Source organism: Peromyscus eremicus, chromosome 17 (genome assembly GCF_949786415.1).
Source record: "Peromyscus eremicus chromosome 17, PerEre_H2_v1, whole genome shotgun sequence".
Classification (NCBI taxonomy): Eukaryota; Metazoa; Chordata; class Mammalia; order Rodentia; family Cricetidae; genus Peromyscus; species Peromyscus eremicus.
In genome coordinates, this window is record NC_081433.1 from 40,306,098 (window position 1) to 40,378,186 (window position 72,089).

Consider the following 72,089-nt stretch of genomic DNA (forward strand, 5'->3'; position numbering starts at 1 on the left):
TTCCTAAACTGGCATGTTGAAACATACACAGCAAGGTTAGATAAGAAATTAGAAAACTACAGTTGAAGATAGAATGAGTAGCAGGAAGAAGTAACAAAAACAGCTGTGGAACTAGCAATCACCTGCTTGTCAGACACATTTACACAAAAAGTATCAGGAGTCAAACCAAGCACCTGTGAGAGTCTCTCCCTACATTACTGTTCACTCACTTTATGAATGAGATTATAGTTGCATGACTGGAATAGTCTAGATTGTTCTTTCAAGAAATCTGATTATTCTGCCCAGGAGAAGATTTTGAGAGTAAAAATGAAGCTAGTAAGTTAACGGGGGATAATTCTGCAATTTATAGTGTCTGCAAAAATTTGTCTACTGACTCTCTAGGATGATATTGTCTTAAGGAATCGACTTAAACCTGTAGGATATTGTAATCAGCACATTGCACTGAAGAAAGAGAGCGTAATTATATTTAGATTGTGCAACTGATCTTGTTTTTTTAATAGTGTATATACCAAATAATCATCTAGTTTAAAAAGAAAATTCCATTTGTTTATTTTTTCCTGGAGGGAAAATACTTAGAATTTTTATAGAGAAGAGCAACTTGGCATGTAAGATGTTGGTTGGATCAAGTTGGTGGTTGTTATTCTGTTTCATACACTAGTTTATTATATGCTTTAAATAATGAAGATCCAGCTTTCCATATTGGACCTGGTGTCAATCTACATCTCAAAAGTAGGTAAAAACATCTTGCAAAATATATCTGATTTGAAGTTTCCAGCCAATCAACACGTATTTTTTAAAAAAGTAGCACTGCATACCACATCATCTTATGCTAGTTTCTCCAATACAATTCTAATTGCTTATTTTAACTTTCCTGTAAGATTTCTCTGGCCTTCCCATTAGCAGTTTTACGTTACCATGTGTAACAAAAACCAAATTATTACATTTGAATGCTGAATCTTCAGTTGTTCATGAAACAATCATCCTTTCTAGCTAGTGGGGACTTCAAATGAGACTCATCTTTTAATATTTTCTCAACAGATCATGGCTTTGGCGAGACACACAGCTCCTATAACCAGAAACAGCTTATTTCATTATCTTGCCCCTTCCATCTTCTTGCATATAAAATAGAATACTATCACAGAGCATCGGGGCTTCTATGAGGGAAAACCCGTAGCATCTATTGGCTCAAATAAACAGCTCAAAGAAATTGGGGTATGTTATATTATTGGTGTAACTGGGAATTAGCTAATGATTTCAAAACAATCAATAGTTCAATCTTGTGTAAAACTGTTGTATTACTTATATTTCTCATTGCTCTGACAAAATACCTGATGGAGACAAAGGAAGAAGGACAAGGAGGAGGGAAGGAGGGAGGGAGGGAGGGGGAGGGAGGGAGGAGGGAGGGAAGGAGGAACAGTGAATTTATTTTTGGCTCACAGTTTGAGGGTACAGTTCATCATTGTGACAACGGCATGGTAGTATGGATATGAGGCAGCTGGTCACCTCGTGTCACGGTCAGAAAGTGAGAGAGTTGGATGCTACTGGTCAGCTCACAACACGCCCCCTTTCATTGCATCTAGGACTCAAATCTGTATAATAACATGATCCACATTCAGGTTAAATCTTCCTTCTTCAGTTAAATATTCTGGAAATATCTTATTTGACATGCCTAGAGGTTTGTTTCTATGGTGACTATAAATCTAGTCAAGTTGACAATGATGTCAACTGTTAGAGTTGCCTTCACAAAATAAACAAACAAACAAAAAACAGGTCTAGAGAGTCTAAGCAGAAATGTGATACTAAGCCAGATACTCTATTCTATATCCATTTTTACCACTTACTGAGCCTGAATTCCTATGTACACAAAACAAGACTGAAGCTAAAGGTCAGCATTTTAACAAATAGTTATTTTCCATTTGTCAAGACATATATAGATTATAAGTGGTAAACATAAAACTATGCTCAATATTTTACTGAAGTTCATACCATGCTCAGCAAGATGGAATACTAGATGTCACAAGGATTCCATTTTTTATTTAATTTGAGGTTAAAGAGTATTAGAATAGTGAGGAAAGTCTACCTGTGGGTGGAAGGTATTAAACTTGGAAGTTGCTTTCTTCCTTCCTAAGTCAATGTTTTTTTGCTCATAGAAAATGATCATCTCTTGACTCTAAATTTGAATAGCAGTGGTCATGATTATCTCTTCTTTCTCTACGCCACCTGATTTGAGTTTCTTGTTTTTTTGTAATCTAAGTACAATGTAACACTAAGCAACATAGCTGCTGTGGATATTGCCTCTGTGTGCTTACTTGGTTGGGTCTGAGCGGCTGTGGGACTGGTAGGTGAGATAGATTTGTCCTGACTGTGGGCCAGGCAGGAAAACTCTAGCTACACATATCTTTCAAGTATTAAATTCCAAAACATGAGGGACTGGAGAAATGACTCAACAGTTAAAGCACTTGTAGCTCTTTCAGAGGCCCAGGGTTCAGTTCCCAGCACCCATATAGCAACAGAGCAAAGGGATTTGGTGCCTTCTTCCGGTATCCATGGGCATCTGGCACACAAGTGATACACATACAGGTAAAATCCATACACACAAAATTAAAACAAATAAATCATAAAAATAAAATATGAATAAAACATGGAATTCTTATTTTTCACCATTTATTAAAAATATTTTATACAATATATCCTTTCCTCTTTTTCTATTCCTCCAAGTTCCTCCCCACTTTCCCTCCCATCTAGATCCACTTCCTTTCTGTTTCTCATGAGAAAAGAATTGGCTCCTGAGAGATAACCACCAACCACAATGAAATACACTAGAATAAGATGAAACAAAAACCATCACGTCAAATTTGGACGTTGCAACCCAACAGAAGGAAAAGAGACACAAGAAAAATCACAGGAATCAGAGACCCACTTGCTCACACATTCAGGAGCCCCATAAAAATACTAAACGGAAAGGTGTGATGTATATGCAGAGGATCTGGTGCAGACCCCTGAGGGCCTGTGTTGGCTCTTTCAGTCCCTGTAGCTTCATATAAACTGTGCTTAGTTGACTCAGAAGGCCTTGTTCTTCTGGTGTCCCCCATACCTTCTACCTGTTACACTCTGACTCCTCTACCAAGAGTGCCACCAGAGCCCTGTCTATAATACTTTTTTTTTTTTTTTTTTTTTTTTTTTAGGTGGCAGAGGCTTACAGGGTTCTTATGTGATCTGTCTCAGGTTCTTACTTTTCCTGTCTGTGGAATTGTGGTCAGTTTTCTCAAAATGTCAATGTCTATGGGAAGTAGCTTTAGCCAATGGTGGTTTTCCCAAGTGTTAAATACTTACTTTAATGGTTTGGGCTTTTCTAGGAAGAAATTCTTAGCATATTCTCTCTCTTGTCTCCTAGAATTCCCCATGCATATAGAACTGTGACTGTACACACCATCAACCTGATATCCAACGAACTCTTATACTACTAATTGAGGGAATCAAATTTCAGGTCTAAAATAGAGTTGGCATCAAAGTTTTATCTTTGTATGTTCTTGATTAAAACAGGGAACCAAGGCTGGGCATAGTAACATCTACTTATAATTCCCTCACTGGAGAATATCTATAGGAATTCTAGACCAGTCTGGGCTACATATCAGCATAACAAGTACAAGGCTTTAGGCTAAGCTACCTGGAGAGACTCTGTTTCAAAAAAACAAGAGATGGGATAAAGCTCTGTGGTACAATATTGATGAACAATGCCCAAGGACTTTACTTTTTTTTTCTTTTCTTTTCTTTTTTTTTAACTTTCAGTAGTAGTGCTGATATAATATAAAACCTGCTTGCCACATGATAAGAGTATTCTACCATCAAGTTATATCCCGTGCCCTTAAATGTCTCTTTTCTTATGGTATAGTTTGTATTCACAAAATATGAGGCTATTCTATTGTATAATTTATTTTATTTTATGTGCATTGGCGTGAGGGTGTCAGTCTCCCTGGAACTGAGTAAGCTGTCATTCGGGTGCTTAGAATTTAACCAGGGTCCTCTGGAAGGGCAGCCAGTGCCGTTAACCACTGAGTTTACTCTATTTTAAAATGCTGACCTAAAAACATCATTTGAATATTATGATTATTTTTATTGAAAGTCAATAATAAACTCCCTCATGTCTTAAAAATGTGACTTACCTCAGTAGAAGCCTATAGGATGTTCTTTCCTTGACATTTATTGCCAACCACATTGATTAGGTCACTACATACCTTTCCAATTGCATTAATACATCAAAGGCTGATTAAGGAAGAGAAAATTACTAACATTACTGATATTGTAACAAAACTATTACTGTACGACTATTAATAGCCTAGATGAAAAAGTTCAAACTCTGTAGGAGTATATTTCAGGTATGTGGCTGTTTATGATGCAAGGGAATTTTTAGAATACATCTACAAATTGCAAGTACCTTATCAGGTCTATCTCAATAAAATAAGTGAGTGATATTTTCAACTTTATAAGATACTTGAATAGTGGTCTTAAAGTTGAAAAATAAATGAATATTCCTTAACCACAATGACACATCAAGTTCTTTTTCATTTGTAAACAACATGTATTATTCCTTCATTTCATTTGTTCATTTAGCAAAGTAACATAATTACCTACTTACTTTACTGTGATACCAATTCGGATATGTACAAACACACACAAATGTATGCATATATACATGCATACACACATATATCTCCACTGAGCTAGTCTTATATATGCCAGAAAATACAAATGGTCAAATGTTAATTTTGTTAGCTCACAAATTTTATGACAAAATATATGAAGCTTGAGTACACATAGTTTCTAGGTAAAATTCTGTAATGTTACTGAGATAGTTGTGCAAAAATTATAAAAGATCTTGTCATTGGCAGCAAGATGAATAACAGAAAGAGTTTGTGCCTTGATCATTTGTTAAAGAAATAGCAGGCAGGGATTTACTTTTTCTCAGAACATTAATTGCAAAGATTTATTAGTGATCTAATTCTGTATTAAGTTTTAGTGCTGCTTGCAACACTTGCTATGAGACATGATATAAAATTACCAAAAGCAGTGCTCAAATATTATGTGCATAGTCTCTACTTTTTGAGAGGTATTTTCACATGATTAGTGTCTTAGTTATAGTTGCTATTGTTATGATAAAACACCATGGCCAAAGCAATTTGAGGATAAAGTGTTTATCTGGCTTACTCTTCCTCATCACTGTTTATCATGAAGGAAATCACACAGGGCAGGCTCCTGGAGGCAGGAGCTGAGACAGAAGTCATGGAAGGGTGCTGCTTATTGACTTGCTCATCATGGCTTGCTCATTCTACTTTCTTATAGAACCCAGGACCACCAGCCCAGGCATGGCACCGTGCACAATGGGCTGGGTCGTCCCACAATCAATCACTACATAAGAAAATGCCCTACAGTTGGATCTTACAGAGGAAATTTTTTTTTAAAGTTGAGGTTTCCTCCTTCAAATAACTCTAGCTGTATCAACTTGACAAAAAACTAGTCAGCACAATTAGCATGTCTGTGTAATTTCAAGCACTTTTCCACTTTACATTAAATTATATGTTTAATAATTTAGATAACTACAGATTCTAAGATACCAATTTGAACAAAAATATCTATTCCCTCTTCTCTGCCAAAGATTCACCAATCTATTAAAATAAATGTTTATACTTTTAGCAATTCCAGAGTTTATTCAACATATGTTAAACCAGAAATTTTATAATGTATACAGCTCCAGTTATCAGGCTCCAAGCCTTCAAAATGGTACTTGCTTAACGTAAACTTCCTAAAATTCCGAAATAAAATCTTTATTTTCCCATAGGTGAGTCTTAAAAAATCATCATGTGTTTTAAGTTAGGAAATTCTAAAATCCCTCCTATCACTGCATTAAGATAGGAAGTAAACAGTATTACATGTATGAAGTTCAAATAAGCTTCACTAAGCTTATCTAATCAACTTTATTATTAAAAATTTGAACACCAAACATTAAAAACTGATATATCAAAATAAACAAAAAAATTTAAAAGTTAAATACAAATATCTAAGAATAATAATAAAAAAAACCAGTTCAACATTGTTAGCCATCATGGGGATACAAATTAAAACTGCTTTGATATAATGTCTTCCCCAAGTCAGAATTACTAAGATCAATTAAAAAAAAAATGAAAACAAATGTAGGTGTGGATGTGAGGAAAGGGGAAAATTAATTCACATTTTGTGGGAGTACAAAATTGTGTAGCCACTATGGAAATCAGTGTGGCCTTCTTCAAAAAAAAAAGCTGATCTAGATTTACTCTATGAATGAGAAATACCACTCAGGGCATATTCCCAAAGGACTCTACATCCTACTTCAGTAATGTTTGTTTACCCATGTTCCTTGGTGCTCCAATTACATCATCTAAAAAATAGAAACAAACCTAGATGTCTATCAATGGATGAATGAATAATGAACATGTAGTTGAGACCTACAAACTAATAAAGTATAAATATTTGATTTTTGTTCTATAAATAATCACTCTGTTGGAGCTAACTCTGAAAGAAAATCACTGTATTTTTGTTCATATGCATATGCTACTTTTGAATATATCTGAGTGTGTGTGTATGCATGTGTATGCAAATTTGAATAACCAAATGAAGAATAGACATGGAACAGGGACCATTAAATAGAGTAGGGATGGAAAGATAGGGTATAGAAGGGAGTATAGGGAATAATAATATCATTAGAGATCTCTATAAAAGCCAAATGGAAACCAACTACTGTAGGAATACCCTATAATTGAGGAACAATGCCTCCTCCAGACTCTATAGGCTATCAAATAAAAAGGCCAGGATCAGGTATGGGTTATCTCCTTTTGTTTTGTTGGACAGTAGAGGCCTATAGATTTTTTTCTACAAACATATATATCCTGTTGACATTGATCTTGATTATCATCCAGAACTTGGTGGTAAAACCTTATTATTGAAGGCACCACACCCCTTGCTTATAGAACTTGGAGAAATCAAGAGAGTACTGACCTGGACCTTCATCTCTACTGACTGGTTTTCATATTGCTAGAAAGTGCTAGAGATGCTACTGGAGAAAAAAGATCTTCCTAATCAACTGTCTTACCCAACTGCCAAGCCTGGGAGATACAGAAATGACTGGCTTGATAAGATATGCCCACTATTGCAGTAGTGACAGGAATGTTATTGTAGTAACCCATCACATTTCATTGGCTTTAAATTCTTCTCAACAAAATTGAATGCAAGCCATGTACCATTAACTGGGCCCCCAAACCTGCAGCTGGCTAAGTCATTGCCCCTAGAGGAGAACCTAGTATCATTATTTTGCTAAATGGACACAGCAATAAGGACTCATGGGGAAACTGATTATAATGTCCATACTCTTAATTTTTGGCTTGTTTTGCTTTGTTCTCATGATTTACTGTTCCAGACTTGGCCAAAGTAGATATCACTCAGTCAAACCTAATTGGGATGACTCAAGCTGGACCTTGTCCGAAAGCCTCTCTCCTGCAGTAGAGCTTCAGTGGTTTCAGACATATACTAAGCGTGCTGCCAAGGAAGCAGATCAATTAAACCATCCTACTCAGCTGCCACACAACAGTGACCAGCATGACAAGAAATGTACAAAGGTGCAGTAAGTGGCTCGCACATGTTGGTAGCACTCAACAGCTGTCTAATTGGACTTAAAGTCCAATCAACAGAGGAGACACATGCCTGGTATGAGAAAAGCAGACAGAGAGGTCATAGACCTTAGAAAATAATCTACTATTGCCACTTTGCTTGACCAGCGTAATTCCTTACTACACTCTAAATTTTATCTTAGACCCACAGGTAAGGGGAGCCACTGTCCCTCATTAGAGAAGGTTCTCTTTACTGCAAAAGGAGACCATCACAGCAAACACAATGGGACTCCATACAGGGATTGTGGAGGGACCAGCCCCAATCAATAGGTCAACATAATAGCTCTTGCCTGCATCTGTGGCTCAGGGAATAGCACAGAAGAGAGGGTGAAATGATTGTAAGAACCAGCAGAATATTAGGAAGTCTGCTGTGAAACAGTCTGTCCTAGAAATGGCTACATAAACGAGACCAGAACAACAGGAATATCAATGGACATGATAACATGGAAAGGGGAAAGTTTTTGTGGACCCACTCTTAGGTAAAGAACTGCAGGCAACGAATGATTGCTGGGAAAAGGAGAACTAGCCTCTCCCTAGGATGATCCTCCTTATTGGTTGTCCAATGCACACCAGTCAGCCCTGAGACCATATACACACAAACAACAAAAATGAACTCATCAGTTGTATTTATACGTATTTATACACGTGCATGTACACACACACACACACACACACACACACACACACACTAAATATAATTAAAGAAAAAGATGCTATCAACTTAATTTGAGGGTAGCCATGGAGAGGCTTAAAGGGAAGATAAATTGGAAGGGCTGGAGGGAGGGAAGTGAAGGCTATGTGATGTAACTTTCTTTCCATTTAAAACATGTCTAAAAATTTTTAAAACTTAAAGAGAAGTTCTTGGGACTGGACAGATATCTCAGTGATGAAGAGCACTGGCTGCTCTTCCAGAGGACTCAGGTTTGATTCCCAGTCTTCAGATAGCATATGTCTGTAACTTCTCTTCTAGAGGATTCTATTCTCTTTTCTGCACCCATGTGGTATACAGACAGTCATGCAGGCAAAACATCCATGCATTTAAAATTAACAAACCAACAACAACGAAAAAAACACTTCTGTGAGAAGTGTATTGTGAAGGAGTGAACTCATCATGGGAAAAAGCATACAAGATGCCCCATAAGAAAAACGTTTCACTATTTATCTAGTAAGAAGCACACAAGTTACCTTTTGATAAGACAAAGCCAAGCATTGGATGTGGTCTTCCCTTATCTGTCTGGAAGTGGCCACAGACATCTTTTATAATCATTAATTTTCATAGACCTAATATTTTTTGCATAGTTAGTCATTTAAGGGGGTTGGGAATTGCTGAGTTTTAAATAAAGACTTTTTTATTTAAATTTGTGAATATTCATTCATCTTGCATTAACTTGGTGGAAGGAAAAAGAAAAGGCCCGAAAAGGAGGCTCAAGACAACAGCTTTATTTGTAATGAAGGGAGCAGGGAAACAATCACAGAAAGAAACACACGGATTGATTGATGCCTGCTGATAGCCTATGGGCTTCGCAGCAACCATTTCGATGTTTAGTCCAGTAACCAAACCTTAACTGGAAAAACACTTTGTAGAAACCATTGCAGGTTTCTCACTACTGGGCATGATAGATAGAGATGTGGTTTCAGACATGAAATGGACTCAGAGAGAATATAAGCATCTTGCTGACTCTTGTAAAGCAAGTAATTACCAGAGACAGGACTTTGAATTCACTTTCTCCCCCAGATCCTCCCCTGCAGCTTTTCAATAAAGTAGGTCCATATTTAGACATAAACAGTTTTTTTTGTGGATGAGTTTATGAATCAGACTATGGCTTCATGCATGCAAAAGGGTAAATCACAAATTTTACTGTCACAAAACTGATACTTGTAAGTCTCACAGTGTCCCAGGGTAGCACAAGTTAGATTAGGAAGTTTAGATGAAAGCATCCATCCTGCTGAGGAGCTAAACAGAGAACGGCCATGCTGGATGTGACCAGCAGAACCGTAGTTCTGAGCCATGGATTATAGCTGCACTGATGAGAGAGCCATCTATACCATCCAGATCTGACAAACTTTTCATTGTTTTCCACTTTTTTTTTTTTAAATCTGGACCTTTCTGCTACTGATTCAAAATAGTTTTTGAAACAGCTCTTGTCTGTTTTGCTCTCTGTCCGCAAACTTTCTCCAAGCCAAATTAGCTCTGTTAAATGACTTAGCTTTTTAACCTTGAGAGTTTCATATAGGTGTAAATAAATTTATATTTAACACCAATTTCCTCCTCCATCAAAATTGTATTCTCCACAACATCTTCCCTTCCTAACTCCATGTCTTTCTTTAATATTTTTTTTTATAACCCACTGATTACAGTTACTGCTTGTCCACATGGGAATGAGCATAGGAGAATGCACTGGGAGCATGTAAATCCTATGAGAAGCCACATCCTCAATAAAGAATAGTTCTCCATCTTCTAGTAACTCAACTGCCAAAAGCTCCTCAGTAAGACATGGGTCCTGGAGATCTTCTAGCTCATCTTTGCTGGATATTTTGTGAGATTCACCTTGTGTATGTCTTGTGCAAGTAAACACAGCTGCTCTGAGTTTATCATTGTGGTAGTGTCCAGAAGAAGGCACCACACAGCACTCCTCCTCATCCTAAGGTGTTTACATTCTTTCTACCTCCTCTTCATTCTGGTGAGAGGTTGGAGTTTATGTCAATGTCCTGTTTAATACTGAGGTTCTGAACCTTATTCTCAGCACTTGGATCAATTATGAGTCTCTAAATCAGCCAGTACCTATTGGAAAACGTAGTTTCTCTGACCAACGTTGAGAGCAGCTGTGTCTATGGGTATAAATATAAATATTTAGAAGAAACTTTGAAGGCATGACCACTGTCCATCAAAACCATAACAATTCTAATGCAGGTGCACTCTTTTTTTAAAAAAATAAAAATACTACTAAATATAAAGCACGTATTGATTGCAGTGCATGATTCTCACTCTTTCAGCAACATGAGTCAAATGATCATCTATAAAACAATTCATCCAAATGGTACTGTGGCCAGGTGATTTAAGGCTTTAGATTAAAGACATTCTACCAAAATACATTCTTCTCAGTAATCTATGGGACATTCTCCAAAACTGATCACATATTAGGGTACAAAGTATGCATTGTTAAATACAGGAACTTTAAAATAACATCCTATATTCTACTTGGCAACAATAGTTTAAAGGTAAATATCAATACCAATAGAAACTACAAAAACTATTGGATGATCACTGAAGATTTAAAGAGGGAAAAAATGCTTAGAAATGAATAAAATGAGGCTATAACATATTATCTCTGGAACACAATGAAGTCAGTTCTAACAGAAGTTTTTTATGCTAAATTTAGTGCCCACATTAAAAAAAGAAAGATTGCAACAAAACTACCAATCAGGCTTCAGAATACAAGAACCATCTTGTCAATGGCTACATGAAAGAGACTGAGATGCCAACCTGGATGAGAAAAATCTTACAAGGCCCTAAAAACTAAATGAAGTGCTATGGGCAATAGGTGGTTACTAAGAAAGGGAGAATCTGTCTTCCCCAACAGTGAGTCCTTGATAGGTTATCCAATCCCAACTGATCACTCTGAACACACAGACACGTACACACACACACACACACACACACCACACACACACGCAAGCACATCCACACGCACCACTAAATGAACTCAACAGTTTGTATTTTTAAGTGCATATATGTATATGCACACAAATATACATGTATACGTAACAATAAAAATTAAAGAGAAGGCCTAGATTTGAGAACGAATAGGATGGTCACAAGAGGAATTTGAGGTGGTAAAAGGAAAAGAAACAATGTAAACCCATTACTCAAGTAAAAATATAAAATAAATAAAAAATTAAATAATCAGAAGTCTTGAGGAAATGGGGAATATGTTTCTAAGTTCTTTTTATGAAGCTATTACTATTCTGATAGCAAAACAAGATAAAGATATCATTCAACAATGAAAATTACAGAATAATTTTTCTGATGAAATAGATGCAAAAGTTCACAACAAATACAAACCAAATTCAACATCACAACACAAAGATCATACATCATGACCAAATTGGTTTTATTCCAGAAATAAAGGGATAGTTCAACACATATAAATATTGTTTCCTATAAAATAAGCTTGATTCTACAGAGGATTCTCTAGTGTATAAAGTTCCCAGTACCTCTGAACATCAAGAGAAAACCTTATTCATGCAGGTACTCAGTGCACACACAGTGGGTAATCAGTGATGTTCCTTCTACTTCAAACACAGTTCTGGATAATAATCTCATAATGAGCATTTTTATTAAGATCTTTCAACGCCAGGCAGTGGTGGCGCATGCCTTTAATCCCAGCACTCGGGACACAGAGCCAGGCAGATCTCAGTGAGTTTGAGGACAGCCTGGTCTACAGAGTGAGATCCAGGACAGGTGCCAAAACTACACAGAGAAACCCTGTCTCAAAAAAAAAACCAAAAACAAACAAACAAAAAAAGATCTTTCAACATAGGTTTTCAATCATCCAGAGGGTATTTTGTGTTTTTTTTTCCACCAGTGTTTGTCAGTGATTGCTCTTACTTTTGATTTAAGATTTCTCTCAATAATTTATTATGACATTTATTTGTTTTAAATATAGAACTAGAATATGTGTTTAATGAATTTCTCTTTTCCTTATATTGATTGAAATTTTTACCAAACAATATGAGAATTTTGAAAAAAAGATACTAATTGTATATACTATACATGACTATTAAATTACTCACTCCATCCATACACACATGCATACACATATTATACTATATTAATAATACATATTTCTATTATATTTTATATTTCCATTTTAATTTCAGGTTTGAAATTCATATAACTTTCAAATAAGATTTTTTAAATTCTGCATATATCAATCTCTTTCCTTAGTGACATGCTTTATATTGTTCCAAAAATGTTTCATATGGATAGTTGACATATTGTATGTTTATAAGTTTCCTAAGAGTAGACAACACATCATGTACTTTCGTTATATGCTCATAACACAAGTAGAATTCAAAGACCACAGCATCTTTTTTTTTACATACATTTCACAAACCACTTACAGTGGAACCATCTAATGTGCCATTCAACTTTTATGTAATAAACTTCACTGCAGATTATTCAGCTCTGAAGAGCTTAGAATTCCTAGGAACAAGTTCACATCATTACATGAACACTAAGGTGTGAAAGCTATCAGCAGAAAGGATGTTAAATAGACACTTGTGAAGCACAATGATATTGGTGAACTATCAAAGTCATTGCCTTCCCCATGAGTTCAAAAGCATCTGATTAAAATGCAGCATTTATGAAAACATTTTTATTCTAAAATGCTTGTAATGGACCTTGTACAATAAGGAGTGTTTCATAATTTAATTTCCCTGTGTACTTTGATGCAAAGAGAAGTGAGATTGGAGATGAAAGAGCTGGTAAATGATGAAGCAGAAGGCTCTGTTTCCATGTATGGTGCTACATCCTCCAAGTAGTTCCTCATCACTCTCTCCAACCACCCCTCACTGAGGAATGAAGTATAGAGCAACACAGAGGTGTTCATACAATTTTAGGAGCTGTGACTAAATCTCTTCATTCCTACTCAGCCTAAGAAAGGAGACTACAGTACTGTGGAAGTAAAGGAAAATCTCTGGGTATATCTCAAGGATTTCAGCATATGTGGGAAAAACTACCAATGTTTTCTAAGACATTATGTTACCTTAGGGCACTTATATGGAAGCAGAAGGAAATAAGTTGAAAGCACCCACTGTGGGGCACACTACAGAGTCTAAGATTTCTAAAGGACACTGATAATATCTGAAGACAGGGAAGATTACAATCAGCATAGGCTGCATTCAATGAACTCAGATCTCCTCTACCAGATTTACATTCCCATAGGCAGCAAAAGTAGGGAAAATAATATCCAGACCTTAAACAAGAGGTACAGCTGGGAAACAAACAATTTTCCAAAGGTACCATGCAATGAAAAAAGTACATGGACTATGTATTACATTAAACAAAAACCATGAAAAAAGATACTTTTGTTAATAACTGAAAAATGGCATGACATATACAGGTTTACAAACAAACAAACAAACAACAATGGCATAGTAGAAAGGAATAAGAGAAGGTAATAAAAGCCACACTACAAAGAATCAATTAACTCTTCTGAGTACAGATATAAACAATCCAGGTGAGTTTCAAGTTCTGGAAGAGATTAATAGGAATGGCTATCAAATAAAAAAAATGTTAAAGCATCAGAGGACAAGGTAACAAAATGAAAGGAAACTGACAAATTCCAGAGGAAAAAACGCAGCCCTATACTTATGTCCATCCAATGTGATGGACATTGCAACTGCAGTGAGCATATCTTGCCTTCCAGATGTGTTGATATCAGAGTCCAAAATACAACCTGGACCTTGATGTGTTTAAGATATCTGCTGGGTGATTATAAGTGTGACTAAGTTTGAGAGGCACTGGAAAGGAAAGGTCCAACCTAAGGGAGACACAAATGATAACTCAACATCTGAAAATGCATACTAAATGTATAATAAAGTCAGATATTAGAGAAACTGGAAATATATGATGTAAACAGGGGAAGAAGGGCTAGCAAGGAAAGCTGGTGTCCTTGAATCAGAGATGTTAAAAGATAGAAGGACATGGCAATTTAGAGTATGAGAAAGGGACATTCTCAGGCAAACCAAGAAAATGAGTTTGAAGATAAAAATTACACATTACAATTAGAAAATAGGGAATCAGTGTCAAGAAATAAATAATACGCACACATACACACACAAATATGCATATTATAATGGTAAAGCAGTCTTTATAAATACTAGGGTCACGTGTTCTTCCTTATGTGTGGAATCCAAGAAACAAGAGAGGGACATGAGACTAAAAGTAATGCTATGTGAAGAGAAGTGAGAGGAGAGAAAGAAAGGATAACAAAAGGGCTAATATGAGCAAAATGTATTACGTGCATTGAGAGAAACATTTTTAGAAAACCCTTTACTGTATAATTAATATAGATTAATAAAAAAAGAAAATCCAGCACCAAGAAATCCAGCAAGCTAATTGCTATTCTAAAGGATTAATGAATAAATTTCAGGCATTCTTGCAAAGAAAGCTCATGACTCACAAGTGATGGGCTGAAAGGTGGGGAAAGAGAATGTGGATAGCATCAAAATTCATGATAGTGTTCACTAATATGAGATCTTGAAGCCATGTGGAAGTTGGAAAGTATGAAATAATAATATTTCACTGAAGCAGTATCAGAGGGAAGAGAAGTTGGGTTTTCTTTGGGCTGGAGTGATGGATTATTCAGTAAAGTGCTGGCTTTCCAAGTGGACCTTACTTCTGTGTCTAGAACCTAAATAAGAAAAATGCCAGGCTTGGTGATCCCAGTACTGGGGAATCAGAGGCGGGCAAAACTTGGTGATACAGTCCAGCCTAGTCTACCGGGTAAATTCCAGGCTAGGCTAGTGAGAGGCTATCTCCATTAAAATTGATTGATAGACTGATAGTTCAATAGACAGCTAGATAGATGGAGATAGATAAGTAGATAGGTAGATAGATAGATAGACAGATAGATAGATAGATAGATAGATAGATAGATAGATAGATAGATAGATAGACAGATAGGTAGATAAATAGGTAGATAGATGATAGAAGGATGGATGGATAGATGGATGGATGAGGTGAATGGATAAATGATAAACCAAAAATAATATAAAGGAGGTAGAAAATGCATGAGATAAAATCTGCCATCATAGAACATCCTGGTTCTTCACATTGTGCAAATATGTTTGCAGGTGTGTATGAGCACACACACACACACACACACACACACACACACACACACGCACCTGGAAATGCACCCATTTACACATACACAATATTACGTTTTTTGAAAATAGAAAAACAGCACAGAAAAAACAGTACCATTACCCGTGCTTAAAAATCCTGGTCACATGCCAGGTGGTGGTTGTGCATACCTTTAATCCCAAGCACTTGGGAAGCAAAGGCAGGTGGATCTCAGTGAACTCGAGGCCAGCCTGGTCTACAAAGTGAGTTCCAGGACAGCCAGGACTGTTATACAGAGAAACCTTGTCTTGAAAAAACAAACAACAACAACAAAAAAACAAAAAACAAAATATTCTGGTCACTCATGAAATTAAAACCATTACCTCAAAATTAGTTGTGAGTATTGATTAATTTTTTTATTAATAAAGTCATCTGGAATTTATTCTATTGCCTGACTTGGTTTGATAACAGACTGAAGAAAGGACAAAACACAGACAGAAGATTCAGAACTGGGGCCCGGTGTTCTGTGCATTTGAGGGGAGAATTTTTGTAGGAAGTCAAGACCACTGAAGAAAAATGGATGTAGAACTTGTGTTTTAATATCATCTGTAAAAATAATAGTGGAAAAACAATTTTGCATTACCATGACAAGATGGTTAAAGTATCATCAGATCTAAACCTCAGTGACTTTTCTGGTACAGTCAAAAGTACAATTTTAGTTTGTATTGTTTGGTGCAGTTTATGAAAGCAAGCACATAGCAGAATTGTCTCATTCTGTCTTGATAAAAATAGCATTATACCAGAGACTTAAAGTTCTTATCATACAGGCTTCTGGAATCCGGTGCCTGTGGTGTGACACCTTGCATAGTCTTGGTGCAGTGGGAAGGGGCTTGGACCTGCATACGCTCAGTGTGCTGGGCTCTGCTGACTCCCCATGGGAGACCTCAATTTGGGGGATGTGGGGTTGCGGGGTGGCTTGGGAAAGAGGGCTGGGGGTGGAAGGAGGGAGGAGGGGGGTTGTGGATAGTATGTGCGGTGAGTAGAAAATTTCTTAATAAAGAAAAATGAAAAAATAAGAACAAGGAGCAACATCAAAAAAATAGCATTATACAGACTGAGTAGGGCTTTTGTGCATTTAAGAACGTGTGTGTGTGTGTGTGTGTGTGTGTGTGTGTGTGTGTGTGTGTGTGTAACAACAATCAAAAACAGGCCATGAATTTGGAAAAGGTCAAGGGGGTACACATGAGAATGTTTGGAAGGAGAAAACAGATTATGGAAGTGAAACAGTTATATTAAATACTTATGAAATATGCACATACATAAATCAAAGTTCATTGTGTCATGAATGTATTGCACAAGTGCTTCCCTATATAAATTTTATTTATAAATACAAAATAGTCTGAATTAAATAAAAAAGTGTCAGTGGAAATAGCATACAGTGTAATGTTAGCAGTGCGGTGGGCAGGTTTTTTTTCTTATCACTTCCTATAAGTATTATTAGCATGCTTTGCATTTCTATTCTGCTCTAGACACATATTAATTAATTGATGATTCCATGTGCATGGTCAGTTAGTCTTGAGAAGCAGCTATGGCATGGCTGTTCTCACTGGGATTGTTACATGAAACTGTCATAGGACGACAGAAATATCCAGGATATGTGAGATACTTCTAACAGCAGAGGTAGGCATTGTGGTGCTTCTGAGAAGACCTCTAACCTCAGATGAGTAGTGGGGTTGACTTCAAGATGACATTATTTTCTCTTCTGTATCTTGTACTTTTTTTGTTCTTTTCTGTTTTTATTATGTTCACAAAACAAATGTTTCACATATTTTCTAATTATGCAATAGCTATTCCATTTGATGATCAAGGGATTAAAAGTGTTGAGGGGTACCTGAGGCTCTACATGGCAGATTAATGTTATTTTTTATGTACCTGGTAAAATTAGGAGGGAAAAAAACATGCACTGTTATCACCTTCAGAACCTAAAATAAGAAAATTTCCTTTAAAAATTAGTTTTCATGTCAATATGACTTCTAAAACTGGATCCTAGTGAACATCTCCCTAGGTCAAGTAGGAGTTCATTTATGTTATTTAATATTCCTTAGATTATCCAATTAGATCTCCATAATTTTGGAATAATTGAAACTATGTGAACTCTGCAGGATGATAATCAGTGTTTATTTCATATAACATTTTTTCTTGTTGTTGTTTTTAGTGTGGAATGATTCAAAACCAAAATGACATTGGGAACACTTCAGCATTCTCATATTTTTCTCCATCTTAACATTGAGGAAACATACTGTCTTGAAGAAAATGGTGAAGAAAGAGTATCTTAGATGTTTAATGAACTTAAGAAAAGTTTGCTTGCAACCTTTGAAGAAAACTTCATGGTCTGCCCTGGAACTGGACCAAGCAACTTGGAATGAAGGAATGAAGAACCGTACCTGTTTCTCCTCCCATGACATACTTATTATGAGCCAAGGCCTAGGGTTATGTTTATCTTCCAGAGAGAAACGCTTGTAAGCATCATGGATGAGCACTTTCTAGTTCTTGGTTTTAGATATTGAGGTGCTATTATTGCAGCATAGCCAAAGGAACAGCCTCTGGGAAGTAGCTCAGGGCTAAATGTCAGAGTGTCATAGTCTCCTTTTTAAGTTAATAAAACTCACGCTTCACGGAGCTCCCTCTAGGATGTCTCCAGAGTCCTTGTTGCCACATAGTCTGTGTATCAGTATTGTCTACAGAAATTTCATTTGCAGTAAAACTAATGGTACAACTTAGTTTAGAATTAAGATGCTTTTCCTTTATATTTTATGTGATAGTGACATTTATTGTGATTCTTGCTTAGAAAGAATACATCAAGAAGCTAAGTATGTTATCTTTATTCCTTTTTTACATTCTTACAATACAAGCTTTGGCGATGATCATAAAAGAAAAAAAAAAAAACACAACCCAAATTTGTTTGCTCAATTTTCTTAAACTTTTTAGCTTTTACAAAGGAAAGTATATGATACAAGCACATTTACAAAATTTGGCATCAAAACTTTCATAATATTTGTCAAACACTGATTGCTGAAACAGAATGGTTGGTGATATTGATGTAATTCATACTTATTAAAAATATTTCTTTATAATCTTTAGTCTATTAGCAATTCATGAAAAATGAAGAAATGTATTAGGGCAAGTTCTTCATGGGTGATGCATTTGATTATATGATATATCAGAGAGTCATCTATTCATTACACATCTGGGAGTGACTTATTGTGTACAGAATAGTTAAAGTTGAAAACAATATCATAGACCAAAATGTTGAAGATGATATTCCACATGAAAGAAATATCCATTAAGATGTTTCTTACAGTGCTTAACATCAGCCACAGACATGAAAATTCAAGCTGACTGATGTACCTGCTAAACATCTCCTCATTTGATCAAGAACTGGTAAATTCATTATAGGATTACATAATTGATAGGTATGACTTATTCCAGGTCTTTGCTTTTAAATTTCATTACCTGGAAATTAAGTCAGTGTTCACTTTATGGGAAGAAACCATTTGTTCAGAATAGGAAAAAAAGTAAATGAAATTAACAAACTGTTGGGGTTAACACTACAACATAAATAGCACACGTATGTCAACTGGCAAAAGTCTGACACTCTTTCTTTGTAACAGGTTAGTTTGTGACTGGTTAGTGAATGTTGGCAGAGGACAGGTGGTTTCTAGGTCTTAAATAAAAGACAGCATATTATTATACATGAGCAACAGTAGTTTGTACATAAGCAATTCAATTGTTTTCCTAGATGCTGTCTCTAATGGAGAGTTATGGAAAGAACACCAGGTAACCATTGCTCTGATAAAGAGGAACACTGAACTTAAGGAACCTGATTTTCTCTAGTGGGAATAAGCAAATCTGCCTTTTGTTCTACATAGGATTCTTATCTCCACTTTCTAGGTTCAATCAAACATCATTTAAAATATGATGTGGAAGAGAGGTACATAGTGTCTCTGCTCACAGATTACACAGAGATATAATAAATCCACAAAGACTGGTCTCCGAAACTCAAATTAACAATTGTCAATAAAGTTTCCTTAAATATTTTATAAGTATGAATGGAAGATGAAGAATACTTATAAAGTCACTAGGTTGTTCTGCATTGAAAAGGTATTTGTAACTTCAGGTAGTATTTTAAAAAAAGAAAAGAAATAGAAAGGAATGAGAAAGTAACCAAAGTTGATCTTCATTTCATTTAGAAAACTAGAGAAAGGTTTCCCTAGTCTCCTCGTGTATATACACACTGCTATGTATGATGTGTAGTGAGTTATTTATTGTTTTCTACCACAGAAATTAGTTGTTTTGTTAAAAAAATTCATACACATTGTTCTAAATATGTATGCCCTTATGTTGTTGAGTAGCATATTTTATATACATTGTTTTAGATGAATTCGCTACTTGAATGAGAAGACCCATTGAAAACATTCCTATGCTGTCATACCTATATGCTTTTTAAATCTAGAATTCTATGCATTTGGTTTTTCAACATAGAATAGTGTACATGTCCAAGAATTCAAAGATACTAGAACATAGCTCTTAGTTATTTTTCCAGTAGTGTCCTTAGATTTTTAATGAGGGCTGTGTATCCTTTTTGATTTTAATATTTAAAATAATTATATACTTCTATCAATGTTGGATATTTTTCAAGGTACATACATATTTATTATGTTAAGTAGCATAATTTCCAGTGCATGAGAAAATCCTCTTGGTCATGTTATCTGTCCATGATCCCTGGCAGATGTCCCCAGATAAGCCTTTAGAATCCTTCCAACACAGAGATACAGGGAGCTACTCTCTATTTATTCAAATTGATCTGTGACACACAAGCTCTTCTTCCCTCTAGATGATATTGTAGATGAACAGAGTGGAACTCATGAAAGAGGTTAGTAGAAGTACATAATTATTTTAAATACTAAAATCAAAAGGGAATCTCAATCTTATTGAGAATCTAAGTCAACATGTTAGGGATTAGAAATCCATGTTCCCCAAATGCTATTATTCTAATATCTTAAATGTTAGCCTACAGTTCTAATAGTAGGGGGTGGAACATTCAGAAAGTTGGGTCTAGTGGCTAGTGTGGCAGCTGGGGGCATGTCCCGGGAGGGTATTAGGACTCCAGTCCCCATCTCTGGCTTTTGACTTTCAGGCTTCCATGAGGCTAGCTGTGCATATCCTCTCATGCTCCCCATACAATATAGTACCTCACCACAGGCCAAAGGAAGCAGGATCAACCAAACATGACCTAAAACATTTAAAACCATGGGTTAAAATAAATATTTTCTTCTTTTTGTATTGGTTTTCTCAAGGATTTTTATCACACGAATTTAAAAGTTGCTAATACGGGACCTCATTTTTAAATATTTTCTTACAAAGAAAATGTGGAAATTCAGTAATAGATATCAGTTGTCGCAAAAGAACTTGACTCAAGCATAGAAAAAAAATGTAAGTAATAGCACAGGTTATAGTATTTTAAGTGCTACAGCATAGATTTTGATATTTGATAGAAATTATCAAAAGAAGTGAAATTAGATATGCATAAAAAAAACTTTACTGAATTAAATTAGGTGAATTTATTCACTGGGACCTAGGAAACAAATTCTACAATTTAGAATAGCAAACATGGAAGTGTGATGGCCAGTCTTGGAAGCTGGATGTAGTTTGTTGTCACCATGGAAACATCTCTTGTCTATGAGGACATTCTTAGGATATTTAAATGAAGACTGAAACCTCACCCTGACTGTGGAAGGCTCCATCCCATGGACTGGGATCTCTTTGGCTTAATAAAAAGAGAAAGCATGCTGAGCACTGGGATTCTTCTCTTTATAAATTTCTGACTGTAAACAAAGCATGGGTCATCATGTCATTTTTGTTTGTTTGTTTTGTTTTTTTTGTTGTTGTTTTTTACTATGCATCTTCGTTCACAACATACACTGTGATATATGTTTGAATATAATCTTATGCGAACATTTTTCCAAGTAGAAAAGAGTGTGAAAGAGACAAGGAAGGAGAGAAGCGAGAATATGACCAATGAAATAAAACCTTATTAATGATATGAGTGAATTACATTATGGATCTGCAGAGGTCGCAGATGATGAGGAACCGGTAAGCATGTAGATGTTTATGGTTTACAGAAAGAAAGTTGAAAAAAATCTTGGCTCTAGATGATGGTGTCTATTTTTCCTGAAAACTTGGAAGGTGCAGATGGCATTTGGTAGGAGCGATGGGCAAGTGGACCGTACTTGGAGATTTTAAAAATAAAATTCTACTTTATGCTTTTGCCTGTAATCTTTTTTCCAGTTCTAAGCTGGCATGGGAGGTGCTGCCCTGGACCCTGCCGAGATGCTCTTTGGCCCGGCTTGCCTTACAATTGCACTCTGGGGCAGCGCTGGCGCTATCAGCTTTAATCTCGTGCCCCTCTCTGTCTGCTTCAGTGCCTCTCAACACCCTAATTTCCTGCCCTCTGTCCCTCATGGTTTCTCTCTGGCGATTTCTGCTGACATCCATATTTGTCCTCTGTCTTCTATCCTGACCTTCAACCCTATTGTCTGAAAGAATGCCAAAGATTCTGTTTGAAGAGGTAGAGAATAATCTTGTTTTATCCAAAATAACTTGGAAAAAAAAATACAAAGAGGGAGGGAACAGTAGACTTACTCTAAAGCAGTGTAACAAAAAAAAAAAAAGGTCATGAGCTGAAATTATCTGGATGATTTTGGCAATTATTATTTTATTATTAGAATTATTATTTATTTTATTATTATTATTAGAGTTTGACAAATGTGTTTATATGGGAATATCAAACAATTTATAATAAAATTTTAATTCAATATAGTATATTTAGTGACTGCAGTGTCAGATTTATTTCAGAATTCTTTGAACTTACCACAAATTAAGCATAGTCAGGTACTGTAATCTCATTTACCTACACTGTTTGTTGCTAAGACCATGAAATAATTGTTTTCCACAGGATTTTTTCATCATTTCATCATAGAATCTGCTTGGTTTTTCAGTTAGTCAAGATGAGATTTTTTTGTGATAGACAAAGGACTCAACACTGGAGTGAGACAATTTTGGTTGCTTTATATAGGAAATGGACATAGACTTATCCTCCATTCCGGAGAAATGTGACCTACATACACTGCATGTGTCTGTGATTTTCTCATTTTCCCTAGTGAGAGGGAGAACTATCCCCTCCCCCATCATCCCCCTGCTGCTCTAAAAAGGAAAAAAAAATGATCACAGGAGCTTTGAATACAATTTTTGTTGAGCTTGTTTTTTTTTTTCTTTCACCTTAGGTGACCGGATCGATAGACAGTCCAGCAGCTTGGAAAAAAAAAAAAATCAGATGGCTGGGCTGTAGCCAGAGGCAGTTTATGTAGTGCAGTGAGAGTCCATTCTGGTATTACAAAATTGGAAATAAATGGTACATAAGGAGACACTCCCACCTCAATAAATTTAAAAAGAAAATGTACATGTTAAAATAACTCACGGAAATATCCGAACCAGCCTTCCACACACAAAAAAATATATGAGCAACGAAACACAGTTTCCAAGGCCATGAGAGGCTCCTGGTGTTTAAAGGTTATTTGTGTTTATGGACATGAATTCATACAAGCTAATTACCATAGCTAAGCCTGGTACTGAATTAGCCTGTGAGGTAAGATGGCTGCTTATGTGCCTCTCATGAAGAAGATGCATCCAGGAAATCAAAACAATGTTCAGATTAAAGGCCAAATACGTAGCTCCTCTCAGAAGCTGTAGATTGTGACGTTAAAAACAAATAAACAAATAAACAACAAAACAGTGACAAGGTGGTATACCTCTTTTTCACTTGTTGATCAAAGGCTACTGCACTGCACTTCCTTGCCCACTAGTACTTAATGCTAAGAATCTAAACATAAGACAATATACAATTTCATCACAGGACATGGGTAAATCAGGTTGAAACTGACCAGGAAGCTTCCTCTCTGCTGGCTGGGCTAGTCCTTCAGACTTGTGTAAGTGACCTTTTATTCCCATTTTTATCACATGATTTATGTACTAAGGAAGAATCTTGTATGCACTGAATGCCTGAAAAGTTATTGTTTTATTATGACTCTCCCCATCTGGAAAATAAATGCTAAGATGAGCAAGAGGTACAGTGATATAGACTGTTTTAGCATTCACAACAGCAAATGGTTCAGGTCAATGCCTTCTGATTCCTAACCCTCATTACTTTTAACTATTCTCCTTGATAAAATTCACACTCTATCTGTGTGACTACATGATATGCCCTACACCTCCTGCCTAGGACAAACCTATATTTTGTTGAAGGCAAACAAATTCAGTGACTTATTTGTGCAGTTCTGAATGACTAGGTTAACCTGTTTAGATACAGGACCCCTTCACACCCAGCAGGACTTTTCCTCTGTGTTGCCTAGATTAAATTGGTGCCTATATCTAGGAAAGGTTGTCATGATCGTACACATCTGGAATCCTAGCAACCAGGAATATGAGGAAGAAGAGCAGCAAGTTGGAGGCTACACGTTGGCCACATAATGATTTATAGGCCCGTTATAATAAGCTACAATAAGACTATTTAAATCAAACAAAAAAAAAAGAAAGAAAAGAAAAAGAAAAAATGACATCCTTCCAAGAAAGCAAACTCCTTTAGTCTTCCTCCAGATGTCACTGAGAAGTCTGACTTTTGTACTGAAATTTGACAACAAATGAGCATCAGGTTAATAGGACTCTAAATTCAAACATTCCATAATAAGGCCTAACTTTGCAGGCCAATGAAGTGATATACCTGTTTTTGTGTTCATAGCATAAATGTATTGCAAAACAACTTGCACAGGAAATGCACCTCACTAGCCATGTCTTTCCATATAAAAGAAAATTATTTAATACCAAAAGTTCTATATTATATCTGTACATACTATGTGGATGAATTAAACCGAATAGAGATGTGTGTGTGTGTGTGTGTGTGTGTGTGTGTGTGTGTGTGTGTGTGTATGTGTGTATGCACATGGGTGTGAGGCATGTATGTGTGCATGTACATATCAATGATATGGGCACTAAAATTTGAATCTAATGCTTTTTCAGTTATCTCAAGTGGACAGTTATAGCAATTTCCTGTTGTTTTGAAAAATGATTTTAAGAATGTGCATTCATCAGACAGTTTAAAATGTTATTAATAAGCAATTAAAATATCTTTGATATGCGGTTGTTGGATCCATTTGCTGAAGACATGTCTGATTTAATACATCTGTTTCAGAGTGTGCATTTATCTGCCTTATTCTGATTCTAGGAACTATGCCAAAATTATCTCAACAGAGAAAAAAATAAAAATGCATAAGCATTGTCAGGAAACATGATAAAATGAAAAACTTTTGCTGAAGCAAAAAGGACAGTTTGGTAAAAAAACAAAACAACAACAAGAAAAAATTGTTAAATTTTTATTATTTTGAACAAAGTACAAAAATTATTTAAAATGTATTAGAAAAACTTACAATGTCACATATAAACAAAAATAAGCAATGCTAGATTTTCATTGTATGATAATTTGAAACAGAAACCATGCTCACAGAAAACCTCTCAATTTAAATGTTATTCTCAATTGAATATTCTAAAATTATTCTCTAATTGGAGCATTTCTTAGTGTTCCCATTAGAAAGGATGAAAAAGAATAGACTCAAAGAATTCATGTATGAATGATTTAAATAATAGTGCTAAATAGTCATTCAGTTGAATTCTACCATGAAAACGTCAGGCCCAGTGTAATGAACCACTAGTATTTATTTATTTCAAAAGCAAGTTATTAAAAATTTTCCTAAAGCCTTTGGGAACATACTTATAAAAGACAAATGCAGATGAATTAAGTTAAATAGATGAACAATGTGATGATTTATGAAAGAGACTAGCAGTTTGATACTGCAACACACCAAGAAGATAGATTTTGTATATGCCTGTGTGTTTCATTGTGATAGCTTGCTCACAATCTATTCTCTACTGAGATTGATGTAGTGATTTCATTTGGTTTTGTCATGTGGGCAGAAGTTTGCAAGTGCTGAGTAAGGATTTTATTCCAATAATGACTCAGCTCTTGGTTAAAGTTCAACATAAAAATGAATGCATAGATCTTTTCTGGCAATTAAAAATACCTGTTGGAGTTTCAAACGGAGGCTGGGTTCTGATCACAATTTTCTTTGGACATGAAGCTCAAAATTCCTTCTTTTCTGTCCACCATCTGGCATTGAGGTCATTGTGGATTCTGTGAACACTGAAACTATGAAAGATTCATGGAAGAGGATAGATCTGCTGGTCGAAAGTACAGATGGAAACCATTTTCTGTGTCTACTTCAGTCTTCACAGACCTTGTCTAACCCTCATATCTCATCTGATGACACTTGAATCTACATATATCAGACTAAAACAAAAATTAAATAAGTCTAGGAAAAACGGTCTAAAATGAATAACTATAAATCCAAGGATTTTGCTCAAAAATGAAAGAGATGTGGTGAGAAACCCTGATCCACAGGCAAAAATGTACAGGGGAACTTGTCATACAGTCTAGCTTTCACAATGGAAAGTAAGATTGGTATATTCAGAGAATTGAACACATAGATTTTGGTTCTAGTATGATAAGACACAGCCTTCAGCACTGTGCTCAAGGTTTCTAATACAAACAGTGGAGAAAGGGATGTATCAGATGGGAAAAGAAAGTACTCAAGTAAATATCTTCCTTCTCAATTTCACTTAAGGCCAGCCATGATCAAATGCACTGATCAATTCATTTTTTTTTCTGTTTAAAACTTTCTTTAATTAAGAAAGTTTGCAGATTCATATTAAAATACTAATGTCAATAGATCTTTAAAAACAACTTGCATGGGACTGTGAGATCTGAGAATATAACAATAACTTACCCAGTCACCAGATATCTTTTTGTATTATTATTAAGATATTTTTATTATTAAGAAGTTTTCCATTCATTTTACATATCAAACCACAGATTCCCCCCTCCTCCTTCCTCCTGCCCCACCAAGTCTTCCCCCCAACCCACACCCAATTCCCACCTCCTCCAAGGCAAGGTCTCCCGTGGGGAGTCAGCAGAGCCTTGTACATTCAATTGAGACAGGTCCAAGCCCCTCCTCCCTGCACCAAGGCTGCACAAGGTGTCACACCATAGGCACTGGGATCCAAAAAGCCTGCTCATGCACCAGGGATAGATCCCAATCCCCTAAATAGTTCAAACTAAACAATTGTCCTGCCTGTCCAGAGGGCCTTGTCCAGTACCAAGGGGGCTCCACAGCTATTGGTCCACAGTTCATGCATTTCCACTAGTTTGGTTGGCCATCTCTGTACATTTTCCCATCATGATCTCAATGTCCTTTGCTCATAAAATCCCTCCTCTCTCTCATCAGTTGGACTCCTGGAGCCTGGCCTGGTGCCTGGCTGTAGATCTCTGCATCTTCTTCCATCAGTCACTAGATGAAGGCTCTATGATGAGAGTTAGGGTGTTCAGCCATCTGATCACCAGAGTAGGCTAGTTCAGGCACTCTCTTGACTATTGCCAATAGTCTAAGGTGGGGTTATCCTTGTGGATTCCAGGGAACTTCTTTAGCACCCTGTTTCTCCCTATCCCCATGATGTCTTCATTTATCATGGTATCTCTTTTCTTGCTCTCCCACTCTGTTTCTGTTCCAGCTCAAACCTCCTGTCCCCCTATGTTCTCATCCCCCATCCCTTGCCCTCCATTATACCCCCTGACTCCCAGTTTGCTCATGTAGATCTCTTCTCTTTCTCCTTTGCTGGGCAATCCATGCGTCCCTCCTAGGGTCTTTCCTGCTAGCTAGCCTCCCGGTCACCAGGTGTCTTAGCACACGCAGATAAATGGCTGGGTCTAATAGAGGATGCTCCATCTACTTGAGAGTATCAAATGAAGTCTAACATTACCCTAAATGTGGTCTGTAAAACAAAGGATCATATACTAGGTTTGATGTAAATGTTAAAGCCATCGATTCTCAGAATTTTAGAAAGGACTTGAAATTTTGGGCTCTGAGACTCTGATGTGTTCCTGTCTTACGCACTAGCTCTGCAAGTTCATCAACAATTACATGCTTGGATGTTTTAGCAACTACAAAATGCCTTACGGTTCATACAATTCATACAAAGTAACATCTATTACTGATTAGACTCTGAGCTACTCTCTAATGTTCTTTTACTGCATGTTCCTTCTGGCTTACACTGATGTGTAATACCCATATGCTCCCTGTTCATCACACTTGCCAAGCCTCAGGACATTTGCACTAGCCTGTCTTCTTCTTAGACTCCAAAGTCTCTGGCAATTATACTTTTTTTTCTTCATATCTTAATTCAGATGACAATTGTTATAGTTATCCTCTTTGCCTGCTCTCACAATCTCATCCCGCCTATTTTGTTTGATTTTCTTTGAAGGTAAATATTTCTGCCATACCATATATCTTGTGTTTTAAGTTCTTTATATTAATATTTTTCATATTGGTTAATAACCATATTCTTACAATTGAGGTAGCTGGTGGTTGACAAAATTTGTGTGAACTATGTTTTTGAACCAAAGAGCAGGTAACCATTCCTCAGCCACACAAAGCAAAATGAGAATGTACTTTATAACCTGTTTTCTCTTTAAGCACCCACAGACCAATTTAAAAAAAAACACACACACAAAAAAAAAACACCCTTCTGGATTAAAGCTCTAAAAGCAAAATCAATGTCTTTATTCCGAGATCAAAGCCTTGTCATCAGCTGCCTGGATTACCACAGTAGCTTCTAATTGGCAGTGACAGCTGCTAACTCCCTGCTTTAGGTCTTCCTTGAGTACATTTGTTTTTAATGTTGTAGCTGGGAGATATTTGAAAATCCACTTAGTCTCATCGCCTTCCTTGCTTAACGTTTTAAATGGTTCTTATTTCCATTACAAAACTTTCAAATTCTTTATTTTTTTTCTCTTCTCTTTTTTAAATTGTTGGCCTCATCTTCTCTGACTTCTTTGTCCATTCATTGTACCTATGATTTGGGACATTTTCTCCAAAATGTCTCTATCGATTTCTTTGAACTATATTACATGTTTGAGCAAGGTTCCATTCTATTTTCATTCATGTTTGCAGCATGAATCTTAAATGGTCTCATTAATAAGAACAGACCTGGAGCTGGGTATTGGGGTGAATGCTGGAAGATCAGAGAGACAGAACAGGCCACAGCTAACTTCACCTGACCAACTTCTCAGCCGACCCTGTTTCCTCAAACTGGAAGCCTCTGTGTCCTCATCCAAATGGATCTCAGCTGAACTGCTGCTCAAAAGCCTAAAAATTTAACCAGCCTAGTTTCTGGTTTTCACGCCTTATGTATCTTTCTGCTTTCTGCCATCACTTCCTAGGATTAAAGGCTCTTGTTATCACGGCTGGCTGTTTCCAGTGTGGCTTTGAACTCGCAGAGATCCAGATGGATCTCTGTCTCTGGAATGCTAGGATTAAAGGCGTGTTTGCCACCATTTTCTGGCCTCTATATCTAGTGGCTATTCTGATCTCAGACCCCAAATAAGTTTATTAGGGTGCACAATATTTTGAGGAACACAATATCACCACACATGTTAAAATTAGTTACTCTTTTCACTACTAATTTGAGGCTCCAAGAACTCAGAATTCAAAAGAACATACCTATTTGCTAATCCAAAGGCCACCGGAGTGAGTTTAAAGCAATAGTTAATTTAGCCCTTATTGCTGAAAAGGGGAAGAATTCCCTTAATCTTGGATTGGACATTTTTTACCAACATATAATTTTTATTGATTATTTGGGAATTTCATACAAGGTATCCCAGTCATACTTGCTTCTCGTTTTTCACAGGTCTACCCTACCACACTTGACACCACCCCCCACAAGAAAAATATACCAAGTGCAATTTGCACTGCCCATATACTACTCACCAGAGTATGGCCAAACTCTCAGTGGCCAATCCCTCAAAGATAACTGAGTTCTTTCCCATCCCTTGGCCAGAAACCAACAACTGTGAAGAGCTATACCTCAACATCTCCATCACAATCCTTAAGGACCCTCCCCAGTGGCTCCCCATCTAGACCATTTCCCTTTTTTGGTTGGGGGGTTTGTTGCCCTCAATGTCTTTCATTCTCAACTACAAGCCTATAGTCCTCAACAGCACTACCCCAGATACTTCAATGCCCATAACAGCCAGCAGCAGCATGAATCGTGGATCTCCTCATGGCCGTCTACAGCTACACAGACAACCACAGACATCCACACAGAGGCAGCATGGATCATGGACATCAACATAGTCCCCCATAGAAGCAGGGACCATGGACCTCATCATAGCCTCTAATGGCCACACAGACCTCAGACATTAATATGGTCCCCAGATTGAAGTACAGATGACAGACATCAGCATAGCCTCCAGTGGTACCAGAGACCACAGACATCAACAGGTGATCACAGATACCGATGTAGCCCTCAGGGACAGCAAAAATCATAGACACCAACATGGCCTCAGGTGGCAGCACAGGCAATAGTCATCTACATGGTCTCTAATAGTAATATGGACCACAGACATAAACATGGCCTTCAACAGCTCCATGTTCCATGGGTACCAATCTGGTCCTCAGCTGCAGCACTGACCATAGACATCGGCATGGCCTCAAGTAGCAACACAGACCATGCATACCTATATGGCTCCTGGCAGCAAGATGTATCATAGACATCGGCCTGGCCTCTCGCTGTAACATGGACCTCAGGCATCAACATGACCTTCAACAGTAATACAGACCATGCAGATCAACATGATCTTAGGCAGCAGCCTAGACCACAGATACCAACATGGCCTTCTCTGGTAACATAGATCACAGACATCAATATGGCCTCCAGTGATAGCATAGAACATAAAAAGATATCAACATGACCTCAGGCAGCAGCCCAGTTGATAAACATACATATGTCCTCTGGTACCAGTATGGCCACAAACCTCAGCATGGCTCCAGGTGGTAACAGGAACCTCAGACATCATCATGGCCCCTGGTGGCATCATGGACACCATCATGGACACCAACATGGTCTCAGGTGGCAGCATGGACCACAGACATCAACATGAGTTTCAGAAATAAGATTTATTTGTCTAAACTCTCTTGTATTTGTTATCGGTGGTCTTGACATAGTTGATTTATAGAAAATAAATTCATGTGGTTGAACAGACTGAAAAAGACTGATTTTTTTTCCATTTCTCTGTTGAACACCAACTGCCACCCAACTATTCTTCCAGGTGCTAGAGAGACCCGCTGGAAACAAGACTGATAACCTAAGCTTACATAATAGTAAGGGAAACAACAATAAATATACAATAATCACTGATTCATAGGGTACATATATATGTGAGTAGTAAAATATTTGCATGAAGAAACTGAAAGAAAATGCTTCTGGGTGGATCATATTTTTATGTGGGTTAGTGAGGGCAGATGTTTCCTCCCAAACCATTAACTAAGTCTTGATCTGAATGACAGAATTCATCCGGATATGAAATTTCCAGGCAAGCATTCTTCTACAACATGTTTTCATGTTCATGAGGTTGTTATTTTCTGTACACTGAAAAGGTAGTACTGTCAAGATTCTGAGGGAAATGAGATGGACCAGTTTCTGTAGCTATGTAGTTACATTGTCTTTTAAGTTGAAATGGAAGTCTTCAGCATGCAACTATCACTAATAAGACCAAAGTTCATTTCTGGAGAGTCTGATATATCTCAAAAGTTATGTTGGGATGCAAGCAGCACACATATTTGATACTACTGTGTAGTAACTCACAAATCATTATAATTAGGAGACAACTGAAAATAATGTGTTTTCCTCCTTCTTTTTACTTCTTTCTTTTCTTTTATTCACTGAGCTCCAAAGTAACTAGCCCTTGGGGGAGATAAAGTGATGAATGCCCTCATTCAGTTCAAAGAAACAACAACAAAAAATCCCCAGTTGAATGGTTCATTGCAAATGGCAAAATGGTCATTGTTTAGGGGATGAGGTTTCCTTTATTTAGTATCCAGGCAATGACTAATGATTTTTTTTCTCCAAACCTCCCACTCTTAAAAGAATGAATAAGCCCCCAAGGCCTCAGAGAGATAAGTATTACTTTTCTCCTGGTAGCTTAGCTAGTGACTGAGAAGGAAAAAGAAACTAGACAATATTTCAAAGCCAAGACCTATAAGCATGATGGTGGATATTGCGCTTTTCTATTCCTAATTGTTTGGTACCCAAATGGTCTCTGTGCCCTCATGTGTATTTTCTGCCTCATCAACAGATTTACTCATATTAAGGGGGATTGTGCAGAATATGTTTCTGGGTGCCCTCCATCTGTAGAATTATCTTCAATGCATTTCCCAATGAAAAACAATCCCTGTGGATTTAAGCCACTGCTTAAACAGCATTGTGAAATTAGATGACCAGTGAGTAAATATCTACTTTATTTTATTTTCAAGGGACAACATTATAAAAAAAAAGAAACAGAAAACTACAAAATAAGCATTGGACTTTTGGAAACCCATGCATACATTGAATGCAAATGTCTAGTCCAGAGTATTGGTTCCATTTGCTCATCTCAATTAGCAAAAATGTCATGGGTTAATATATTTGTGCCCCACTGAGAATTAAAGGGGAAACAAAATACTTAGTGTCTGTAATGAGGTCAGGCATTAATGTAGGGAGGTCGTGTAGACAGCATATAATAGATACGGCAACATGATTTCCCATAGTTGTCAATGGGGCATTCAACTCAATGGTGGGCGATGCTTTGAGAAATATTTATTTTGTTGTGAAAAGGGAGTAGGACTAGAGCACTCTGGATGATAGAAACTATCAATAAGATTTTTTTTTCCACGAAGGATTAGAAAGCAAAGACACTCTCAACAAGTGCTGTCAGCTCAAAGTTCAAGGGCTGAGTGAAGAGATAGCAGTGTGTTGTATTGGAATAGAATGTGTTTGAACAGGCTTCATGTGTTGAAATTGGCTCTTAGTCTTAGGAGACGTAATCACATAAAATAAAATGAACATTGGCACTGTAGGTTTGATGATAAGGAGGGGAGGGGGAAAGGAAAAGTACAAAATGGAAAAACCATATATTTGAATTTATCAGTTAAAATTTAAGATTGATAGCCTTTGAAATAGATCTCTGACAAACTTGGTATGTGACTGATTTTAATTCAATTTTGAGAAAATAAATTTTGTTTGACTTTTTATTTCAGGGGTGACATTTATAAATAACCATTATTAGTAAATATTTAGGATCAAAATGCACCACTCTTAAAATATAATAAACATCTATGAACATTATTAATAAAATCATTAGGTAATGTTACCTACTTTATAAAAGCTTTTTGTTTTGTATTATACTACATAATGAAAATCTCAGAAAATAAGTATTATTTAAAGAAAAAATGTGTGTAATCTCAAAAAAATCATTCACAAAAGAAGAAATGAAAATCAAATTCATAAAACATCAACATATCATCATTAGCTAAAGAAATTAATGCAGAATGACATTAGGACATTTGTAAGTCAAATTTAGAAAGATTAAGAAGCATGAATTAAAGTAGCGTTGAGGGGGGATAAGAATCTTAATATCCCTTATATGTATGACAACTCAAAATACTACTTAATGGATATTGAACTGCCCACTGCCTTTTTAGGGAGAATTTTGCTAATAAATCTTTTACAGTTCAATATCTAGCAAGGAACCTTATAATTAGTTATTAATACATGAAAAATCATAGGGCTGATGATACATATGTGAAACCTATTGGTAGTAGCGAACATTTAGAACAATTGAAGTGTCCAATCTGAAAGGATAAATTTAGACAACAATTTTTGTTTATAAGCAAGTCCTTCCTATGGCCATTTAAAATACTGCTATATTTTGGTGGAGGTGTAAGAGCATTTTTGTTGTGGGTCCCAGCATTTTATTGCAGATAAGTCATGTACCTCATCTTACCTCATTTCCTAATTTTGGAGAAAATATACGTTTTATTAACAAGTTGGAACTTAGAAAAATTTAGAAGCAACTGGCATCCTTGTTTTTTTAAGAATGAGTTTTTCAACAGACAGCATTAGCTTTTATTTTTTTTTTAATTCACAATATTTAAAATGCCCCAAGAGAAATCTTGCAGAAAAAAAAAAATCAGTAAGCCATGACCACATTTAACATGTGGGCACACTATTTAATTTGTGATTCAGTATTTAAAACTCATCCAGTTAGTGAGATTTTATGTCACTATCACAAACATCTAAGAGTGACAACTCTAAAAGTAGCGGGGTTGGTCTTGGCTCATGGCTTTAGATGTTTCAATCTATGGTTGTTGCTTGTTTCTATGGTTCTATGTCTGTTCTGAAGAAGGACTTCCCTGGGAAAAGAAAACTTTATGCTCAGTGACATCCAGGAAAGAGGACAATAGGGAGGGGTCAGTGTCAAGATCTACTCTTCCAGGAAAGAGGACAATAGGAAGGAGTCAGTGTCAAGATCTACTCTTCAAGGCATGCACCCATTCTTTAGTTTCTTTAATCATGCCTACATCTGAGTCTCTATCACATACCAATAATGCCATTACATTATGAAAAACCCATCAAAGGATTAATCTATTGATTACATCATGGAACTCAGCATCAATCACTTGCCTAAAGCCCACCAGCTGGAAAACAAGTCCCCAGAACATGAGCCTTTTGAGATGCATTTCATATCCCAACCATCGCAGCTTCCTTACTTGCAAATATGAGCTACATATTTCAACCTAGTTCTTCCTAGTATTAGTGTTGGCATTTTGTCTCCATCTGCTATCATTTTTGAATATGTCTTACAAGTGAATAAAAGTTGTTTGAGAGAAGCAGGGTTGTTTGCCTCGTCAGCACATCAACAGAATAGAAGAACATTTAACATCATAGTTCAAAATGCATTTGTAAACCAAAAACAATAAATTAGAGGACCTTACAGAATAATGATTATATAAAACATCCTAATGATATTTATGCTTACTTATAGATTAGCGGATGATTCATATTTCATTTTTGGTATTTTATTTGTGTTTCTGAATATTTTGTTGTTACTTACTTTACCTGTTTAATATGATTTAAAATGTTGCTTTGATGAATAATTAAAGAATTCTGAAATATTCCCAAGATATTTTTGTATACAGACAAACAAAATGAATGTGGATGAAATGATAGCTCTAGATACTTGAAAATGATGAGGCAATAAGTTGAATGAATGTCTCAGTCTCCATGTACTGATGTATCGGTGAGAACATCCTTACTATACTTCCATGTTGCCTTCTGTGACCATTTTTACAAAGAAAAAGTGAGCATGGGGGATATTTAACTTCCTAATGGGTTCATTATCTGGCTAGAGCTGTGAGATATAATGGCTTTGTAGTCAGATTTACCCAGGGGCCTTTCTTTTGGCACGTTTGAATATTCAGAGCTTCAGTGGAATGCTTCAGATTGGCATTGAAAGGTAGACATTTCCATTTAAAAAGCCATTCTTTTGAGATATCTTTTCTTCACTAGTTACTTCAAATGACTGTGATTGTTAGCAGCTCTTATTTTTTTCACATAAACGCATGTGTTGAATTTTACAATGTGGCCATAAGTCTAATCTGAAAAAATGTTTAGTAAGTCCCCAGGAAGACCTCCCCTCCCACAACTCTACTCAACCTAGTTTAGTTAAGTCTGGTAATAAGTGCTCAGAAATACACATTATAAATGTGCACTGAATAGATTTAAATTTCAATAACTCTGAGTATGCACATGTCAAAAAAAATCATGAGCACATAAGAATATAATTAGCAAAGTTTAAAAACAGCATATATAAAAAGCTTTAAGCTTCCATACAACTGCCATATTTTTTATGAAATCGTCAATCCAATTTTCCAACTTGTAGAAAAAATGTTTCCAGATACTACTGTGTAGTTTCGGGAAGTACATGCATAATCCCACTCCAGTGTTCCCACAGTGTGGCTAGCTCTGGGGAATAAATAGGAATTTAATACATTTGTTTCCAAAATATTTCTGTTTATAGCAATCACAAGGTAAACTTCTTCATAACAGAATACTGAGTGCTAGTAATCACCTTTCTTTATAGAGAAATGAAGGGAATTTTATGAAGTTTCTTCTTAAAATATGTTTATGTTGGTGATTGATATCTGAGGTCCTAGTGTCCTCTAGAGGGAGATCTTACAGCTTCCTGAATTGATGTTGCATAGGAATACTAACAATACACCAGTGCCCAAATTTATCTTTTATAGAAATTTAATTATTAGAAGGAGCCTCGCCTGGAGTAGTAAGGGCTTCTGGACTAAATCATTGTTTGTGCGGTTTACATAGTTCACAGCCTCAGGATCAGTGCTTACCCACACTGTAATCCAGGAATTCTTCAATAGGTTGCTCTGGATGTAATTTTATAAAAGTTTTTGAAATCTTGACAATGGGTCATGGCAGATGATACACTTGAAGAAGTACTTGATGTGTAAGCACAAGGGCCTGAGTTCCGATCCTTAGCACCCACATATAACATAGGCATGGAAAACCGACGCATGTTTGTGGTACCGGCACTGGGGAAGAAGAGACAGAAAGATCCATCCCTCCAGCTTAATGGTCAGCCAGACTAGCTGAATCAGTGAATGGCTGGTTCATTCAGAAATTATGTAAATAAGTAAAGAAAAAAAGGGTAGGGAGTGTGACTAGCCTCCACATGCATACACATACACATATATGTATAAACACATGTGCATACAGACATGGACAGGTATCATTTACCCTGGGGGAGGTGAGAGAGAGACACAGAGACAGAGAGACAGAGAGAGGTAGAGACAGAGAGAGACATGACAAGCTCTCAGCAAGTCTAATATGTCTGGTGTTTACCTTTGTAGAGTTGGTTGCTTCAGATATGTTATCATAGTAACACAAAGCTAACACATTTCTCAAACTACTCTTTGGCTTTAGGACTTTATGATGTAGTTTAAAAAACAAAACAAAACAAAACAGGATATAGGCAGCTATGAAAGCACCGAATTACTATGATCAGCTGTCTATACATTCTTTCACTTGAACGCAATTATATTAAAGCATATTGCATGAGAAAATTTTGAGGTATCATATGGTCATCAAAGCAGGAAACAAGTGTTACTTGAAAACAAAATTTGTAGTTTATTGCTCCTTCGTGGAAGAGGCATTCCAAAGCATGGGGGATGAACATGCAAAAGCATGAGGGCTGTCAGGAATCAAAAAGGACAGGGAGAACCATGGACTTCTCTCAGGGGTTTCAATAGGAAAGAAATGGGGGAGTAATATAATTAGGCTTAGGATGTACTTTGGGTTTTAAGGGATGGAGTCTCTACCTACCTCTGTTTTTCTCGGCCATGATACAACTTGAGTATGCACATTGTGATAAAGAGTAGGACATAACAATAAAGAAGAGGCCTGATATTATGCATGTTCATTGATGGATTGTGTTTGAAGGCATGGCGGGGGTGGGGGGCAGTCTTCCTAGGATTTATTGCTTTGTTTAAAAATCAAAATGAATTAAATGAGTGGGATGGTTTCAAGTAGATTCTAGAAACTTGTTTGCTATTGTAATGTAGATTAGGGCTGCTTAGGGCCAGAGTAACTCTCTGTGTGTGGACCCCATGCCACCTTTAACTCCAACTGAGCAGGAGCTAAATCCAGAATGCTGACTTTGGTGCCTGAGGGTGGTTACACATACACAGGCAAATCTTGGCAAATGAAACCACCGTGATTGAGATTCCTTTATTAGCATTCCTGTACAGCAATGTATTGTTCTCATGGTCAGATGAAGGAGGTACACAAAGAAGAAAGGGAAGGACCTGAATTGGATGTTGCCATGTGTGAATTATGATTTAAGACCAAATACAGTTGTATCCATAATGACCTATGCTACTTGACTGAAACTATTTAAACAAACCATGTTTGTGGTTTACATAATGGTAGAGAAAGTGAAATTATTATAATAAACAAGTGCCAGAGAGAAACGGCCAACAACTACAGTTAACTTCTGTGGTGATATTGTGTTCCCCAATATATTGTGCACTCTAATAAACTTATCTGGGGCCAGAGAACAGAACAGCCAGCAGATAAACACAGAGGCCAGAAAATGGTGCCACACACCTATATAATCCTAGAATTCTGGAGACAGAGATCCATCCGAATCTCTATGCGTTCAAAGCCACACTGGAAACAGCCAGGCATGGTGACACATGCCTTTATTCCCAGGAAATGATGGCAGGAAGCAGAAAGGTATATAAAGCGTGAGGACCAGGAACTAGGGCCTGGTTAAGCTTTTAGGCTTTTAGCGGCAGTTCAGCTGAGATTCATTCAGGTGAGGACTCAGAGGCTTCCAGTCTGAGGAATGAGGATCAGCTGAGGAGTTGGCGAGGTGAGGTTAGCTGTGGTTTGTGTTCTGTCTCTCTTATCTTTCAGCATTCACCCCAATACCTGGCTTCAGGTTTGATTTTATTAATAGGACCATTTAAGGTTTGTGTTACAAACTTCCTCTCTTCAAGGCAGCAGGCAATTCTGGGGAACTGCCAGCACTGATAGGTGTCCATAGTGGTCAAGCTGATGTGTCCCTTTATGATTTTATACTGGTGAATTCCAGCGACCTTCAAAATTCAAATTTCCTCAAATAATCTCCTTGCCACTGATGAGAACTTGCCCACTTGATTCATTTTCCTTTGCTGAAAAGTCTTAGATGAGCGTTTTAATACGCAATTAGGAGCAGCTAGCAGAGACAGAAAACATAATTTCACTTCATTTTTGTATTCGATTTTGCTAAGAGGCCTGATGTTTGAGGTTGAGAGAGCCATGAAAACACAAGAACCATCCTTCAGTCCTGCTGAAAAACACCCCTAACCAGGGACCAAAGCCTATAAAAGGAAAAAGACTGCCTGATTAATTAACGTAGTCCCTGTCTATTCCAAAGGGCATTCAAACACAGAGCACAAGCATAGTATCTTTCTTTTTATATCTAAATCCATTCAGGTAGATTATTCTTAAGAAAATGTAGTTAGTCACGAAATAGATGGGGCTGGTGTAATTCCCTCGATCGGTATCTTCCCTCAGGTTCTTAATGACACATGCATTACAGTTATTTATTACAAGTAGATTAAAGTGTCAGTATGGCTCAATTCATAGCAGTCTTATACTTTTGAAATGCATGGGGAATTGGGTTTCTTCCCAGTGCTGACAATGCACAGCATTGCTTTCCAGGGGACTAGATTCCTCTGGAGTCCATTTCTTTATGTTTATTACTTTAAGAACTGAAGGTACCATCTGCTCTTGCCTCAGAGTTGTTTAAATTGTTTAGAACCTCAGGTCATAATGAGAGAAGCAATGGTGTACTTCCATATAGTTAATTTCCTTTGCAAATAATTAGCTACATAGACCTTCCTTTTGCCCTGCAGTGAATAACTCTGGATATAAAGTGGTCTATACTAGCAGCATTTTTCTCAGGACTGACACAGTGCAGACTTCTCTAAGTGATCTCAGGAAGAATGAGAAGGCAGGATCATTCTGACACTCAGTATTATTTCCATGCTCACTCTACACAAGTATTCTCTATGATTAATCTAGACCTCATAGCATTAGATAAATATGTTCTTCTGAAATAGTTTGGAAGAGGGGACAGTGGGTCAGAGGTTAAATTATACAGACAAGAATCTAATGACTTTATGGCTGCAAATTCACATTATAAGAAAAAGTATAGTAAAATTTTTATAGAAGTTATGTAACCTGTAATGTTCTCATTGATGAGTTAGTAAGGTAAATAGTCAATAATAAAGAATACAACCATATAACATTTAATGAATTATAATTTCTTTTTAGCCAGAAATCTGAGAATATCCTGAAATCATATACAGAATTTAGGGTCCTCATAAATGTGTTTATTTTCCTGAGGTTGATCCAACCTGCTTTCATTCACTCTTTGACTATTTAAAAGTTTATTTACAGTAATGAACTGTATAAATAAACACTCTAGGTACAGGGGAACAGAGCCCAAAGACATTTGTCTTTTTAAAAGGGATAGTAAGCTGCAGAACGCCAGGGGTTTAATAAAGAACAGCCACAGTGTTTTCAAACTGTTAGAAAAATAAGCCAAATAAACTCAAACCTGAGCATTTGTTACATGAATACTTCTCAGCAAGAGATCTGCGTCCCACTCATCACCATGCTGTAATAGATACATACACTTCAAATAACAATGGGCTTGCTTATGTCATGTTGTGTTTGAAGCTTTTCTTTACAGATACCAGACTGATAACTTTTGGGAGTATCTTCGCATAAGTACAAATTACTGCATATATCCAGGGATTCAAACGAGTGTCTTATTTCCCTTTTATAGAACACTTTTTTGGTGGGTGTACATGCTGTTTACTTCATGCCCATCATTTAAATGATTATATTGCTATGTTCATATTCTAACATTTTCAAATTTGACAGATTCTCCTTCTGTTAACAAGGAGAAAATTATACTGTATCTCTGCACTCGCAGGGAAGGTGGATACCATAAATATTTCTTAGAAAAACAGACACAAGCATTTATAAACAACAAGCCTACCTGAGGGGATTAATAGGGAGTGGAGGTAAGGATTGAAGTGGTGTTCAATCACTAGGGCTTTATCTTCCCTAACAACTTTCTGCATGGAAAGTGAATGTATTGAATGCTTCATTGAGAGAACTTTGAAAAAAGACAAGAGAGGAGATGAAAGAAGAGAGAGGAGGGCAGAGGAGAGGCAACAGGAAGGAGAGGGAGGGAGAGAGAAGCAGAAAGAGATAGAGATAGAGATAGAGATAGAGATAGAGATAGAGATAGAGATAGAGAGAGAGAGAGAGAGAGAGAGAGAGAGAGAGAGAGAGAGAGAAAGAGAGAGAGAGGCAGACAGAGAAAGACAGGGAGACAGAGAGACAGCAATGGATAGAGGGGAGACAGAGAGACAGAGAGACAAAGAGACAGAGAGACAGAGAATATATTAGGGACCCATATTAGTTAAACACTTGCCTGTTCAGCTCTAAGCCACTCACTGTTTTCTCCTGTTCAACCAAATGTACACAGAGTGGCTTTTCCCCTTTTGTAAAACAGCTGACACATTTTGTTGTTACTATATAAGTTTTTGGTTTCTCCTCTAATGTTGTAGGGACTAGTCAATGTTTTTTGAGAGAAGAAAGTTGACTTCTAACTAGCTGGTTCCCATATGTACTCTGATCTACATGATGCCATAAAACTTGGTCACAATTACCTGGACAAGCCTTCTGAAGAGTAATGAGTGTGTATTCAGACTCCAGAATGAAAAGAGGATGCTTTCCAACAGAGCTGTAAATAAATATCTGCATCACAAATTGTTTCTAAATGTTGTATCAGATATTTATGAATTAGGGCATTTGCAAATTATCTAAAACCTACAGTTCCATTTTCTTACATTTTTCAGACCAGTGACTTATTGAAACATTTGTAATACAGGGATTTCTAAATCATGTTTCATCTAAAAAAGCAGATTAAAAATAATGTTAGGATGAGTATTAAGAGTGTAGAGGAGGACAAGGAAAAGGAGGAGGAGAAGAAGAAAGTTTTCACAATTCTGCATTCAAGGAAAAAGAATAAGGTTCTAAGTTTTATGTATCACCTTTTCTCCATATATTTTCTCTTCCTCTAGTATTTTCTGAGCTGCCTCCATATTAAACATTGCCCTGTTTCATCCGCTATATATATAAAGATATGAGGCTGTCAGAAATGCTTTGGTCACACACCTAGGAAATTTCTTCTTCAACCCAAATCACACTGGATCCAGTGTCCTCATTTATTATTTTATTATAAGGAGTTTGCAAATTACAATATATTAACTACTTAATTAAAATATTGGAGCTATAGTTAAAATGTTGGACAATCATCACCACTCCCCAATTTGAGAACGTTTTCATTTTCTCGGAAAGAAATTCTCCCTTTTAAAGAATCACTTCTGGCAAGGTTAGAGGGAAAGAGAGCTTAGGGGAGCGGGAGATCCCAGCTGGATCAAGAACAGAGAGGAAGAACAAGGAATAAGAGACCATGATAAATGAAGACCACATGGGAATAGGAAGAAGCAAAGTGCTAGAGAGGTCCCGAGAAATTCACAAAGATACCTCCACAGTAGACTACAGGCAATGGTCGAGAGAAAGCCTGAACTGACCTACTCTAGTGATAGGATGACCAAACACCCTAACTGTCGTGCTAGAAATCTCATCCAATGACTGAGGGAAGTAGATGCAAAGATCCATGGCCAGGCCCCAGGTGGAGCTCTCCAGGAGTCCAATTGGCGTGAATTGTTGAGACCAAGATTGGAAAAAGCACAGGGACAAATAGCCAAACGAATGGAAATACATGAACTATGAACCAATAGCTGAGGATCCCCCAACTGGATCAGGCACTCTGGATCAGTGAGACAGTTGATTAGCTTGAACTGTTTGGGAGGCACCCAGGCAGTGGGACCTGGACCTGTCCTTAGTGCATGAGCTGGCTGTTTGGAACCTGGTGCTTATGCAGGGACACTTGGCTCAGCCTGGAAGAAGGAGACTGGAACTGTCTCAACTGAATCTATCAGGTAGAGCTGAATCCCCAGGGGAGTCTTTGCCTTGGAGGAGATGGGAATGGGGGGTGGGCAGGGGGGAAAGCGTGGGTGGGGGCCGAAGGGGGGAGGATAGGGGAATCCATGGCTGATATACAAAATTAAATTAAATTATAAAATTAAAAAATAATGAAGAATCACTTCCATTCTCCCCTTTCTCTGGCCTCTGTCATGCACATTCTACTCTTTAATCTCTGTGAATGTGTTCTGAGTATCTTATAAAAGTGTGGTACTTCATTATGTGTTCTTTTGTGTTCACATTTTAGTTAGCACATGGCTTTTACTGTTCATTCATCATGTAATGTCCATTTTAAACCTGAACTATGTTTCACTCTATGTAAGGAACACATTTTCTTTGTTCAGTCATTGCTTAATAGACATTTGGTTTGCTTCCATATGTCAAATATTTTGAGTAAGGCTGCTGTAAACATTGATATCCAAGTAGACTTTGATTATTTGGAGCATAAAACTATAAGCAAATTGTTTGATACCTGTCTGGTAAGTCTATGTTTATGTTTTAATTCTTCATTGTGAAGAATTTCTTATTCTTCTCTCAATGATCTGTTTATTGCCTCAACCCCTTTTATCCACCAAGTTCTACTCTCCTTCTCAATATCAATAATATTCAGAATGATCTTCATCTCTATATAATAAAATGACTATACCATCTTACTATATTTCATGCACCATTCTATTCTCTATACTTCTTCCAGTAAACCCACAAAGGAAGTAGAGGCATAATGCATGATTCTTCTATTATATTATTTCTTCTGCATCTTTATCTGTTTCTAATTTTTTCTAAATTATTATTTCCCTTTTCAATAAAAAGAACCTAATCCAAATGATACTAATCCAGCCGAATCATAATCATAAACACTAGGCCCTCGTTTCTCTTATAAATTTTAACTTTTATACTGTCATATGTCATATAATTCCAAGTCCCTCTTATTATTTTTAAAAGTTTTGTGCAGAGACCCAAACACAGGATATTGTGTTTGTTTAAAAGTTCTCTACCACTTAGCTAACTGTGTATTTTAGGAGTTTTATTTGGAATCTCAGGTGACCAGTCAGAGCAATAAGACTACAATCTCTAATTACTCTTAACTAATTAACTGATTAGAAGTTAATAAGGCAAGTCACTGTTATTCTTTTCATTAACAGCGTATTAACATGTCAACCAATTAGCTTTTAAAATATATGTGCTAAAGTTTATAACAACTTTAATTAATAAATTTATTTCAGAGACAGAAGCACTTCCATTCTAGGTCACATCTAGAGGTTATCTGAAATTTGGTAATTAATAATTTCTAACACGACCTTAGATAATATTTGTGAATACATACTCCTAAATATGAGTTGAAGCCCATTTTCTAATTGTACATTAGATATGCTCTATTCTTAATAATAAATAAATTAGAAAAAAATTAAAAGATTGTGATTGAGACATTTGGATTTTAAGCAACTGAAAATCTTTTATTTCCTTTGATAGAAACTCAAGTGAGGGGGAAAAAGCTGAATGAAAGTAACTGGTTTGGAGATGATCTTTCAGCAATAATTTAATAATTTACAACAATAAATTTAATTTGCATCTGAGTGGAAATTAATAAGACTAAGAAAATTATTTCAATAAGAAAACACTAGAAACTATGAAGAGCCATTATGATATTGGTTTGCTATTTATACTTCAATTCATAAAACCAAGAATTGATATTTGTGTTATTTTATGTAATGTGTGTTATTATTATATTCAAGTTCTTTAAATGATTATTCTGTAATTTATGATGTTTATAATTATTGACATATGTTTACTGTGCCAGTAAACACGTTAGAGACCATTGTTTTAGTCATTTAAACTGAAATATTTATCAAAAACACCTATGAAGGAGTAGTAACACCTCTGGAATATAGAAACATACTTGCTCTTCTGCATATATGCACATACATACTTTTAAATACACAGACTGCTACTCATTTCTAATAAGCTCCTGTTCTGTTTGTCAGACATTAAGCAATCCTGTCATCAAAAGTTCTTTGTTGTCTGTCCCCTTGCTTTAACTATATGTTCTTCTCTGATCTTTTAGACTTCTGCCCAAATGATATTCCTGTTTAAATGAAAATTTGCAGATACAAAGTATTTCAAATAGTCACTAAATAATCACAATCAATAGACATTACATATATTCGATGGAAGTCAATGATTGTTGACATTTGAGTTTGTTTCCCTATGTCTGTTGTAAATAAAGTGCTATGATTGGCATTGTTTCAGTTTTCCTCAGAGACTCCTATGCTAAAGTTTGTGAGACACTAAAAAGGTTGGAACTAATCAACTTTGGTACTTAGAAGTGAGGCAACTGGGAGGCAATTAGGTTTGGAAAAGGTTGTGGGTAATGATCTCTTAATACATACTGGTGAAGAGAGATCATTACATGTGCATATGCCAAGTGTACACACATGCACACACACACACACACACACACACACACACACACACACTTCCGATGTATCCTATCATGTGATTTGTTGTGTTGTCTTGGGACTCTGCCTGAGGGAAGCTGTCACGAGGTGTAGACATCCAAACTTGTACCAGAACTAGAACAACAACAACGACAAAAATTTTACCTCTTAAAAAAGATAACTTCTGATATTTGTATGGTTGTATCATAAGGAAAGGAAACAGACTAAAGATTATGGTTTACGGCAAACTGTCTTCTTTCCATTCTCTGTCCCAGAGACATCCCTTCCCCAATGCTGGTACATCATTACCAGATAAGCACTTTCTCCTTCATACACATGTAATTTCTATAAATAATACTATTTATAATTTTTAAATGTTATGTGATTGTTAACAGGAGTTATGTGTTGTTATACCACATTATAGAAATTTTCATTTTATTTCAAATAATCTTGAAATCATATACTTTGCTTGGGGACTTATTTAATTAATTTGATCAGAGTCCCGAGTTTTAGAGGAGGTAAACTTACTTATCTATTCATCAATTACTTCATGAAAGATTTTTGAATAAAAGAAGGACACAGCCAGATGTAGGGAATCTTCAGATCCTTGATATTTGCATCTTTAAATGCATACTGAGATGAAGTAAGTGCAGTAGGAATGTTTAGCAACAGTGTTTGCCAAAGTTTATGGCATTCTTATTTCATTAAGCTTCAAACAATCACTACCTGCTCCCTGATATTGTGCAAAGTTGGAAGATGTTCACTTCAGAGGCATTTGCTATCCTTAAAATTAAAAAAAAAGTATTTTATCACAATAAGATGCTCATTTTCTCATTTTTTTTGGAAGCCATCACATTTAGTACATTCTATTTTAGAAGTTAGCATCCTCCTCATTTCTATTAAATTGGTAATAATGATGTGTGTTCATTAAACCAGGTATTTAAAAAGTGGTTCATAGTAATAAATCATAAGTCTTAATCAGTAACTTGGGAAGTCTGCCTGCAGAATCTCTCACCCCATTATCTGCCTTTGTTTTCAAATATCTGGGTGACTGAATATCAAGTTTAATTTTATGGCCATTAGCCTGTAAGTGACAGAAAGCCTTCCAAATATAATGATAATCCATATCCCCTAAAGCAGAAACTCAATTGAAGAAAATGGCCTGCATAGATGTGAAATTGGACACATATGCATAATGGCAAGAAATCAAAGATAAATTAATGAGAATGCTTATAATTACATTTATGTGTTTTCCCTATAATAAACTTTTGAAATGAAAATGCACATTTGATTTATCCATAAGCTTAATGAAGGGGAAAATTCAATCTAATTACATTCCAGTTGAATCTTCACTTCTAATGCAAATTCTTTCAGTTTTTCAATACTTTAAAGGATAACTCCAATAAATGTAGTATATCAAACCAGAAAAAGTAGCTTTCTCTAAAACATGTTATTTTTATTACACTATATTTTAAAACTCACTATACATACACACATTTTAAACCTAAGGTTCAATTATGCAAACCTAAGAGGATATATTCATCAACTTCTTATGGATTCTTTAATAGAGATCATTTCTAAATTATTATTTAGAAATAAGTCATTCTCTTTAAAATTATATAAAATTTCAGACTATTAAAAGAACATTATTAATAAAATATTACTTCTTCTGTTAGTTATTTAAAGAGCAATAAACACTTTTATTTTCTAGTGCTTATTAAATTATGAGGTATATTCTGACAACTTTTAGTGTGAAGAATCTAATAATTAATCTTATCAATTTTTATTTTCAAATTAAATTACATGCACTTCTCTAGACTTGTTATTAAATTAGTCTTCAAACCCTACTAGGCTCCTACCAAGAAAAATATTGTATATGTTTTCAGATGAAAAAGAGATATTGTCGGCAACTGGGACCCAGGTAAACATATTTCTCCATAAAGTTGAAATCTGATCAGGAGTTTATTTTTAACTGCATATGATGACAAATGGCACACACACAGCTGGACTGCATATAAACTGTGATTCATTTTCCTCTCGGCCATATGTTATCTTCCAAGTAATACTGATGTGATAATAAGAATGGATGCAACAGTCAACAAGATCCACTTGTAACACACAACTGCTGCTTAAAACCACTTTCTTAACATCCTTCTTTCTTTCCCCATTTAATTCTGAAAATAACATCAATGGGGCTGTAAGGGGCCATAAATCACAGCTTTTAAGAGCCAAGGGGCTATGTTGAAGTCTATCTTCTTTTCATGTATGAAGGTTTCAGTCAAACATTTCTTCTACTAGAAGACCCCTGCGAATATGCACAGCATAGATGACATTGTTTATGCTGTGAGTAGGATGCTGCTACCACTCTTAAACCTTCTTAGCTGCTACTGTGATAGTACCCAGAAGGGAAGCAGTAATGTTGAGGTGACTCAAGGAGGTGGAGTTCTCTTGATCCGAATAACACCATTATAATAAAACAGAGGGAGATCAGAGTTTCCTTTCTGTTTTGTGTGAGACTACAAAAGGAAGTGTACCTATAATGCCTAAGAAAAGGTTCTTCACTACGAGTGGACCCTTGATTTTGGGTTTCTCCATTTCCATTTCCACGAATACGAGAAATAACTGTCCATATGTCAACCATCAAGTCTATGGTATTTCTCTGTAGCAATCTATACTGGAACCATTTTCGTGAAACTTCTTTTCTCTTGACTAGTATTGCAAGCACAATCCCTAAGAACATTCCACATATGTGTCCTTATGCCATACAGAGACCATTACAGAAAAAATGACAGCCAATGCAAACCAGTGGAGCCCAAGCCCAATGGCTGCCTCGAGAGAACAAATCCTGCAACCAAGGCTCAGGGAATATTGCTGAAGACGGGGTGGAAAAATGGTGAGATCCAGAAGTTCACTGTGAGACTCGGTCTCTTAGTTATGCCAGTAGCTACAACCATAAAGTCTCCCCAAACGTGACCGCTTAAATATGAGCTGAGCAAGGATGACACCAAAAACATGCAGGAGTGGATGGGCCTCAACTTAAGATGTTCAAACCACATTTACTTTTAGGGTTTCAATTGGTTTTCAAATAGAGAAATTAGAAATCTCTAATATCTAGAAAGGGAAAAGTAAATTGCAATTAGTTATATGTTTCTCCTTTCACCTGAGCCCCAGTGAATCTCTAAGTTGCTTTTCTAATAATGGAACTGAATTGCTAAAATCTGAGCCAAGCGTTTACTTAAAATGTAGTAAGTGATGTGTTCTACTGGTTATATTTTTTGTTTCTATTTGCATGTGACTTCTGACATCAAAAGTAATCTCTGGCAGTGAACTCATGCTTTAATTATTTACTAAATATTTTGATGCATAAAAAGTTGAAAGGGGATGCATATACAAAGGTATATGTTAGTGAAATAATAAAAATTAAAAAAAAATTATTTTGTAGTTTTCCAAATGATCAGATCATGAATGGCCCATTTATTCTAATTTTGTATTTCATTCAGGTCTATATTAAAGGTTTGCTAGGTAACTTAGAAGAACTATTGTTAAATTAGAATTACAAATAAATAGTGCATAAAGTTGATATGCATGCATTCCAATGATAGGTATTTATATTTGCAAAATCTGGCAACCTTATCCATCTACAGTGTATTGTTTTAGAATTTACACATAATGTCTGCTCTTTTCACCTTCCTGGTTAGGATCTTAGCACACAGTCTGAAAAGTATAATTTAGTAATAGCTCAGATTGGTTAAGATAAACTAAACTGTCAACAAATGCTGGTAAGGTTTTGGTCTAAGGATAGCACTCCCTGACTGTTGTGGGAATGCAAAATTCTGTAGCCACTCTGGAAATCAGTATGTAGAATTTTCAAAAAATAAAAATTCTAAAAATAAAGCCTGCCAAATGGCACAGCTTTACCACTCCCTGACTTATTCCCAAAGGACATCCTACTCCACACATACATTGTTTCCTTACTCACAATAGCTAGGAAATATAAAGAACCTAAATGTCCTTCAATGGATGGATGGATAATGAAAATGTGGTACATATTTACAATTCACTATGATTTGGCTGTAAAGAAAATGAAATCATGAAATTTTCAGTTAGATGGGTGGACCTAGAAAAGATTATATCGTGTGAGGTAACCCAGACCCAGAGAGATAAACCCTATCTGTTTTTTCTCATCTCTTGTTCCTAGCTCCAAATCTTCAGATGTAAGTGTATAACATGGAGTAAGTATAAAAAGCAAGGAAGTATAAAAGGACCTTGGGGCACAAGAGGGGAATAGCATAATGCAGTAGATATGAAAGAGGAAATAGCAAAACACAGATGGGGCCCCAACTGTAGAAGAGGAAAATGAACACAGACGGAGGAGGAAACAAGGACAAATAACACCAAGGTTGTAAAACTGTTTAATAAAGCCTCAAGGAATCATGTTTATACTTACTTAAAGTTACAACACACACATACACAGTTATGCCACTTGGGTTGACAATGCTCTCCACAAGAATAATACTAACAAAAACCATTGTACCAGGTTGGAAAAACTTCTTTCATATATTCAGTCAGAGTCGTTCAAGTGACTCCCAAAACAACACAGGCTGTATCTGTTCACCTTGGTTTCCTCTCAGAGGTTGATGGGAAGCACAGTTAGGATACAGGACAGATGCTTTCAGCTAAGTCTGACTTCAAAGCCTCTTTCCCGTGGTCCAGCCCCAAGAGTATCAGAAAGTATCAAGCAAGTTGCTGAGGAAGGGAAACGATTCATACTCCTATCCACCCATGATATGCTGAACCACAAGAATGACTACTGTGACAAGATTACTCTAAAGGTGCAATAAGTGGCGTGTACATGTTGATGGCAACTAACACCTGTCCAATCAGACTTAAAGCCCACTCAACAAGAGGGAAATCATGAGAGGTAACAGACATTTCCAACTAGTTAGGATAGTGAGGCCATGGATCTTAGAAGAGACCCTATTATCATCATTTTGTTAGAACAGTGTAATTCCAAACTACACTCAAAACCATATCTTTACACCCACAAACAAATGTAGCTCTCATGCCTCCACAAACAAGCTTCTTCCTGCAGCAAATGGAGACCATTACAGAAAACCACATCTGGACACAATGCAGGGTTCAAGGGATCATGGTCAGTGTGTTCCCAGCGGATACAGTTGAGCTCAGCTCCTGAATCTATGGATCAAGGAACACTGAGAAAGAGGGGGCAGGAAAATCATACGAGACAGAGTGCCAGGAAGTGTACTGTGAGATTCTTTCTCCAGGAAACGCTACATAAAGAAGATCTGAACAATGACTTTATCAAGAGATATGCTAACATAGAAGGGGGGAAATTCATTATTTGTTGTCCCACCACTGGACAAAGAGCTACAGGCACATAATGACTGCCGAGAGAGGGAAATTACCCTCTCTCAGGGATTAGGGTTACCCAATACAAAGTGGTCAACCCTGAAACCATCCACACATGAGCAACAGAAATGGACTCAGCCAATTGTATCCACACATTTGTGCCTTCGTATGTGTATAACGATAATGCAAGAAAATAATGATATCCATTTAAAGTGAAAGGGAGACATAGGAGATGGTAAAGCCAGGAGACATGGGCATGGAAGGAAAAAGGGGAAAGGGTAAAATGATGTAATTGCATTTTAATTAAGATATATTAAAATAATGAATATAACAAAAACTGGTTCCAATCCTCCAAAATGGTTAAATATTGAGCTTCGAGTTAAGATCTAATAAAAAATCCAAACCACTCGTGCGGTTCCAAAGATGGAATAGAAAAATTAGCGAAAACTGAAACTGCTGGTTAACAGATTTTCACAGGAATTCTTTGAATTCTATGATGGTTATCAGAAACCAGTGAAATCACATGTGCAAGGGACATGAAAGCTTGAAAGGGCCATGAAAATGAATGAATGTAGGTCTCTGGGAATTCACACTGTTTCTCCTCTCCACTTCTGCATAGACTCGCTGACTGATGCTTCTAGTTTACCCCTACCTCTTGTCCCTCAGCTGTGTAGACAACTCCATTTTCTCAGAGTGATTTGCTGTTGTGAAGAAATCAGGATTTTTCCAAATATAGTGCTGTGCTTACAATACCAGAACTCAGGTATTGGTGAAATTATTAAGGCCACTCCACGTAGTTAAAAGGAGATTTATTTAGTGGCATAACTTAACAAAATAAGGGATAGGTTGGTCGCGGGGTCTGGAGAAGGTGTATCGCAGTCCAGCGGTGTTCTCTGGAGCTCTGCTTGGCCCACCTTCACCGTCCAAGGTCCCGGAACCAGAGAGAGCGCTGGCCCATCCTGATCTCTTCTCGGGTCTCCAGGTGCCTCCCTTGGCCCACGCCTTGTAGGCGTGACAGTTGCCAAAGTCTCAATGGGGGTTGGAACTTCCAGATCAAAGCTGGAATGGCTACCCACTACACTCAGGAAACTGAGATAGGAGAAAGGGATCTGTAGTCAATCTATGCTACACAGAGTTGAGGCAAGCCAGAACTATATTGTAAGACCCTATCTCAACAGTGAAAAGAAAACTGTTTGGAATTCAATGTTGAAGAGACATGTTGAAGATTATTAACACATGAAGCTATACCTGAAGCTTTCTCTCTGAGTAACAGAAATAATATAATAAATAAAATATATTTTAATGCAGTTATATTTATGGCAATTTTCTATTTGAATTTCTAGAAGTGTATAAATTAGATAAGTTAATAACTGAAAAAACAAACTTCACACACTCATTGTTCGTTGAGACATGTTTCATGTTTTCCTACATATTATTTGAGTTGTAAATATGTACAGAATAACTTAGAGATGATATTATAATCTCTTTTCTGCATTAAATATATCCCAAGAGATGTCAAATTTAAGAGCAATTAGAGCTTTCCAAATTAATTTTTGTTTTGAACATTTTAACTAAAACAACACAGGTGCTAATAAATGGATCCCAACTTAGCAGTTATGCTGTTCTGGGTCCTGTAAGTCCGGGTGTAAAGTTAAAGATGATTGCCTGATTAAAAATATTTTATTTATAGCTCTAAAGAAGTGGACCACTTTTTAAAGTGGTTTCTAGTTATTCAGTGTATTTTTTAATTTACTATCAAATAATATTTTATCCAGCACATAGCTCACTAATATATGACTATTTAGATGACAAGTAAATGAATTAATGCTTGAATAAGCATGTTAAAAGCCTTCCATCATTACAGAACATTAAAAGTTCACAATCTTGTGAAAATTTTGGAATTTTCACTTAATAACAAACAAAAGTTTTGTTGATTATTTTCAAAGCAAAATGTGAGGGTGTTGTAGGGAAAAAAATAAGCCAGTACTACTGGGAAGATATGACCCCATATAGATGGTTTCTCCCAATCCAACTGAGGAGATTAGAAAGGTACATTATCTGGGCTTTAGGGGTAATACTAACGCTTGTTTCAGTTAGATACATAAGAACAAGCTGAAATCAAGAGTCCTGGGAAACTCTTAGCTGGAACCATCGTGTTCCCAAATCTGCCATTTACTCCCCTAGTTCATTTGTTGCTGAGCCAGCACATTTTGGGTATTAATAAAGCAGGAAGAATATCCCCATAATAAGCAATATTAATTAAACCACCAAAGGTTAGAGGATGTCTTAATACAGATATCCAGGGAAATCCATACTTGTCAAAAAAATGGCTTTTAAATTACCAATGCTCCAAGATGAACCCATATTATTCTACTCTCTCTTGCTCAGCTTTGTATGAAACTTATTAACTCTGCCCTTGGGCTCCAGATCATGAAAGAATACGGGAGTCCAATCAAGAATCAACCTTGGAATCAAGCATTGTTAATTCTTGCAAAAGTCCCTAAGCATGACAGTCTTTCAATTCAGGATACTATTTCAAATTCTGAAACAACACACTGTCTGCCTAACGAGACAAGACGTAAAGGGGGTTCTTTAACAATTTGTTCTTGGTGTTTAAAAGGCTGGCTTATCAAGCAGAGTGATTTTAATGAATATAAATTACAGTGATGCAAAGTAGAGGTCTTACTTATGTTCTCATTTTTATTGAATTGCCAATTCCATTTACAGTCTCATTTTAGGCTTTTCTTTGACTGTTAAGGAATATTGACAAGTAATCTAATCTACTCCTTGGTTATGCTACAAATTGAAAAGAAAAATCTCCAGAGGTGAATTCTTCATTGGCCTAATATATATGAACATCATAAACTAGTGTTTTTCCACTAATATAGTTTGTAAGCCTTTCAATACACAAACAGTTTTACATGCCTGATGATTTGATATCAAATGCTATATATCTTATATTGAATACATCTGTTTTGTGATCATTGTCAAATTTTACAATTAAGTAACATCCATTTAAGGCCAGTCTCATTTTTATCAGATAAGGTCAAATATATTCTTTCCAAATAGGATGCATCACTCTACAAGGATAAAGAGTGATGGGTCCAGATACCAGCACGTGAGTAACTGTAAAGTTGTATTATTTTCTTTATAGTTGAATTACTTGTCTACTTGATGATACTTTGAGGAAAGATCTATAAAGCATGACAACATAAATTTTAGGAACATATAATTTTGTTTTGTCTCTGCTTCTGTTTGTGGCTTTGTCAATGTAAATTATGACGTAGAAAAGTCCCTAATGAATTCATGTGCTTTATTTTTACAAGTTTAAGGAAGTTCAATGATTCACAAAAAGGGAAAGAGGTGTGAATGTGAAGGGTCAGGTGTTGAGTAATTCTAGGGGTGGGTATTTCCACCTGGGCATAGTTTTTCCCAATTCATTATTCTCTCCCCTCTCCCTCTTCTTCTCCCTCCCTCTTTCTCTCTCTCCCTCCTTCTCTCTCTCTCCACTTCCCTCCCTCCCTCTCTCCCAAAGGTAGTACAAATAAATCATGAGCCAATAGGAAGAGATACTTCATCCTATTAACAAGTTTACATCAGATTTCTACCTCTGCATGATGTTTTCAATAAGAATGGGGCATGGGACAAGAATGTCAGAACTTAATCAAGAACCAGTCCATTTTTGAGACCCGATAACCCTTTTACAACTGATCTTTACCCAGTAGCTAGTGTTTCTGCTCTGCCACAGATCTATAAGATACTCATGTTTTTTAATTTTTTTCAAGTCTTCTCATATGTATGTTAAACTTAATCTTAGGCCTAGACTTACACATCATTGGTATAAAACCTAGTTTGACCTTCATACTCTCATTAGCCATTTCTCCATAGACAGATATATCTTTCATATTATTGTTTAAGTAATTCTTCTACTGTATTATAAATATTTTTATTTGTTAATATATTTATAAGAAATAAAACTCTCAAGATATTTACAAAATAAAACTAACTTTATAGTTTATTAGCATTTTCATAGTGGCACAGACAATAAAAGAAATAAGGAAAAGTATATATTCTGCAGTCAGATCAAACATTTTCTTTACATTAGATGTTAAGTGTGAGTTTAGAAAAGCAAATCACTGTGATATTATTACATAAATCTCTTATAAATATGTTAATTAAATATATACTTATTTATATACTGACTACTTGAAAAATTGAAGCAATTTTATGAAAATAAATAGGCAGTACTTAAGTATAATATGACATAAACTAACAATGTGATTTTGCCTTTTATATGTCAGATTATTAAAGAATGTTCATGGTCATAGTCACATGCATATTCTGAAATATTATTTGCCTAAGTAATATATTACCTGTGTAGTGTTTCTTTTATTTCTTTCATATTTGACCTCGCTATACCTTTCTATATTTTTAGAAACTAGTTTTCATACGTTATTGTAGTGACTACTACAACACAGTGACCATCCAATATCAGGAGTTTATCTCTTACCTTATCTGATTCATTTCAGTACAGTGGGGAGGACATTGAAATGTACAACGAAATCCCATCTGTCTTTTATCAGCAATGATTTCTGGTTTTTCCAGATAACCAGAGTTTGGTTGACTCAGCAGCAGTGTCTATGCATTGCTCACTGGGGTCCCATCATTTGGATTTTTAGCTCCAGCTTAGAGGAGAATCCCAGCTCTTTTTCCTTAGTTATTTTCTATTCATTTCTCCAAGTGGTGAATTTGTAGTTCCTAATTTTTGATTTGCTAATTTGCTTTTCATTTCTTCTTTTGTCTGCGTGACTAATTAGACAGAACCCAAGCCAAATTCTTGCAAATTCAAGCACTGTGGCCCCAGACACAATTAGAAGCATGTCAACAGTCTACCTTTAAATACTTTAACAAAGAGCAGTAAATAGTCTTACTGAATGAAACACATTCATTATCCTGTCCCTTTGTAAATCCTTGTATAAAAAATGCATATTTGCAAGCAGATTCCATTAATGTTCATACATTTTCATAATAATTTAACCTAAAAGGCAATGCTGATCATCTGCTTCTTCAATTCTAACTTCTGTGTTGGCAATAATGTCACAGTGACCAAGTAACAGAAAGTTAGGAGGATACAGGCAGATAGGGAAAACGGGGATGGGCTTCCCAAGAGGACTACTCCTTTCTCTTGAGAAAGATGGCATGGAAGAAAAGAACTGCTCACTGATAAATATCTGCACAAGACAATAAAGAAAGGAGGTAAACTTAGGGGACTTTTACAATGCCTACCTCAGAGCAGCCCCAACCCCAACAAACTCAAAATCTGAGGTTCCCTCCCATCCAGATGCATCGAGATGGGAGCTGTCGACTTGTACTCAATAATGATTACATTCACTCTGTGTCCACTTTTTGATCTTTTGCCTTTTCTGGAAAGTCAATTCTCTACCTGGCCTGTAAAAGAAATGTGACTATCGGCCATGGTCTGTATGGGGGCACAATAGGCTTACGAGGTTACCAGAGTGAAATCTGGTACAGTTGCTCTTTGGTTTGTCATGCAGAATTCATGGGAAGGGGTATAGACAGACATTGCTTAGTCCTCCAGGGAGAAAAGTCTCTCAACAGATGGGAAATGTATTTGTTAATGCTCCTACATCTACATCTGCTTACAAGACAGTAAATAGAACACATATATTTAAAACGGAAATATTTTTCATTAAAAAGGATCCATGTATGTTTATTAAGATGACTGAATTTTCACAGTGTGAAAGAAAACTGAAAAACTAGTTGGAATTACAATGATCTGACCAAATTACACAAGATATGTTTAAAAAGAAGTTAGAGAAAACATGTGTTTCCACATACATACATATCTCCTACACACACACACATACACACACACACACACACACACACACACACACACACACACACAGAGGATCTTGATGTTTTCAATATCAAAGGTCAATACTTCTGATGTCAGATGTCTGTTAAAATCAAAGGTCTGTTCTTCATAAAATTACAAAGACTAATTTAAATATTAAAAAAAGATGTCTAACCAAAGTTTATTTGAATGTTTGTTTCTTGCTCAAACCTTTTCTAGTTATTAAAATTTAAAAGTTATTATTTTTGACCATCGGCAGGTTCTTCAGCACCCAGAAGAAGAGTATAACCAAAGATTATATGATCAATATGAATCCTTAACAGTCCAAAGGACTACACTTCAGAATATTTGGTTTAAACACGTGAGATGCTTCCAAGACAAATCTGTCACTGATATTCTTCTTAATAAGAAAAATGCTGTCTGGAAATAGGACACCATGACCTTGACTCAAGTGAACACCATAGTGCCTACTTACTGCCAATAAAAAAAAAAAAACAGAAAATATAGACACACCTTCTTAAATGCCAAGGCTAAATATAGTTGGTAAATATATTTTTTGTCAACTTCAAACAATTTAAAAATTTCTCTCTATAAAGGTTGCTTCTCACATCTGTTACACATCCTTTTGATTAAAGAAGGCTAGTAAATACCATACTGTCAAATTCACAGCTTTGGGGAAATTATTCCGGATACCAGAATGGAGCTCATGGGGTATCACTGGAATCTATTAGAATTGAGATTTATTGGAATCTATTTGATCTTATGGAATTCTATTTCTAAATTTACAATAAGATGCTAATGTCTGGCTATGCTCTGAATGAAAATGGAATCCAGATTTCAGCCAGTTGTGATCCATGATGTCCACCATCACTTGGTGTCATATCTAGTCTATGGACAAGGGCAGCTGCTTCTGCCATGAGAACTCTGCCGATGAGACAGTTGTTTTATCTGACTTCTCTGATAAACTTCCCAGGCATTCACTTCCCTATACGGAGGTCTGATGTAAAAAAGGCTGAACTGCACAATTTAACACTTTAATTCATCAAACAAAACTATATCAATACAATTATTTCAAAAAAGACTGTCTCTCTAAGCTTATCTCTCAAATTTCCATGAAAGCTGTAAAAAAAGAGAGACAATGGCCTACCACTGAACTTAACCGTCTGAAAAAAAAAATCACTCAAGTTCATAAGCTGAATAGCAGCCTTCTCTACAATGTAACTTACAACAGCGGTAACAAAGAAACCATTGACCTTGTTAACACCTATGATAAAGCATATGGTCTTTGGGTGTTTTCCTTGCCTATTTTCTTTAACAAGGGCAAAACTGCCTAATTACCTGCTTAGCTTTATTCTCAGTAAGAATTATGGTAATATGAATACTTTCTGTATGTTGCAGACACCACTTCACCCACACAGCAAGCGTCAAGGACAATGACTCATATCAAATGGCTATTATATAATCTGGATCTCTGCTTAAGTTTTATTGTGGCCTCTCAGACGACCCCTCCATGAAGCCACTGACTATGCCTCTTCCTATGTTTTCCTCTAGAAGCTAGAAGCAACTAGGAGCAGCCATCACTCCCTCCCCCAACAGTAGTTGGTTTTGACTTCTGAGAAAGAATGAGGGAAAGTTAGGAGGATATAGACAGATAGAGAAAAGAGGGGCAGGTTTTTCAAAAGAGTCATTCCCATGCTCATGGGAGAAAGGTAGAAGGGAGTAGAAGACCCCACTGACAGACAAACTTGTGGCAAAGAAAATAAGGTAAGTAGGAGGACTCAGAGACCTTACTAAAGACCTAACCTAAAGCACCATGGCATACTCCCAACCTGAATGTTTCCTCCAATCTTGATGGGAGATGTCAAATTGTGATCAATTAAATGATTATTTTTGTTCCCTCTCTTCATTTTGGTCCTTTATCTTTCCTACATTTCAGTCATTTGTCTTTTCCAGATTATTAGTTCTTTGCATGTCACACAGAATGAGCTCAGCTACTACCAGTAACTCCATTGCACAAGAACCACCAAGCTGTGCAGACTTTATTCAATGATGCCCCATTCTAGAATTCTCCAGCTTTGATAAGTCTTCTTTTTCTTGTTGTTGTTGTTGTTGTTGTTATTGTTGTTGTTGTTGTTGTTGTTGTTGTTGTTGTTCTTCTTCTTCTTCTTCTTCTTCTTCTTCTTCTTCTTCTTCTTCTTCTTCTTCTTCTTCTTCTCCTCTTCATTGTTCTTATTCTTCCTCTTATTCTCCTTATTCTTCCTCTTTTCTTCTCCTCATTCTTCCCCTTCCTCCTCTTCTTCTTGCCATTAAAACTGTCCTTGGGTAAGTTTCTCTTCCTAACTCATATTATTGCATTACAATCTGACAGCATATTTAACTTGTGTCTTTGATTTGGATAATTATACATAATAAGATATTTTTAGGTTATATGGTAAGCTTTGTAACTCTTTCACTCTATCCATGTTTTTTTTTTCTAGATGAAGATTTCTTATAAGTGACTCATGCCTGAGACACCAACACTTATAGGCCTAACTCTGAAGGATTTTGAACTCAAGGAGAGCCCAGGCTAAATAAAGAGACAGTTTCAAAATATTTTTTTTATTTCTGTACATCAAAAAGATAATCCAGGGGTTAGATATATTGCTTAGCAGTTAAGAGCTCACACTGATCTTGCAGAGAACTTGAGTTTGGTTCCCAGCACACATATTAAGTGACTTACAATTGTCTGTTATTCCAACTCCAGGGATTCTGATGCTTCAAACATCTGTGGGTACCAACACTAATGTACACAGAGGCACACACATACCATTAAAATAATAAAACTAATCATTTTAAAGTATAATTCATAGCTAATATACACAATGAAATATCTGTTGTTATTCTAGCTTAGCTGAACTCTTGAGAAGTAAGGTCCAAATATGCTACACAAACTTTATAAATCACATTCACTTTATAAATTAAAGGTGGTCCTAATTACTGCAAGTCTGTGGCCTGAATTAGGATCAATAAGACAATCATCTCAATGACCTCATATTTAAAAGCATGTCTTCATGATTTTATTTATGTATACTTAGTGAAGGAATTCTGTTTTGACATCAGTAGGGAATATGAAATAGAAGAATCATCTGTTGACTTTCATTTCTGTTTCATTTACAGATAATAGAGATCGAAAGTGTCCTATGACCTCTACCTCACTAACAATCACCAACTCGGATTTCCAGAGTCCGTCTCCTCTTGGTAAGCTCACCTACTGTCCTGTCTTCTGTCATTTTAAGAGTTGGCCTCGTCAGCTACCTTAAATTCTGCAAGCAAATTTCATCATGTAGGCTTTGACTCTTGAGTCTACCCTCACATAGAGCCTGGGATACCTGTTTAAATTCCCTCAGTCCATCATATCTCTGTCTTCTTTTAGATAAGATCCTTCCCATGTATGACCTGGAATTCGGGGATAATTCTTATCAAAATGCTTCTTACGGCATTGTCTTCTCTGACAAAGCTATTCATTCTATCGTTCACTCTTCTTCCCTATAGAAACTACTATCCTAAGATACTTCTTTGGTTTTCATGTGAGTTGTCTCTGGCCTCAACATGTTTTCTACCACTCAGGTTTGCAAATAGCCTGCCATTCTTGCTCGTTTGACACTTCTAACTCTTTTCTTGTCTTTTTCCTGAAGAAACTTACTAGCTTTGAACATTCTATCACTAGATAGCCCTATTTCTATCTTATGTTTATAGGAAATTATTCATCAACAGTTGGATTATTCTGATTCATTCTATGAATATTTTGATTTCCCATTACACTAACTTCCCTCAACATGCCTCTTTCTGAAGCACTCATATTTAGCTGTGCTTGATGAATTGCTATATTTCTCCCACCTCTGGTCCACTCTTTACTGCTGTGTCCTTGATGGATCTTCTCAGCTAAAGATTTGCTCTAGTAATTCATCCCCACTACCTCTTCACAATCAGTAGTTCTCTTTTCACTCCTTTCCAGACCATTTTAATCATGATATAAACATCTTGACTATTTCTTCTTCAGTCACTATTGGATTTTTTCTTATTCTTCTTATAAATCACGGACCAAGTTGTTCAAAAGCTTCCCCTTAGTCCCTCTCGGTATCTTAAGTTTTGGTCTTTGAGGCAAGGGTGTTTGAGAAACAAGTGCACTTTAATCGTAAGGCCATTGATAAAATTCTATTGTAGTTCAGGGTGCTTATCATACTCAGGTGTGGTACAAACACTTCCCCAAAGACTGGCTCTGAGACACCATGAGTCACCAATCCGATGGCTCCACAGGAACTGCTGTGAATTACGACTATGACACAGACACTCTAAGATTCATGTTACTCATCACACTCACCTACATAGGCCGCTGTGTTTACCCTTCCCAATTTTGACATTTCTTGCTTATTTCTCTACTTCAAAATAAATATTTAGAATGAGTAAAAGAGACTTTTCTGTAAAAACTCTCTCTTCCATTGAGTATTGGGAAAGTATAGAAGCAAAAACATCTGTCCCAACACAATGAATTTTCAACCAGTGGTCTTCAACCCTCTGCACTATGATGAAGTGAGCCATAGACCATGACTCTTCAGTAGTGATTGACTTACATGATAGATTAGATGCCAGGACAAACTGAGTGTTTAAGTCTGCAACATTACTGGATTAGCTGAGGATGTACCAGCCATAAACTAATTTATGATTACTTCTTAACTCAGAATGGGTGAGTAATGAACTATTTGGGATAATCTGGATATAAGGTACCAACAAAACATTTCTATGACTAGGATAACTGAGCCAGTACTCATGAAATCCTCTCTTAGTTAACTTACAGGGTGCATTGCTTTCATCAGAAATACACCACAATTTATTCTATTTTACCAAAAGGGTCCCCCTTTAAAAAAATTCTACACTAGTAATAATGAAAATAGTCACAGACTTGGTGACTTAAAAATTAAGATATATTTATTCTCATGAGCTGGCTTTTGGAGCCCACTGCTTTGGTGGGACACCTTGCACAGCCTTGATGCAGGGGGAGGGGCTTGGACCTGCCTCAACTGAATGTACCAGGTTCTGCTGACTCCCCATGGGATGCCCTACCTTGTTGGAGGAGGGAACGGAGGATGGGTTGGAGGGAAAGGCTGGCAGGAGGAGGGAAGAAAGGGGGATCTGTGGTTGGTTTATAAAATGCATAAAAAAATTCTTAATAAAAAAACAGGTAGAAATTTAAAAAATAAGATATATTTATTCTCTTCCAGTTCTTGGGGACAGAAATTTGAAATCATATTTAATGGGCTTTTGTCAGTGCCATGGTCCCTTGACATCATAAGGGAAAATCATTCACTGTTCCCACAGTTACAGTGGCTGCTGTTATTATTTGGATTATAGTTACATCATGTTGGTCAGTACTTATGTGGCCATCCTGCCTTTCTTTTCTAGATGTTTATCTCTAAAATCTCTCTGTTTCCTTTAACAAGGCCAAAGAGATTCCATGTAGGCTTTACCTCATAATCTAAGGTATGCTATTCATCAAACATCAAGATCTTTAAATTAACCTCATCAGCAAGAATTTCTATGTCATAAAGTAGGTCTCATGTAAAAATTCAGAACCATTATTCAACCTATAATACGCCCTCATCTTTTACCTCAAATGCCAGTTAGTATCTATATCTATACCATATATTTTGACTTAAATAAAATATTAAATTATATTATCAATAATTTTATTATTTGATAATTTATTTCAAACCGATTTATTATATGTCTCTGACTCATTACACATATGCCTCTTTTATGACTTATGTATAACTCACTGATGAATAGATATGGAAATGAATAAATATCTGATATCTTATATATAACATATATCTATATACAAGCACACACATTCCTACTTTACATGTATAGTTTCTTTTTCATAATCATTAAAGAACAATTCTAAAAGTTTAATGAAAATGGACAGATACTATTAGCCTATTTCAACTTTTCAGTATCCTGTGAAAATAATTTGCTCTGTATTTTCTATTCTGTTATTGCATTCTTTTTGTGACCAGAATGAGTTGTCAGATTTTTATTATCTGATATATATTGGAAATTAGAATTGCATGCCCTATCACCCTGACCTTTATATATATTCTGCATTTGGGTTGGATAACCTTTCTAGTTTTTCTTCCTATTAATACCTTTTCCAAACTAAGAGAAAAAGGTGAAATGTCCAGCTAGTAAATATATAGAGTAGCAGAAGGCCAAGCTGAGAGAGCTCAATGACCAAATTTCACATAGGACAAGCAATGTCCTAATGCTGCAATCCCCTACTTATGTTAAATTTTAAATAGGAATGGAAATTAGTATAACTGAATCCATCCTATAAAAATGAATAAAGAAATTTCTCAAACCAATTCCACATAAGGTTACAATCCCCGAGTCTTCCAAGGAAACATAATTGAAAGATTACATGAGGTCACAAAGTCAGTTTTCATTATTATTAAAATGATGCATACACATATTTGCATCTTAAGCTCTGTGCAATGCAACCTATTTCAGACCTGTCTTCATGTGTATGTGATGAGAAACCACAGACTGATCATGACATTTTTAGATCCTTTTTGACAGTACCCACTGATGGGACTGCTGGTAACTGCACTTATACCTACAAAGGACAAAAGAGCTGTACTCCAGATACAAGAATCATCACACCAATTTTTTTCCCTCACATTTTCTTTCAATCAGTTTTTTACTTACAGGAATATACACATGCATAGTAATCAATCTATTACTTGTCACACTTTAGTACATTTGTAATTAGCCAGAATTTGACATTTGCTCTCCAAAATAACTACGTGAAACAATATGGAAGTATTTAACTAAAAATAACTTTTATTTCAAATAAGTAATTAAGGTCAGCAGAATATATGTAATACTTTCAACCAATGAGATAATCCATCATCCAAAAAATGATCAAATTCTGCTTGATAAGGAAATAATCAACTACAGTTTCTTTTCTATCATTACTTAGTATATATAGCACATGTATTCTGGAAAGGAGAAGTAAATATGAGCTATATATAAATGTAATTTGTCCAGTGTCAGCTAGACCGTGGATGAGAGTTCCTAAAGTCAAAAGCTTGCTCTGGTTGAGGCTGTTGTCCATTGATAGAGTGTGTGCAGAGAATGAGCCAGATCCTAGATTCAAGTGTCTAGCTCCAAAATTAAAAGCTTCATTACTAAGCATTTTAAAGAATATATACAAGTTTTACCTACCTGAGAAAAACCATCTTCAAATTTCTCTTAATTTAGTAATTTTTTAGTAATTTAGTAATTTTTAAATCCAGTGTGCCAAAGTCAACTGGTAACTTTCACAAAGAAAGAAATTGACTATGGAGGATGGCTCATAAGAAAAGATAAATTTTTCCAAAAGTTTAAAAGAGAAAAATAACTGCATGTTTTCAAGACATTATAGTTATTCTTTCTGGAACTTATATTCTATTTTAAGTAATTTTCTATTTGTATTATATAATGTTGACTTTTACCAACATTTTATTGTTTTTCTTGACAGAGTGGGAAAACCATTAGCAATAATTATTTTTCCCACAGACATGGTCAGTATAAAGTATATATGTATGCATATACATGTACACAGACACATGTATACACATAAGCACATGATCTAGAGCTTTACAATTTTACATAGCTCCAGAATTCACTGATTGATGTGGTATACAAGGGTGGCCTGGTGTGACTATTATGCTGAGATGTCATCATTCAACAGATGACAGGTGTAGCACATGGTATATTATTATTATCTCTGCTTATTATACTTCCAGCCCACATGCTAATAAGGAGAATGGTAAAGTAACACAGAGTGGCTTTGATTATGTTGGATTATGAATTCCAACAGTCATAGAAATAACAGACCCTGAAAGGACTACTAACAAACTCACCATTTATCTACTAAAATAATAATAATAAATGGGTGAATGATATAGAAAACTTATGGAAAATATTGAGTTCATAAATAATGTAATAGGATTTTGTGCAGATTTTGTCTTTCTCTGGTGACAGGCTGACCACTGTGTCTCCCTCCTCTTAAGATTTGTTAATCCTATGCATTTCTGCTGGTTATATTTTGTTTTCTGTTTCAAGCCATATATTCTGTATAACTCAGTGAACTGGCCATATGTGTAGTAGTTTAAGTTACCTGAACTTAAATCCTCAACCAACAGATACAGTTGTACTCTCACTAATGTAATCTTTCTTAGATGTTTCTTAAAGTTTCTTAGATGGTGACTGCCTTTAAGCAAGCTAAAGGGAATAGGACTAAAAGACTTAAGTTAGCCCTAATCCCTTAATTAAATTTCATTAAAGTACACTCACCATGGAATCTTAGAGGTCTCAAATTAGTAAATTCCCTACTAAGAAAGTAATAATGAGAAGGGAGCTAATGCAACCAGAAAAAGGCATTTGAAGGAAGAAAAGTTTGTGGGCACATAAACAAAATGGGCTTCACAAAGACACGTGGAGCAAAAAAAAAAAAAAAAAAAAAAAAGCTTACCAAATGAAGGAAAGTTGCAAACTGTAGATCAAAAGACAGGATGTAAGTTATTGGGGATCAGGAAAGGTGAGATGGACATTGGATCAGAGTTAAAGGGAATATTTTGCAGCTTGAATACATCACCTCAAGTATTTCACAGAAAAAAAAAATAGATTGTATCACAATAAAAACATCAATGTTTTAGGAAAAGAAGGTGGTAAACACAGAGCCTGAAAAGGAAGCTGTTTCTCACTAAAGAGCACTGAAATTTGTTTTTGAATATTGAGGTTGAATTACACTCCAAGGTTTGGTAAACTTTTCATCAATTAGGAGATGGGGAAACATATATATTAGTCTGATCTAAAAGCTGATGTGCACATTTATATATAAAATATATTATAGTGTTAGACAAGCTCTGAATGCAAATAGCTAATATTTAGTAGATAATACCATGAAGAGTGTTCTTTTAATTTGGTAACATTGTTATTAGAGGGGTGTGTGTGTGTGTGTGTGTGTGTGTGTGTGTGTGTGTGTGTATGTGTGTGTGTACAAAGAGAGACAGTTGAGTTCCACACATTTTAAAGGGTCAGAGGTAATGAACTATGTCTTAAATATTGAGCACTGAAATTTGCACTCTAATGAGATTTTGTGTTTTCAAATGTTATCTTTAAATGAGAGCTAGCATCAATGAACTTCAGTAACTAAAAAACTGAAATTCTGGTTCTTAATAAGGAAAAGGAAAAGGAAATGTCTTAGGAAAATGGTCTTGTCCTGAAGAGTGAAACTTCTGGGTTAGTCTGTCATTTTCTATTTCTCCCAGGAGGTCCAGGTCACCCTTAGTTATTCCCCATGTTGAGAAAGAAAATCCTTGAAATAATAAACTTGGAGATGTACAATTTTCTCATTCAAAGAAAATTTAGATGTCACTTGATGAACTAATATAGACTATTATAGAATGTTTAACCCTCTCACCTAAAATTGTTAAACAAGTATAAATGTCAAAATATTGTTAATCATGTTAAATTTCATGATTAAAAATTACATTTTATGAATATTTACCAAATCTCAATAGAGGTGAAATACAACTCTTGATTCTATCTATGCTGCCCTGCGGTCACCACTCACCACACTTGGTCTGCAGCATTGGCCACACGATGAATGCCGCTGGGGAACTAAATTTGTAAATTCACTTAATTTTAGTGAATTCCACTTTTATAGTCACGTGGAGTCCAGGGCTACTCTGATGGTACAGCAGGGGAGGCAAAGCATCACAGAGGGTACAGTCAACTGGTTCTGAACTGGAGTCCACAACCACCCCAACAGCACCACTTAATAAGAAAGAGAGAATTGTGTCCTAAATTGTGTTAGCACTTTCTGCTCTTTCAATGACTCATTTTAAAATTAGTTGCTCTTCTCCTTCAACCTTCTCTCCTTTTCTGAAATATTCCTAGCAATGATTTTTCTTGTAAGTTTGCTAGTTTGAGAAGGAGAGCTAACCTCACTTAAACAGCCTCATCTCCATGGGCCAAGCCTACAGTTTTTCTACTCTCTTCCATCCCAGTTGACATTACCTCTGATTAACTTGTCATGTTTCCCCTCTGGGAAGTATTATAGTTGTTTCCTGAGTATTCTCTTGGTAATGCAACACTGCAACTGTTTCTAGTCTTGTTTCCGTGACCTTTCTTCACAGTTGCTGTAAAGTTACTGTCTCAGAGCATTTGGAGGTTTCCCATATGCGATTGTAATGTTCCCCACTTTTCTAAAATAAACCAGGGTCATGAAGGGAAGAAGTGAAATCAAGGGAAGACTCTTCTGCGAAGCTGCTATAAAGCGAGACTCACTCTCTCTTTTCCCATGTAGCCCTGACACTGATTGATTCCATACTAACTGAGCATGGATGCTCTTCTACCATCTTGATCTTGCTATTTAATAGAGAGTTTTAAAACATTCAGTTCCTCTAAAGCCTGATGACGGTCAGGGCTTTCTATCCAATCCTTCATGCTTGCCATCTATCTCCACTTTCAAACACACACTCACCACATCACCACCACTACCATTTCTGTTGTACAGCAGCTTTCATGGTCCAAGTAAAGGCTTCACCAGAAAGCCTTGCCTTCCCTCTCAAAAAAGAGTTAAGTGCCCTCCTCTCAACCACCTGATTTCTGTTGCAACATACTGAAAGTTTTGCTCTTGAATCTTATGAATATCCAGAAGGCAGGAAAGTAATATTTCCTCTGTGCATTTTTGACATTTGAGATTGTGCACCTCATTGCCCAAGAGATTTTTAAATCTATTCATAAATAACAGACAAGATTCTTATGAAGGATTTAGAGATTAAATGCAATTAGATAATTCATGAATGAAATAAAATTATGTCGTCTGAAACCTAAACTTCCTCTTTTGAGTCTAAAGAAAACATTATTTGTGTGTATATATCTATCTATATTAGTATCTATATCTATCTATCTGTTGTGTGAGCCTATTTATTTTATTATACATATGTCTGCACTTATACACATACCATCATAAATATATATACTATTTATATGTATTTACATATATATAATGTGTTTAATTCTGCATATTATATTATATTATATATTACTTATCTATAAGCATATGTTGATGCTTGGCTTAGTCTTGAAGATAAATAGACATGATTTGACAAATAAAAACACATTAGAAATATCAGCTAAATCACAGAGAATCTGAACTAAATAGGTTTAAATTTTATTTATACAACAAGTATCCCTGCTACTGGTGACCTCAATTTGGCCACTGTGTTAGAAAGTAAACACTGCCATGTTTCTTATTTGTAAAGTTTTATTTGCTGCCCTTTCTCAAACTCTCTACCCTTGCTAAAGACAAAGATATACTTTCAGTTATTTCAACAATAATTTCACACCATATTAAGGTTATCAACTTAATACTAGTTTCATATCTCCTAAAATAGAAATACATGCATTTCCTAAATTATGATATTAAATTATATAAATAAAACAAAAGCAAAAATTGGAATTTTTAAAATAAGATAATTTCTTTTTGAATCCAACATATCATCTCTGAACAGGCTATATAAACATTTCATAAATATGACACTGTTATCTCTTTGATAACATAACAATAGTGAATTTATCACACTCTAGAAAGACACTTTAATTGCCTGTGGAGGTCATGCCAAATTGAAAATCAGTGGGCAGGAATAATGCCAAATAGTTCAACTACTGAGTCAGTATGATATGCTGGAAATAGCATCATTGAGGGGAGAAACCAGAGCATACTCTACATTATGTAACTCACCAGAAATCGATTTGAGTAGGAAAACTACCGTGAAGATGAACTATTTAAAACATCCAGAATTCAGAATTTACAGAGCACTGTTGTATCTCTGTAAGTTTTAGTGAGATAGAAAACTGCATGTGAAATGCTGCTTGCTTTTCATTAAAAGAACATTTCCATTTACAGCCTCACATCTTAAATTGCTTTAATTCCTGAGTGAGCAAAGAGCCTGCAGCATGCTGATATTCCCCTACTCCATTTAGAATTGAGATAATTGCCAAGTAATTACATTAATGTAAAGAAAGGGAAAAAGATAACAGGAGATGTCAGGAAAAACAAGTTACATATGTTCACAGTTGAAATAAATAGGTTTAAACCATCATGAAAATTACATGGCAGAAGAGCAAACAAGTGAATCCATCTCACTATACCATCTTTCTTCAGTTAGAAGAAAGCCCCTTTCTTATCCAGGGGGAGATGAACATACCGTTTCCTATGAAACTTCTATTATGCAGCATTATTAACCATTTGGATAATTTTAAAAGAAACTGCAGATAGGTGTTCTATGAGCCAAAACATAATCAGTTGTAGAATACTTACATAGAGAAAAGTGAGTCACAATTAGCTAATCAGAAAGGAATTCAATGTTAAAAAAATCCACATAACAAAGCTGATGTAAACAATAGACAGAGTGTATTTGTTATGATGCATAGACAAGATTAAAATGACCAGATTTTAATGGATTAAACTTTTACAGTAACTAAAATTAGAATGAAAAAAATAATTAAATTATTTTAAATTTAAGAAACCACATTAATGTATTTTAAGTAATTTGAGCTAGAATGGGGTTCTAAACTTTGAAGAGTCTTAATTTTTTAAAATTTTTCATATATACAAATATATATACATTTATGTATGTATATATAAACACTTACTATTGTTTTCTTGAGCAAAATCTATATCCACCACGGGAGTTTGAAGTTGTGGCCTGTTGAAAAGTCACAAAACATGCATATATTAATTTAAAACATAATAAAATCTAAATTGAAACAAGTAATAAGATTCCTTTATGTTCATAAATAAAAGCTTTTATAAATATAATATCCTGATTCTAATTTATTTCTTGAATGAAAAACTAGAAAAGCCAACTAAAAATTATTTCTCAATGTTCACTGCATTTTACAAAATACCACTCTTAGCAAAATTAAATTCTGATTGCAGAAAAAATTATGAAATGTTCTCCTTGGAACATACAATATATTCATTTTCCCCGTGTTTATAAGAAATATAATCATGGGTTTATATTGAATGGATAAGGATCATTCCCATTCTGCATTGAGAACTGGGCTTTCATGGTCTTCCAAAGTCCTTTTTGATACAACAAACATTTCCTAATCCATCAAATACATTTGAAAATAACAAGTAGGAGAAAAGGATCTAATCAAGTTAGAGACACAGTCTGAACAAAAAAAGAAGATATGAAATAATCCACAGATTAAATGCAGCGTTTCCTTGGATCCTAGACTAATCTGTGGCAAAAAAGATAGAGTTTATTATATGTTTGATGTGGAGTTGTATCATTTCATTTGACCTGAAATGGGGAACTTTGTTAATTATCAAAGTGACTCGGGCCCAAAGACCAATTTATAAAAATCACAGAGATCACTGGGGCAAAAGGATTATTTTTCTTATTTCTTAACTGTTAATTTTAATTTTCATAGTTGGAATGTGCCTAACAAAAGAAAATAGTACAGTTTAATTAAATATCTATAACCACAGATAAAATTATCTGAAAACATTTAACACAACAAATTCCAAAAGGAGCTAATTTATTTTTTAATTTCTAAAAAATACAAGAAAAGCGGGAGCTGTAGGCTCAGCTCTAATATCCATGATTTCACCTGTTCAGGGTAGTTGGCTAGGTTTCCATTGCCATGAATTAGTTCTCTCCTTTTTGACTAGGTCTTAAACCCAGTTAGGGAATTGTTGGTTACCAGAAAAGTATACATGCAAGTACTGTACTCTTAGGGGCATCATACCATGCTAGTCATTGTGGTTCATAGGCATCATAGGCGGGTAGGACAGATGGTTACTTTCCTCCTGTGGAAGTGTATATGGCACCTTCTGATACTATGAAAGGTAGTCCTCAGAGAGGAGGCTTTCAGGCCAACTCCAGCTCATGGGTTTCTGGACACTGTGTCTGAATTACATGGTGTCTTCAGCAATATCAACTTACCTTCTACCTCTTGGAGCGTAACCAAAGGCAATAGCAATAGCCTTAATTTTGGGGAGTCTCCTGAACAATCCAGACCAATAACTTAATACAGGGCTTCTCATGCCTGCTGTTAAGTATTTTGTTAGACAGTCTTTGGATCTTGAGGAGAGCATTCTTAACTTAGAAGAAAAATTTTCATTTAAACTATAAATTTATACACATACTTATACTTAAGGGTATTCTAGATATTTTTTCTCTTTCGGGGAGATAGCTAGTAGTAAGATTCTTTATGACTTTTTCAGACATTCTTACCGTTATTTTACTCTTTACTGTATTTTTACTCTCTTCTGTATTTATCTCCATCCCTCATCACTAATCAGAGCCCCGGTCCATTTTTGCATTTCTCCTATCATATCATTTGTAACTTGCTATTCCATGCTCTGTGGTCCCTTTCACAATGGAAATTTCCCTTTCTTCACTTTTCTGGTTTGTGCAGTTGCTTTAGTGCATGTGCTGACATCTAAAGATTTGGAGAGAGGAGCCCCAGATGAGTGAGTATGTTCTGTGTTAAGCATGCCTTTGACATAAGTAATCTTTCAACGTAAGTATACATTTCCATTTTATGTATCTATTTTCTTTTCTTTCTCTAGTCAAACTTAAAAGTAACAGATTGGTAGCTTTTGAAATATTTCTGAGTATTATGTCCAATGTCATTTTTAAAATTCGTATCATTCCAAAGTATTTCCACCTGTAGAAAAATGGCATTTAATATAAAATTAGAAGTGTGTCGTTTTTGTGCATGGGATATCTGGCTCCACCTTTCATCTGCCATAGTGGAGGGGGCGAGGTTGAGAGGCTCCTCTCCCCTCCTCTCCTGAGGCTGGTGTGAGAACTGTCCTTGAGGTCACAAGAGTAGGACCAGCTGACCCTGCCCTTCACCTGCTAAAGCCCTCAGGGGAACATGCTGTACACCTCTCCAGGGCAGCATCATAGAGCTGACCCTGTTGGAGGAGGTTAGAATTCAGCTGTGCCTCAGGGTGTGAGAGCAGGAGAGTTGGCCCCAGCTCCCCTTATTTGCCAAGTGGTAGCATGAGTGAGGGAAGGAAGCCTCCCGCCCCCCCCCCCCCCTCGTAACCTGCAGCCAGAAGGAGAGCTGGTCCTGACCCTCACCAACTGCAGCAATCAGGAGAGTGAGAGCTAGCCCCGCACGTCATCTGGGCAAAACAATCGAGCTGGCCCTGGTGGTGTTGAGTACAGATGAGCCTGACCCAAGAATGTGAATGAAAGCAGGAGAATTGGCCATGCTCTTTGCTTCCTGCTGCATTGGTTGAGCTAGCTGGTGGTGATGAGGAGGAGAAGCTGGCTGACTGGCCAGTCCAGTTATTGCCTAGGCCCAGAACCAGGGCTCTGACTTAGCCCATCCCAGCACCCACCTCATCTATGAACTTCTAGAGCACATGAAGGCTCCAGACCTGAATATTCAAAGCTGCAGTATCTCTATGACACAGGACAACAACAGGACCTCCAAGAGGAGTCCTAGGTAGGGCTCAACATCGATAGTGTAGCAGAAACAAGAGACCTCGAACCAGACCAGGACTCAATACAATGAACATTTGCAAGTGAAGATATAAGGACTAAAGGGCATACTGTGTGACCCACTGGGCCACACTATAACACCAAGGGTGTTTTGTTTGGTTGTTTTTGTTTTGGCTTTTCCTTTAAATTTTATTTTATTTTGGTAAGGAGGTTATAAGGGCAGAGGGCTAATACTGAGGGACAAGGAAATGCGTGGGATTGGTTGCACTTGTGAAATTTGCAAAGAAACAATAAAAAGTTAGAAAAAAATGTGTTATTTTGTTTTTATCTTTTTGTTTTGTTTTGTTTTTTGAGACAGGGTTTCTCTGTGTAGCTTTGTGACTTTCCTGGATCTCTCTCTGTAGACCAGGCTGGCATTGAACTCACAAAAATCTGTCTGCCTCTGCCTCCCGAGTGCTGGGATTAAAGGCATGTGCCACCACCACCCGGCTGTTATTTTGTTTTTTTTTAAAAATGTATTTTAGTGATCAAATCTGCTAACATGGTACAACTCAATATACTTTTTAA